The sequence below is a fragment of the Gastrolobium bilobum genome, unplaced genomic scaffold (genome assembly GCF_033153095.1).
Source record: "Gastrolobium bilobum isolate Gb01-03AN ecotype WA unplaced genomic scaffold, APGP_CSIRO_Gbil_v1 utg5634, whole genome shotgun sequence".
NCBI classification, from domain to species: domain Eukaryota; kingdom Viridiplantae; phylum Streptophyta; class Magnoliopsida; order Fabales; family Fabaceae; genus Gastrolobium; species Gastrolobium bilobum.
The window spans coordinates 275,701-347,789 of NW_026898133.1; the positions used below are offsets into that span (position 1 = coordinate 275,701).

General features: G+C 33.3%; 6 protein-coding genes across 11 annotated transcripts; 4 read left to right on the plus strand and 2 right to left on the minus strand.

Moving 5' to 3' along the window:
* Positions 1 to 221: 221 nt before the first annotated feature.
* On the minus strand, positions 222 to 4,349 carry LOC133313075 (AAA-ATPase At2g46620-like). 2 transcript variants are annotated; one of them, XM_061514395.1, is made up of 2 exons: positions 4,332 to 4,349; positions 222 to 2,035 (listed from the first exon to the last, which is right to left on the minus strand). In XM_061514395.1, the coding sequence occupies exons 1-2, from the start codon at positions 4,347 to 4,349 to the stop codon at positions 602 to 604; spliced, it is 1,452 nt and encodes a 483-aa protein (XP_061370379.1). In that variant the 3' UTR covers positions 222 to 601. The 2 variants fall into 2 exon arrangements, with proteins under 2 accessions (XP_061370379.1, XP_061370378.1); XM_061514394.1 differs by lacking the exon at positions 4,332 to 4,349 and having other exon boundaries at positions 222 to 2,317.
* A 6,641-nt stretch (positions 4,350 to 10,990) lies between these two features.
* LOC133313078 (uncharacterized) lies at positions 10,991 to 12,822 on the plus strand. The gene is made up of 4 exons (XM_061514399.1): positions 10,991 to 11,320; positions 11,450 to 11,710; positions 12,130 to 12,289; positions 12,441 to 12,822. The coding sequence occupies exons 1-4, from the start codon at positions 11,090 to 11,092 to the stop codon at positions 12,617 to 12,619; spliced, it is 831 nt and encodes a 276-aa protein (XP_061370383.1). The 5' UTR covers positions 10,991 to 11,089; the 3' UTR covers positions 12,620 to 12,822.
* A 6,574-nt stretch (positions 12,823 to 19,396) lies between these two features.
* On the plus strand, positions 19,397 to 20,227 carry LOC133313087 (uncharacterized). The gene has a single exon (XM_061514408.1). It carries the CDS (start codon positions 19,397 to 19,399, stop codon positions 20,225 to 20,227), a length of 831 nt encoding a protein of 276 aa, XP_061370392.1.
* A 7,570-nt stretch (positions 20,228 to 27,797) lies between these two features.
* On the plus strand, positions 27,798 to 30,203 carry LOC133313090 (protein TILLER ANGLE CONTROL 1-like). Its single transcript, XM_061514411.1, has 5 exons — positions 27,798 to 27,821; positions 27,962 to 28,007; positions 28,184 to 28,827; positions 29,032 to 29,168; positions 30,066 to 30,203. The coding sequence occupies exons 1-4, from the start codon at positions 27,816 to 27,818 to the stop codon at positions 29,134 to 29,136; spliced, it is 801 nt and encodes a 266-aa protein (XP_061370395.1). The 5' UTR covers positions 27,798 to 27,815; the 3' UTR covers positions 29,137 to 29,168; positions 30,066 to 30,203.
* A 1,337-nt stretch (positions 30,204 to 31,540) lies between these two features.
* On the plus strand, positions 31,541 to 36,791 carry LOC133313077 (cytochrome B5-like). Its single transcript, XM_061514398.1, has 4 exons — positions 31,541 to 31,627; positions 31,802 to 31,890; positions 36,010 to 36,076; positions 36,248 to 36,791. Exons 2-4 carry the CDS (start codon positions 31,804 to 31,806, stop codon positions 36,517 to 36,519), a joined length of 426 nt encoding a protein of 141 aa, XP_061370382.1. The 5' UTR covers positions 31,541 to 31,627; positions 31,802 to 31,803; the 3' UTR covers positions 36,520 to 36,791.
* A 6,266-nt stretch (positions 36,792 to 43,057) lies between these two features.
* On the minus strand, positions 43,058 to 45,256 carry LOC133313072 (cytochrome P450 78A3-like). 5 transcript variants are annotated; one of them, XM_061514388.1, is made up of 3 exons: positions 44,989 to 45,256; positions 44,112 to 44,907; positions 43,058 to 43,976 (listed from the first exon to the last, which is right to left on the minus strand). In XM_061514388.1, exons 1-3 carry the CDS (start codon positions 45,150 to 45,152, stop codon positions 43,341 to 43,343), a joined length of 1,596 nt encoding a protein of 531 aa, XP_061370372.1. In that variant the 5' UTR covers positions 45,153 to 45,256; the 3' UTR covers positions 43,058 to 43,340. The 5 variants fall into 5 exon arrangements, with proteins under 5 accessions (XP_061370372.1, XP_061370371.1, XP_061370373.1 ...); XM_061514387.1 differs by having other exon boundaries at positions 44,986 to 45,256; XM_061514389.1 differs by having other exon boundaries at positions 44,112 to 44,892; positions 44,983 to 45,256.
* Positions 45,257 to 72,089: the final 26,833 nt, after the last annotated feature.

Genomic DNA, 72,089 nt, shown 5'->3' on the forward strand with positions numbered 1-72,089 from the left:
GGATAACTATATTTTGACAATGTAAGAAGCAATCTCTTTTATGATTTTGATCATTACAATCCTTTGAATGAATTCAACATTTACTTTTAAAATTGAAAGTTTAATGTTTAACTAAATTGGGCGGCGGCAAAAGAAAACTTATCAATTACCACATAACCGACGAAAAACTCATTTGGGAAAGAATAAAAAAATGATAACTCAAATTGTTCTTCGTTGTCTTATATCTTCCCAATTCAAACAATGATATGGACAACAAAAATATATTGAACAATTTTTGTTTTTTCCAATGTGAATAATAAACCTGGCAATTGGCTCCCCATTCATCAAAATGGGAAAATAAAACTATACATGGTAGTTTTTAATGTCCAAACTATACCTTGTAGTATTCTATTTTTTTTTCTTATATCAATGCCCATTCTAATTCTAACAATTTACAGTTCCACTAAAAAGAACTCAATGCAAATCACTCCTAAGGGACCAATACGAACACTTTTGATTGGGGTATCTAACGATTCTAACCAATAAACGCATTACCTAATCCTCCACCCAAATTAACAAAAAAAAAATAAAAAATTCAAAAGAAAGTATAATTGATCTATCATCATCTATCATGTTCAAAGGAAATGGACGATCGAGATCTTCTTGCGTTCCGCAATCTGAAGAAACCGTACAATTTCCGAAAATCCTTAACCGTAGAGAACCCTTCAGCACCACAAAGCACCCCTGAGTGAGTTTCATCCACGTCATCATCCTCTATCTGCCGTCCGATCATCTCCGCGCACCCCCTCCCATCACCGTCCGTTTGCAGCGCTCCGATAACCGATTTGATGGCCCGACTCGGCGAGTTCCGGTTCGCGATCATCAACTCGCCGATCTCGGCGGGGCTGAGACTCGCTCCGTTCCGGAAAATCTCCTCCACCCGAGGGAACAGCTTGTGCTCCTTCACCCCGAGGTAGCTACTCGCCAGCGTCTTGAACGCCGAAAAATCGCACATAGGAAAATGAATGTGAACGTCGACCCGACCCGGCCGAAGCAGGTTCGGGTCAACGCACTCTTTGCTGTTCATAGTGAACACCATCACCCTCTCTTCGCCGCAACACGAGCTTATAATCCCGTCCATGAAGTTCTGAATCCCCGACGCGGTCACCGCCTTAGATTCCGATTGCTCCGCCAGGAACCGATCCAGATCCTCCACGACGACGATCGATTTCTCTGTCGTTTCGAGGAGGAGGAACTTCAGATCCGAATCGCAGCGAACCTTGGAGAGATCCACGTCGTACACGTCGTAGCTGAGGAAATTTGCCATGGCGGCGACAAAGCTCGATTTTCCGGTGCCGGAGGGTCCGTACAACAGGAAGCTCCGTTTCCACACACGGCCGAGCCGCCGGTAATACTGCTTCCCCCTGAGGAACGATTCCAGGTCCGATTTTATCTTGTTCTTGAGATCCTCTTCCATGGCTATGGTCTCGAACGTCGACGGATGGTTGAACGGAACAGATCTCCACCGCGTTCCGCCGACGGAGTCGGCTGCGGCGGCGGCGTCATTAATGAACAGCCGCAAATCGCGTCCGCCGTGATTCTCTATCTCGTCGGCGACGGCGTTGATGTGGCGGAGATAAGGGCGGAGAATTCGACGTTTATCGGCTTTTCTGATCTTGAGAACCAACGAACCGGTCCGGTTCGGTTCGGTCTTTTGGTTGAACCAGAAGAGCTTAGCACCGAGAAAATGGTCCTGGATGGTTTGGTTTGGGTCAAGGCAGAGAACGATGTCGTTTTGGGTTTTACCGGTGACGAGGTTTGTGAAGTCAGATTCTTCGATTGAAGGAAGAGAATGCAAATAGAGTGAAACTTTGCGGTAAAGCTGATTCCTCTGCATGCTGTCGTTTAATTCGGGGACTTTGAGGAACTGGTACACGTGGAACCAATCTTGTGCCGTTCCGTAGAGTTTCTTCGTCGTGTATATCAATCCCGTTTTGAATAGCATCAACCGAATAATGAAACAAACGACGACAGCGAGGACTACGAGGAATATGGGGTTGCAAGGAATCATGTCAACGATCGAACAACAACAAAACCCAATTTGCACAATTGGGTATTGTTGGTATTATTGTGTGTCTCTTGTTTTGGAATGTTTGGAGTTTTGGGGTAAAATCATGTTTGGATTTTGAGGGAGGAAGAAGAAGAGGAAGAGTTGTTGTGTTGGGTGTGGATTTGAGAACAATGGATGAATGCTTTCTCCTCCTCCTTCGTCTGTGTTTCTTGCAGCTACATGGTCTATTTAATGTGTATGTGTTTATCATTCTCTTTAATCAACAATTATTTCGATTTTTTAGGAGATAGGGAAATCTTACACAGTGTGTCACGTAATCTGCTTCAATAATTTCCTTTTCAACACGGAATTAGGTAAGAGAGCCATGGCAATTCCTTGATTTTCATTTTAAAAAAATATTAATTTATTTTCTTTGGTTAACATGAAAACTTAAAATATTAAATTTTAATTGATTTATAATTAGCCCGTAAATCATGTGCTGGCACGTGATTAATCTAATTTGGTAATTATTGATAGTAGATTTAAATGAATATATCTAATGATTATTATAATTTTTTTTTAAAATATATAAGTGAATCAATCATAATAAATAAAAAATAACTATTTCAACAAACAAATTCTGGGCTAATTCATATGCTTTTACTTCTTAAATAATATGGAAGAAATTACTTATCATATATTAAGACTTTAATAGAAAGATCATTAAAATTATTATAATTTATGCACCAATGGCATTAGTTAATTTCGAAAATTTTAACAATCGAGCGTGGAAATATGCTTTAGAAATTGAAATCCAATTATCCATATATAGAAAAGATCAAGTGATATCAAAACCGTAATATATTGTGTTATGGATTCAGGCTCATTAATTGACAAGCCCACAAGAGACAATTCGAGATATTAATTAGATACAATTATAGAAGATGTCCATCAAAGATATCAATCATAATACGAGAACGAGAGCATGGCATATGGGCTTGGACCATCATCAGACGCACTAAAGGTCCATAATCCATTACCCATAGGTAAACTTTATAAACTAGATGTAAGACCTATAGGTACGTTACGCTCTCTCTTTTACTATTATGTTGCCACTGTGCACACACATATCCTTTGGCAAAGCCGTTTACAATTCTTTAGTACACAATGATCTGCTTGACTCAAAGATATCATATCCATAGATACTTTGGAGAAGACACCTAGATCCAATATTAATATACTAGTCCATTGGGCTAGACATCTATATCTCTAATACAGAACATATTGTTTTCTAAATGTTAAAATATTCTTGAGTGAATCTTGTTTTAGTTCTGCTTTAATTTTTTATTTTTTTTAAAATATTTTTTTGGGTTCATCACTTCGCGCCTAGTCCGATTTAGGACGAGTCCAGGATTAAGGTTTGAAATCTCTTCCTATGCTCTCACCACCATCTGATCAACTCTCATGCGCTAATTGAACTACCACTATTTGGTATTCTGCTTTAGTTTATTCTTCTTTGTTAATTGTTGTTTAGAACTCTTTTTAATCCCAATTTTGTATTCTAAAATGTATTAATATAATTTAGTGAGTTTTGTACTTGATTATCTCATACCCTACTCTTTCTGACTTTGTAGTTTGTATTACTTTTGCACTTGTTGCATTTGCCAAAATAGCAACAATAACAAGAATGAGATACGTTAGGATTTTATTTTTTAATATATTTTCCGTTGCGATTAGGGTGTATGAGTCAATTTACATGCACATTGATTAGTTCACATTTCGATGTAATTAAAGGCTGGTCATTCATATTGGAAAAAGAATTTCACAATGATAATTCATTTGATCTCAATACAAATAATTAGTATAATTAATCAAAATCTAAATGCATAATTATGGGTCTATCTGCGTTCACAATCGTTGACTATTAATTAGAGTAATCCCTTGAATATTAGAATTACTTATTAGAGAGTAATTCTGATTTAAATGTTAGAAACTTTGCCTTTTCTCCGCAAAAATATCAATGAACAGTGTTTTTTTCATATAGAGATATAATCAGGTGATATCCACAACTAAAAAAAGAAAAAAGAAATGTTGGCACAGATTTGATAAATATGTAACATGATGAAAACTTGGGGAAAATATTTCCCAACATTAATTATAAAAGAAAACCTTGTGTTTAACGTCAAAACCAATCATTTTTTTCAAATAATATTATTTATGAGAAATAATTTTCTTAGGCGATTCTCTATTGATTAATTTTGGGGAAAATATTTTCTCGGATCTTGTTTTAATATGATTACATTGAATAAAAATATCTCATTTATTTATTAACAAATTAATGGTTATAATTTAATAATCAATTTTATTAAATGGAAAAATAAATTATTTTAATTACTAACCATTAACATATAAACAAAGGAAAAAATGTGTGTCACTTTAAAGGATGTAAAGTTGTATCATTTTAAGTAAGAAAAAGAGATAGATCATGGAAGAAAGAGAATGAACAAAAAAAAATAAAGGTGAGTCCCACCTCTTTGTGAGAGTAAAATGACATAAGTTGTGTCATTTGAAAGGACAAACACTTCTATCGTAAACAAATTATATATTGAAACTTTTTATATAACATGAATTCGCCGTTCAAATATCTACCTATTTCTTTGTTACCTTTTTGAAAACCTTTCCCTTTTAGTCCACTATTACTAGTTTTCTTTTTCCTTTTCTTTTTTGTTATTCACTATTACTAGTTTTCATATGTGATCATCCAACTACTTAAAAAGTTATATATTCCCGTTGTGCGTGTATTTTAGCTAATTTAGTGTCATGCATGGCAGAAAGGCACGAAGCCCCTTTGTTTGAGTAATGCATGGACTTTCCATTCTAAGTTGTGAATTCCAATTGAAAATTATTTTGGCCTAAGTTTGAACTCCACAATATATAAGCCGGGGACACACTATTGGGACGCTTTGAAATTTTCTTTAAGGCTTCCTCTTGTTTGTGTTCACATCATCAACTTTCCATTTCCTTGGCCCCTTATAATCAACAATATCTTCTATTTGTTTTTTCTAGTGATGACTACAGATTCCATCATATCATTCGGTGACTTAGCTATTTTCTCAATATTCTACTTTGTTTTTTTGTTTTCCATTTAATTAATTATTTTCTCTTCTTTTGACAAGTTTTCAAAATTCTGAAAGGCACTTTCGAAAAGACTCGATAAAAAGGAGAAAATTATGATGAATATTCTATTATTCTTGTCTGTTTTGACTTAAAGTTTTGGCACAAATTCTGAAAGGAAGTCTGATTTAACTCATTAAGTTTTAATGACCCAATATATGCTTGCATCTAATAATTGTACATAAGTATTCCTCTAAACTTAGTGAAACACAGTCTGAATCTTTCTTGTTAAAAATTAGTGTAAAAACGTAAAAAATACGTTTTTATGTTTTTACTAAAGTGATACGTCCTAAAATGCAAGTAAAAATTCTCTTTAATAAAAATTGGTAAAAATACGTGTAAAAACAGTAAAAACACAAGTTTTTACGTTTGTACTTAAATCAAAAAATCAAACCAGATCAACTTTTAACCCATGGTTGGTTTTATTTTTTATATTTTTAATAAAATAAAATAAAAAAATCCTATTTCCTTTTCCCCAAATCAAATGCACAGTATCTTCTTCTAGCTATTTGAAAAAAAAAATTCTCATGCGAGCCCGCTGTATTTTCATTTAAAAGTTGCTAAACTTTATTCTATTGATGTTGTGAAACTTGGTTATAGGAGTTATTAAACTCTTTTTGTGTTTTTGGACTTATTTCTTGTATAGTTATGTGACTTATATCTTTTAAGGAGAAGGATCTGTTTACAAACTTTTTTTTACAAATTACACTAAGTATGACTGGTCATACACTCTTGATTGAAGTATGATCGGTCATACTTAGTGTATTTTGTTAGAATTTGTAAACAAAAAGTTTGTAAATATAACATTCTCCATCTTTTAAATATTAAGTTATTCATTGAATTTTGAGTAGTGACTTATGTGATACTTTTTTTTTACATGCATATATATATAATTTTGTATTTTGACCTTAAGTAGTAAAAACTTTACATTTCGTGTCGTTTCTACAATTTACGTTTCTACCATTCCCTTCCGTTTCTACGTAGAAACTCAATTTTGACAACATTGGTCTGAATAAATATTGGTTTATTAAAAATAATATAGTTTACTTTTCAATACTTTTATACGTAAAGGAGGTTATTGCTAGAACCATGTAATGGATTAAACATTTTAATTTAACTGTTGGAAAAAGTATTGTATTTCTAAACGAAGCAATTATTTACCAATTCAAACAATGAAAGAAGCAATTTTAAGACAGGTTTTCAAACCTAGTAAGGAAGGATTATTAAGCTCATGAACTGATGAAGGGCATTGGTTACGCTAGCCCAAGTCCCTTTTGGCCCTCTAAGTCAATGGTGAAATAGATTTCCCAATTTATCATTAACATAAAGGGTTATGTTTATCTCATTTTACATGAGATAAACATCTCTCCTACACACACAAAAAGGGTTGGGTCCCACCACTTTTTTTTTCTCTCTCCTCTTACATGTGGGTCCCACTTACACTTTTGTTTCTACAACATAAGGTAATTCTTTCCCTACAACATAAGAAAAATATATCCCTAACATAAAACCAACTACACGCTAATTAAGCCCCATATCCTACTATGAAATTAGGAAATGTGTGTTAAAATGAGTTTCACATCTTCCAACCCCTTCTATTAATTCATCTCATCCTATTACAATATTAAATAGTTCCTAACTATACAATATATATATATATATATATACAGGAGCACAGAACTTATGACCAACTTTGAATTAACTATAATATAAACTTTCTGGGAAGATGCATCCTTATTTTTATCTTTTGACATGTCTTTTGGAGTCATTTTCTGTGGTTTACGTTGACTAAATGCATGATCACAAAGACATTGGTATTAAAAGTGGCAAAAAACTAAAATGAAAACTTAATGGTTAAGGATTTGAATCTCTAGTGTGTGTGTGTGTATATATCTAAGAAAATTTTCTAAAATTCTAAAAACTACTATAGAGATATTAGACTCGCTTCTCTCAAACTGATAACGGAATATTAATATCTGCTTGCCAATAACAAAACAGAACTTTTTTTTAAACTTTGGTATTTTTTTTCTGAGCTTTTAGCTTTTAGTTTATATCTGATCTTATCCCAACTTAACGGTGATGCTGTTATCTCTTTATCTCTTTTTATAAGTCGGTGAGACTCGTTCAATTAATTGGTGATCCAAATTTGCATACTTTATAAGGTAATTGATGCTATATATCAAGCATATCCGTTCTCGGTTGCATATGAATTCTTAGGATATGCGTTACGCTATATTCAGGTGAAATTGTAATAACCTATTTTTTATTTTTATTTTTCAAAAGACATATATAGTTTAACTTTTGAAGAGATTTCATTTATATTCTTAATAGTATTTTCCCTTTAATATTTGAAGTAGTTATATTCAGCAACAAAATATGTGCCCATTACTTTTATTTTTCTCTATTTAACTGCAGTAAATCGTGATAATAAAAAAAAAAAATACAGAAAAATATAGTTTAAAATAAGTAAGCTTTTTTTAAAAATAAATAAATAATGATTTCGTGTACCCTATTTCTTTGTTTTCTTTTTTTATTGGCAACATCAACTTCAATTCCTTTCACTCATCTTAACCCTTACAATAACTGATGAGCCGAAGAAATTGTGGACATGACACAATTATATTGAGTGGAGTATAATATTAGTTCCCCTACAACTTGTACATGTGCTGTGGTTGATTTCTTTCTAACTATTATATTTTTGTTACTTGTTCCCACTTGAGAGGCTTCTTATGTAACCCTTTGTCTGTAATAGACTTTCTAGGTCCCATTATTTTAAATTTAATTAGTCAAGCAGAGGAATCTTTCAACTGAGAAATACCAAAATTCCAAATAGAAGAAACTTATTGGTCAAAATCGAAAATGGACATCAACATATATATTCATTATAAAATTAGAAAAAAGAAACAAAAACTGGTCCCAGTTTTTTACGTAAGCATATGGGGCGTTACCACAAGCATCGTAATTGTTTTGATTGTTTGTAAGATTATAACTGCGGTGTACTTGACGGGGACTTTAGCATATTGCCAAGGTATCATGCCATATGCTATTTTGGACTGCTTCTTTCCTTTGCTTTTGTCCTAATTAACTGCTTCACAAATACAATAGCAAACAAAATACAACTTGTATATTTTGTTTGGCATGTTCTATCTTGTACATCAGGTGAATTTAGGTTCTTTGGCATCCTTAAAAATAAAAATAAAATAAAAAATTTGGGTCATATAGCATCTTATTTTGGTTGACAAGTATAATTCTGCAAATCAATCATGAAATCCGCAGTAAACAAATGTATACCATTCTAGTTAAGGTTAATTGGTGGAGCCTCCAAAAGTGCTTACTATGGCAAAATTGCTTGATCATGCACAGCAGTTATTTGTAGCTTCGTTTGCTCAATAAGATTCATTAATTTAATTGTCTTCACTCTTTATAATATCTATTTTGGCAGTACTAAGGGCATGCATGTAACTTGCATTTCTAATTATGCTGTGATGTGTGACTTCAATCGTACGTGTTCTTTTTTTTATATAGTTATTATTATTTTTTGTTGAAATATTCAAGTTATGAAATTTTATATCGGTTGATAATGGATTAAGTGAAGTCCATATAAATAAAAGAATCCGTAAATACATTGTTTTAAGATATTCGGTTAAGATATAATGTCAAACTTATTTGATGTTGTTGGTCTAACTTAACCTATTAATAATTCCCTTACCCTAAACCCTAAATATATTTATTTAAAAGTTTTATTTAAACAACCAAAAACATGGATATATGGGATTGCTTCAGTTTAAATAGTGGTGTTCAATTCGAGTCTCTCGAATTTCATTTAGAGGGCGTTTGGTTGAGGAAATTTTTTCGGAATAGTAGAGAAATGTAATAGATAGAGAAATGATTGAAAAGATAGATAAAGTGAGATAGGTAGACAAATGTAAAAAAAAGTTGTTTGGTGGGGAAAAACTTTACTGGAAAAATTAGGTAACTTTATGAAATCAACAGTGCATTAAAAGTCAGATAACCGGTTTTCCAAAAAATCTCACCTTCAAATTGGGTTTCTAAACAGTGCGGATATATATGTTTCTCATAAATCCAGACAAATTGGATAGATGAGTTTTTGGTGAAAATACGTTCAAACAAACATGGTGTTTCTAAAAGCCATACTTGAGAAACATAGATATCCGTTGAAAAACTCACAACCAAACACCACCTTAATTACAATTGGAGAAGAGATATTCGATTATCATTTTTTTGAATCCTTCGTTCAGTTTTATTTATCTAAATATATCACTCAAGAATCAAGATAGCATAATTCGGTAGTAATCAATAACAAAGTTGACACATGCACAAATAATGAGTCAGAAACTGACACATAAAGATTGATATGTCACGAGTCACGACCATGTCTTAGATTTATACCTTTTTTTGGTTTAGTTGTTTTTTGGTTCAACAGTTCGGAGTTGTTGCACTGCTTTATTGTTCACATTTGGGCTTAGTAGATTTCAAGGTTTGGGCTTATTGTCATTGATATCCATTAATGGTCAAGAAAGCCCACAAGTCCTATCAAACATGAAAAAGCCCAAAAACCATGTGAGTCCACTTCATTTGGAGCATAGACGAACCCATCATATACACAAAAGGATCTAATCACTTTATGAATAAATTTTGAATACTTATCCTGCTTAATAATTTTTTGTAAATATTAAATCATGTGATATTATTGATGACTATACCCTTTGATTGATTTTATATGTATATATATGGAAAAAATATTTATTATTTTAAAAGACATAACTTTATATTATTTTAAGTGAAATGATCATTCTTTGATGCATATTTGTTAATTTTTTTCTTCTCTCTAGTTCATATTGCTTTTTATTTCTCCATGTTTCATCTTGCGAAGGAGAGAGAATATAAAAAGCCAATAAATGTATATCAAAATATGATCGTTTCATTTTAAATGACACAAAATTATATTATTTAAAATGATAATTTTTTTCTCATATATATATATATATGTGATTTGATGTTTGTCATTTTATAGTGTATAGAGTTGTATCATTTTAAGTGAGAGAAAGACACAAGTTTTCATTGTTTGTGTCTTTTTCTTACTTAAAATGACACAACTCTATGTCTTTTAAAAGGATAAATATATATATATATATATATATATATATATATATTGTAAAACAATATTTATTAGTTTTTTTTATATATTTTCCTATAATACGAGGTTTACTTATACTATGAGATTTTGACGTCATTAAATATTATGAGAATATTTAAATAATGGTGTTTGCATTTATCATTTAACATGACGCAACAAAATTTTTTACACACACAATATTTTGTGGGTCCACACTTTTTGAAACCAAAAAAAAAAAAAAAAACTGCGGCACCGAAAACGAATCTCTATAATATTACACAATCATTTTTTCTATAACATAACTCTTATAAAACTCTTAAATAATATGATATAATGACTTGAGAAATGTTTTCCTAAATGTGTGAGTAAAATTGTTCGTCATAGAATTTACCTTTCTTCTTGGCTTCTAATTGTCTTTTTTTTTTTTTTTTTCTGAATAAACCATACATATTTTTCACTGGAGACAATTTTATTTAAGTAAGATTTTAAAGGTCTCCCAATTGTCTCTAGTCCCTTCTTTTTGCATTGAACTTTGATTTTTGTCGTGAGTTATAGGTCACTGACAGAAGGGTGGGACCATATCATAGGCAAAGCAACCTTAATAAAATGGATTGTAATCCGACATCTCAATCTCAAATCCAAGTTCCTTATCTTCTGTACTGTACCACTGATGGACTTTTTCACACCTTGATTCTGCTTCTTCTTTTTTCCTCTCCTCTGTGTGTGTCGCTTTCCCTGAATGAACTAGGATGTTCATGGCCTCCACACTATGTCTTCTCAAACCTTCATTTCTTCCCCAAAAGCCACACCATGCACCCCAAAAGCTTCATCCACTTCCCCCCATCTCTGCAAGATTGAAGAACATCCCAAAAGATCCTCCCAACCCACAAAAATTATTGGATCATCATAATAGCAATATTCTCAAAAGTGCTTCTCTTTCCCTCACAGCAATCACATTTCCATTCTTATTAGAACAAAAGGCAAGGATCTCATTCTCATATACCTCCAATTGTTTCTTATGCATAATGATCCAATCCCTCTTATTATTTTCTTATGTGTGTGTGTGTGTGTTTCTCTTTGTTAAAATAATTGTTGTTGACTTGACACAGGATGCACTTGCTGTTGGTGGAGAGTTTGGGATATTGGAGGGAAGAACATTTGCTCTTATACACCCCATTGTGATGGGTTCTTTGTTCTTGTATACCTTGTGGGCAGGATATTTGGGGTGGCAATGGCGGCGAGTAAGGACTATACAGAATGAGATTAATGAGCTCAAGAAACAAGTGAAACCTACCCAAGTTACCCCACAAGGTAAACCACTGGAAGCACCACCATCACAAATTGAACTCAAAATTCAGCAACTTACTGAGGTAAACCACTGTTATTGTTATCCTGCAAATTTCTTTATGGAATATGCTTGGTAGGAATGAACATGAGAGGAATCAAATTGACAAGGTTTTTCAAAACAACACATGCTTTTATGTAATGATACACATTTTCCAAACTAAGAGCAGAACCCTGGCTTTTATCATTTACCCTTTGCTATGATTTTTTTTGGTTTTTTAATCTTGGTGTTAACATTCAGATGTGTGGGATTGTTTCATTAATAATAGAATTTGGATTGAAATTGTAGCCAATGCAATGCATGTATTTATTCTTAGATTGCTGAATTCTGATGAGTACTTAATTTATTGCTGAATATAATTACTGAATGTTGAATTGAAATTGTAGCCAATATAATTCATTTATTTACTCCTAGATTGCTGAATTCTGATGTTCTCAAATTCAGGAGAGGAAAGAGCTACTCAAAGGGTCTTACAGGGATAGACACTACAATGCAGGATCCATACTTTTAGGATTTGGGGTGCTTGAGGCTGTTGGTGGAGGACTGAACACATGGTTTAGGACAGGAAAGTTATTTCCAAGTCCACATCTGTTTGCAGGAATAGGTAAAGTTTTAAATTTGCATTTGATGATATAAAAAAAAATAAAGTGGATAAGAATTTAAAAAAAAAATTAGATATTTTGATATTTGAACATGTAGCTTTGTGGTTTATGTTTGTATGGAAAATGATTGTTGTGCAATTTTTTTGGCACCAGCTATTGCAGTATCATGGGCACTTGCAGCAGCACTAGTACCATCAATGCAGAAAGGGAGTGAAACAGCAAGAAGCCTTCACATTGCTTTGAATACGTTAAACGTATTGCTCTTTGTGTCTCAGATTCCCACTGGATTTGACATTTTGTTGAGAGTGTTTGAGTTCACAAAATGGCCTTGATTGTTCTCTTTCAATTTGGTTTTGGCTCTCTCTTTTTTGGCAACTCCAAATCCCCCCAATTTCCCTTTTTACCATCACACACCCCCTTTTTTTCTTTTTCGATTAAGATGCAGAAATGTGCTTAATGAAAGTGAACAATCAGATGAACATAAATGTGGTTGTAATAGACATGCCATAACGTAGTGAAATTCAGATTCCTAAAATATTTTGGTACTTACATATCTCTGTATAGCAAATTTTATATGAATTTTTTTAAATTAATTACTTATATAAAGTTTTAGCATTTTTATAATTTTTTTATTTAATTTGTATTTTGTATTTTACTTAAATTTTCGTTTAATCCTGTGACTTATATACATAGAAATCGTTTTCCTTTTTCTGGTTAAGATCACCATGGAGCCAGTGCTTTTCTACAGTAACCTCATCTCCCTTAAACCTTTAATCTTGTAATTATCTTGTTTTTTCTTCTTTCATTAAATGCTAACAATTTAAGAAAATAAGATTATCACTCTTATTAGTAATAAATTTTCTCTTTATTTGTCTTTTTCTGAGTTATTAACATTTAATTGGAAAAACTAGAAGTCAAGAAAATAGGGCAATATTAATCTTAATTCAAACATATTTAAATTCTGTATTAATTTGCGCATTTTCTTCTTCATCGAGGATAGTTCATCTTAGAAATTTTCAAGCTAGCTAAGACACATTGTATGTGGTATATGGAACGTTGCATGCACAGAGGTTTTCTATCGGTGCATGGAAACCTTCGAAAAAGCATATTTATAAAAGTTACTTCAACCCAACACTTTACATCCTTAGCTGACACTTAATTAATTATTTTATATTTTTTTGTATCTCTCACGTGTCTTTTCATGTAAGAGCCTTTTGAACTTAAAGTGTAGATACAACGTAAGCTTATTTTTTAGTCTACCTTGTGCTGCACAAATTCATTTTTTAGTTTAGCTCGTGTTTTTTTAATTCCACTAGGGGGCGAAGATAATCGAACTCATGACCTTTTTGGTCACTTTAGCTCTAATACCATGATAAGCGTCACTTCAATCCAAAACCTTAAGGCATTAGGTGAGATTTGATTAATTATTTTGTATCTCTTTAACACATCATATAAGAAATCAATTAATTAAGGCTACATTAATGGTTTTATATATTTTTAACACATGAACCACTGAATATGAAAAAAATAATGTGAGAGACAAAATAAGAAGGAGAAATAAATATTTGTAAGATGGGATATTGTGAAGGAAAAGGAACAGTGATCAAATTGTCATATTTTTGGCAATTTTTTTGCTAATCTGCAACCATGCGAACAATATTTTTTATCAGATTGTCATGCGTTGAAGTTTGCTACGACTGATAGCGAACTTGGTAACCAATGATTTCATGACACGTGACATACTTTCACAATAAAAGCTAACTGCAACGTGTCCAAGTTTGCTACGACTGATAGCGAACTTGGTAGCCAATGATTTTGTGATACGTGACACACATTCGCAGGATGGACGAAGTTCACTACCATGGATAGCAAACTTGGTGTGCTATAAGGCACAATCTCGTTGCCCGATCAGAATTAATGTACCAATCATAATAAAAATAAAGAAAACGAAGGAAAAAACTATTTAATTAATGTAGCAATTACCAATCACAACTACTGTACCAATAGGATTAACTTTTGAGTGTACCAATCACAATTAATGTACCAATTACTAATCACTTCGGAAGGCAATAACTTTTGATTCAGATATTCAAATTAGATGATTTTTTTATTTTATTTCACATAATTTTTTTGAGATTTACGTAATGACACCTCATTTGACATAGTTTATCTCTTATAAATATTGTTCAAATTTGTAACAATGGTAACACAAACAATTAATGTATCAATCACCAATTACAATTAGTGTACCAATCACCAATCACAATTAATGTACCAATCAAAATTTATTGTGATTGGTACGTTAATTCTGATCGGGTAACGAGATTGTGCCACATAGTGCACCAAGTTCGCTACCCTTGGTAGCGAACTTCGTCCAATCAGTTTTCTCTGCGAAAATGTGCCACGTGTCACGAAATCATTGGCTACCAAGTTCGCTACTAGTTGTAGCGAACTTCAACGCGTGGCAGTCTGGTAAATTTTAATGTTCGCGTAGCAGTTTGGTATATAAATGCTAAAAACGTGGCACATTGATCACTGTTCTAAGGGAAATGTTTATTATGTTACATGAAATAAAATTATCTCATACAATACACACAAAATGTGTGAAATTTTCTTTTTTTTTCCTCTCTATTTTCTTTAGTAGGTTTCACCAATTTTTTTATGTTTTGCACGAGACAAATTATCTCATGTAATATAAAAAAGGAAAAAGTTCACCAATGCTCCTGTGGTTTACTCCAGAATCACTTATGCCCCTGTGTTTTTTTATCACATATGCCCCTGTGGTTTCCAAAAGGGTATGTTTTTTATCACATATGCCCTTGTAGTTTTTTATTTCTTACAAATCACAGAGGCATATGTGATACAAAAAAAATCACAGGAGCATAAGTGATTCTGGAGTAAACCAGAGGGGCATTGGTAAACTTTTCCCTATAAAAAATATATTTTTTGATTGTGAATATGTAAGTACGTTATAGTGTAATCCATCGGTAATGTCATAAGAATTTTTTTTCTTGCATAGACAACTTTTTGTGGGGCCATGCATTGTTTTTTCTCTTTCTTTATATCATTTTCTCTCTCTCAAAATGTTATCTCTGCACGACAAATTTTTTTTTATGTAACAATAGATGCATTCCCCAACGTTTTATGTGTATAAAACAAGGGTTATATTTATCTTATTCAGTATGAGATAACTAAATTTTTTACACACATAAAAGATGGATGGATCCCACTTCTTCTTTTTTTCCTTTCTTTTTACCTATGAGTTTCACTTGCAATCTCATTTCTATAATATAAAATAATTATTTTTCTATAACATACAAAAATTATTTTTCATGAAAAAATAAGTCATGTGCTTGCTGGAGAGTTTTTTTACTCTTGCACTAACATCAAAAGCTGTGCTGAGTTTCTTTTTTATTTTATTTTGTGGGCTCATTTTTTTTTCTTGCGTCTCTTGTTTGATAAGTTTTTGGCTGCAACGGAGAAACTTATCACCCATAAAACAAGCCAAAAGAATCAAAGAGACCAGCAAAAAACATTGTTAATGACATTTTGTGATACTGAGTTTTCGAAAGGAGATGGATCATGAGTTCTTTAACTGATGAATGGAAATGAGCTTTGAGAGCTTAAATCCTTCAATAATTGTTGGGCCACGATTTTTTTACTTATTTTTATACGTCTAAATCTTTAGCTTTTCTGACTCCTTGTGTGTCAGAGTATGGTCCACGTATTTATTGGTTTCAAGCTAATATAAAAAGTCCCACGGTTATATATATATATATATATATATATATATATATATATATATATATATATATATATTTTATAAACTTACAAACTATATTATATTTTATTAGTAAGATTTTATTCAAAAATATCTTATCAATAAAATATAATATATCTTATAAGAATTTAATAAAAATTTTATAAATATAATATTTCTCGTATCAAAATAAAATCTTCAGACTTATGTATTTATGAAGACATTTGTTTCCGGAATTATAAGACAATAAAAATATAAAAAATGTGCAGAAGTATATTATGCAACCATACTTTATCGGACGAATTCCTGGACTGGGTACTTATTCTTCTGTCACCAAAATGAAAAGCTTCAAACTTCAGCACTCAACGGTGACTATTATGAGTTTCATAATTATTATATGGGAAATAATTTTTGTTTGTTATAAAAAAAAAATTCATCTTATGTAATAGAAATAAAATTATAAGTAAAATTCACAGATAAGATAGGAGAAAAAAAAGGGAGGTAGAACTCATCACTCTTTTGTGTGTAGAAAATTTATTTTTCTCTATAAAATAAGATAAATATAACCTTTATTATATATGCCAAGTTTCTGTAAAACAAATGAAAGCCGTAATTTTTTCCATTAAATGTTACAAAATTATTTATATATGTAACTAATTTTCTCTTAAAAAAATTTCTCATAAAAAAAATTGAAAGCAATTAATAGTATGAGCTTTTAAAAAATGCAAGATATTTGGTAATAACTTTAGATAATAATTGAATCATTTAGATAAAAAAAAATATTTTTATTTTATTTTTATTTTTTTGATAAACAAAAAATATTTTATTTTACTACTGTAGTCAACAACAAAAAAGTAAATTAATTAACGCCAATGACCTATAGATCCACCTATCTTTAGTGCGTTTAGATTAATTTATTTGAAATAAAAAATTATTTAAAGGTTTTATTGAGAGTGAAAGGGTTAAGTCCCTTAAATATATAATGATAGATTCGATTTTAGGATTTTTGAGTATGAGAATAATATCATCGAGACGAATTTTTCCACTTAAATTGTATTTTTACCTACCAATTATGTTGCACCGACACTGATATGAGTCATGAGACACGATATGCTGACATGTTAATTTTAAAAAATATCATATTTCGACAAGTTATGACACATTTTGATATTAAATAATATTTTTAATATATATAATATAATTTATATTTAATATATATAACAGCCCATAATAAGTCATAAAACTAATAAAATATTTAAATTTTATTACATAAATATAAACAAAAATAATTTTTCGTACATTATTAATTTTTCATGTCAAATTTCATAATAGAAAAAAATTGATTTATAAATTATTTTTTCATGTTTAATTAATAAAATAAAATGTAGATCTTAAAAAAAATGTGTATAATGCGTGTCGGAACGTTGTCCGAGTGTCGAAAAATATATCAAAACGTGTCGGTGTCCGAGACGCATCTTTCAAAAAAATTTGTGTGTCTGTGCTTTATAGCCTACCAAATATAATTATAAAGAACTATTTTAATCCCTCTTATAAGAATTTTTGGCCTTGAAGTGTAAATAATGTACAGACTCATTTTTATTTATTTATTCTGAGTTAATTTTAAGTTTTTATTTTATTTTTTATTAGAGAACATAGATGTAAGATTCAAATTTATGACCACTCGATCATAAACTCTGATATTATATAATGTAAGGTGAATACTAAATTAATAGTTTTAATTTATATTTTTGTAACCTAAATGAAAATAATATGAAAAAAAAAATTCATCACAGAGCTTTACAAAAAAAAATTATTTTCCTGAAATACGGTTCATTTATTATGTGTTGATACCTTAAATAAAGCATCAGCACCTCTGATTTGGGTTAAAGGAAATCCCTGGCAGCATCTTGAAAAGAACGAATAGGAGGGAAAGAGATTGAAGAAGAATGTCAAGCATAGACAGTACATGAAGTTGATTTGGCCACCCACTTTTGCAGTGAATGAATTTTGTTAATTGACAACTATGATTAAGAATCTTAATAAAGTATGAGAGGTTATGCATACTGCATAGCATTATGGAGCCACCCGAAGCAAACGAAGCATAATCCACCGTATAGCAGATGAATAGTTGAGAACTAACGTAACGAATGCGACATTCCACAATCAACCTGATTCTAGGAGCCGAAATTTTAAGAATGTCCACACTTGAACATGAATCACTGAACTGATGCTTTTGTTCAATTTATGTCAACTTAAAGATAGATGCTAGCTAATGAAATTTTCAATTAGTTACTACAGAACCTTCCACATAGCTCATACGGTTGGTTGTATTCGATTTTTAATAGTTAAAAAAGAGTGAAGCAACCCTCGGATTAGACGTACTGGTAAGATGTTGGACATACAACATTATTAGTTGTTCTGCACAATCGGTAGTAACATAGCTTTTTTAACTTATTTAATGTTTAAAAAGATAAATATTTTTCCTCATTTACTTAAAAGTCAAATAATTTGGTGAAATGTGCCTGAGATTTGCACATTTACAGGATGCGCATCATTCCGTACACGTTTAAGTTGCATATATCTTCGTGTGCATCTTGTAAAGCGCGACATATAAAAGACGCGCATTGAATTTTGTATGAATTGCACATGAATGATGCGCGACTTGAACACGAACATTCCCATAAATATTTTTTCACATTAAATTAGTACATAATTTGTCAAAACGATTAAACAAGTAAAATGTTTCACATAGGTGAAAAACCTTAGTAAGATACTTGCCTCAAACAGGCATTATATTTAGAGGTGGCAAAGCGGGCTGCCTGCCCTGTCCCTGCCCGTCAAAAGCCTGCCAAAAAGCGGGCTGGCCCGCCCCGCCCCGCCATTGAAGGTGGGCTAGATATCTCTGCCCGCCCCGCCCCGTTTGGGCGGGCGGGGCGGGCTTGGCGGGCAGCGGATTTAGAAAACTTAGCCCGCCCCGCCCCGTTTGGCGGGCGGGGCGGGGCGGGCCGGCCCGGCGGGCTCGGCCCATTTTGCCAGCTCTAATTATATTTAATTTGTGAGATTGTCGGTGAGCTCCAAAAGCAAACTTTTTTTATGTGCCAATTGAATCTGATGCTTTCTACATTTTCTCTCTTTCCATGTTTTGCTGCTGGCAATGGTCATGCTCTAATACAAATTCCTTTTAGTTTCTCCCTTTCACAAGTTGTACTTTACCATTTCCTATTGACTCAGCATTCATTCAGGTATCTATCTGTCTATAAATAGATATTGCATAAGTCACATATTTTCCAAGACTTCCTCATTTGAGCTAATTCTCTTTAAATCAAGGCTTAGGCATTTTCCAAAGGCCATGGCTAACCCACCCTTAGTTCGTCCATGGTCCCGCTTGGCCTCCTTGCGTGTTCCTCCTGCTCCTCCTGAGTCACACTCTCAAAACACTTCCTCTCTAGACAACAATGCTAGTGTCACAAAATCTCCACCAAGAACAACACCATCTATTCAGAGTCCAATGCAGTCACAAAAACTCAAACTCACCCCATCACCCTCTCCTCTCACCTTGCCACCATACAAGTTGAATGCTAAACCTGAGGTTGAGCCTAAGATAATGATGGAAGAAGAGCCAAAAACCATGCTGGTTAAGAAGACCATTGAAAAGCCTAATGTCAATGGCAATGGTGCATTGCATAAGGGATCGAATGAGACCCAAAAGCTAGAAGGCTTTGACCATCATGAAAAACAGGTGACAACCGAGGAAAATGAAATGAAGTGGAAAGGTATACACAAAAAGGTTTCGGATTCTGATGACTCTGGCATAAGGGTGTTAACACTTGCAGGGGAAAACAAAGGTGCTTACATGCAAATAATCCATTCCCGAAAGAAACCAAACTATCTTCACAAGATGGGGAATTCAAATATGAAGAAGGCCTATGATTATGAATCAGAGAATTCTGCTAATACTGAAGAAGGGAAAGCAAATAGAAAGGACAAGAGTTTGAAACTAAGAACACTATCTTTACCTCCAAAGACTAGTGTATACATTAACAGCAATGTGCAGTGTGTCAACAACTCATTGGTATTCAACGCTTCTTGCACTTATCATGATCCAGGAGTGCACCTTACTCTCTCGAAGAAGCCACTCGGTGAAGGTCTCCATCTCAAGGAACATTTTGATCAAGTTTGAAGTTAGTTCTTCTGTGTTTTAAGCTTATGGTATGGTATGTCCTATGCAGAGAAAATAAAGACATGAATCGAATAACCATTTTATGTGGTTATTCAATTCAAACTTGAATAAATTAATTACTTTATGTAATCATTTAATTTTCTAAACAATATTTTAACTTGAGACTTTCTATTTGATTTTCCCTGTTTTTTTGAAAGGATGTTCACATAATCAAACATAGTTTCATTTTTTATCTAGAAAAGTGGATTATGTTCAACTTAAGAGTTCACAAATGAAAGAGGAATTACAAAATCTACAGGGCTCTCAATCCAAAATACTAAGATAGATGAACTAAGCCATCTACAAAAAAAATAAAAACTATATAGGATATAACTCCATTAATGGAAATTCCAAACAAAAGGCAAAACTAAAAATTTCCTTTAAAATAGTCATTTTAGGATGTGTTTAAAGTTTCTAATGCCGTAGTTATCTCTTACGGACACATAAAAGTACACGGGGCCTAATTTTTTTTTCTCTTCTCTTTACATAAACTCGATAGATCACATATATTTTTATATGTATGTAAGAGATAATTTTATTCCTTAAAATACGAGAAATTTTAAATCTTTTTTGGATACATTGCACCATTGTTAATACTGTTGTAGTACACAAGCCAGGCTTGAGGCTTGGCCCAACACCGGGATGGGTTTAAGGGCTGGGCCTATCCAAAACTTCATATTTTCTTCTAATGGTCTCGAGGCCCAAATTTGCTTTATATGTCAATATTGTAACGCAGCTTGGAGGGGTTTTAAGATTAAAACAAAAAACAAAAAATATTGATAGACAAATCTTTTTATCTAAATGAGTTAGAATGTGCATTTAGATAAAAATAAAACAAAATATAGGTCGCACAATTTTCAAGGTCATAGAATTTAGGAAATTCACCTCTTGCATTTATCTCTTAATTGTACATCCATTTTGAAACTTCTTTTAAATGGATGAATCTCCTTTACAAACATTAACTTATTCAATAATTATCTTTAAATAAGTTTTAGCTGAATTACATTAATTTTATCTATTTACTATCATTACTTAGAAAAAAAATTAAAAAAAAGAAAGAAAAAGAGTGAGAATTATTACCTAGTGTCATTTTTTTTGTTAGAAATTATTTAGTGTTATTTTATTAAGGTTGTTATAACTTATAAATTACAAACAATTTTTTTATGATAACCGTACATTTAAAAGTTTATTCTAAATATTTTTAATTTAAAATCATGATTGTGTTACATTATTTTTGTTCTAAGTACTATTTGAATCGCTATATAAGATCTTAGTGGTTCGAATCTTAAAATTATTATTTTCAAAAAATTGGTTTCACATTTTTAGGTAAATATCTTTTATCAAAATTAATATCCATTGATTTAAGTGGGAAGAAATTTGCTTCCTTTAATTAAAAGTTTTAAAAATTTAGTCCAAGAAAGGAAAAAAAAAAATATTGGAAGAACCGCTCTCAACATTGATCTTATAATACTGGAATTGAATTTAACTGATACTTAAAAAAATGATCAAAGATTAATAAAAAATCATCATCAAAATAAATTTAATGAAGTATTTTTCAACAAATTCTTAGTAGATTAATTCAGTGTTCCATTTATTTTTCTTGTTGCAAAAAGCATCCATTCTCATAACCTATACTGATCTCACTAATAGGGGAAATATGTTGGAAAAAACATAAAGAAAATCCAAATTAAAAAAGTATTGTTAAAGGCTAAATTGTAGGATATAAGAATGATTGTGATTTTTGTATATTTTGAAATAAAGGTACGTCAAAAAAATAAAAATAGAAGTTACTGGAAATCTAGTGACAAGGGAATTAGGTAATTTATGCAACATTATAAGTGTAAAGAACCAATTCAACTCAAAAGTTTAAGTTGTTAGGTGAGATGATTTTTATATATCTCAACATGCCTCCTCACAAAAGAGCCCATTGAATTTGAAGTGTGGATAATGCATAGACCCACCTATCTGTACGAAGAAAGAAATTCTACTAGAAAGAAAGTGGGGGCGATGAAGATCGAACCTGGTACAGTTAGGTGAGACTATATTAATAGTTTTTATATAGGGAAAAATATTTCTACAGTTACTGCATATAAGTTATCTGTATTTATTTCCAAAACGACGTCGCTTTGGTATTGAAATTTTAAAAAATTATAAATATAAAGACTATTATAACCCTGAAATAAATTAAAATTACAAAAACACCACGATTTCCGCCCAAAACAACGTCGTATTGAACTTACTGCAGATAACTTATCTGCAGTAACTGCAGAAAAAGCGAACCCTTTTATATATCTCAACAAGTTTGAATCTCGTTGCTATTATTGTATTATAAAAAGAAAACAAATTAAATAGCTAAAATGTTGGAAGTAATTTAATAATAAAAGTATAAAATTCAAAACATGTGTAACTATAAATTACTTCGCTGATATATAAAGAAAAATAAAATATTTCCTTTTATTCACGAAGACGTACCTTAGAAAAAAAACTAAATTGCACCCTATGAAGCACCGACATTTCAAAAATCCTGACGTGACGTGTCGTGTCCGACACTTCTTGACACTCACCGACACTCTGACACTTTCGACACTCCAATACTCGTTGCAAAGACTCAAAAAAGGTTCAAACGTTATGTTACGTTGCATTTTGAGTTTCAATTATTAGATTCGCTAGATTACGATTTTATTGAGTTTAATATAAACATTTGAGATATATTTAATTTCTTTGAAAAATTTATGGGTATTATAAGTTTAGCTTTATTTTTTTGTTAAATTATTGAGTACTAAATATAATATATATTATATAAATTAAAATATTATATAATATCAAAACGTGTCCTAACGTGTCAAAATTTAACATTTTTTAGAATTAACGTGTCAGAGTGTCGTGTCGTGTCGTATCCCATGTCACGTGTCGGTGTCGGTGCAACATAGACTGCACCCACAAGAAAACATCAGAAATTGAACAAAACCAATAAAACAAACACAAAGAGCAGAACTAAAAGCCTAAAACCAAAAAAGTATAACACAATTAGTAGATAGCTGAGTTCTTTAAGTATACTGACTTGGATTCAATTCTTGGTTGTGTGTATGGAGAAGGTTTTGTTGGGAGAGATTTACTTACTTAATATGATCTCCTGTCTCGAAAGGATTAGTCTTCCGTTATAGGCCGGAGGATACCTTGGTAACCAAAAAAAAAAAAAAAAAAAAAAGCCTAAAACCTGCGAATTTGCTTGATGGTTTTCTGTACATTTTTGTTGAAACATGATGCGTGCACAATTTGTACTTTTCCTCTGGCCTCCCAACTTTTACTGGTCATAATTCTTATGATCAACTTTTAAATTGCATTTTTTTTTTTAAAAAAAAAGTTATAAGTAAAAGTCTTACATTTATGTAACCATATCTAGAATTAGGTACAATGAATTCTGAGATACAATGCAAGTGAATGTTGTAAGTGAAACTCGTATATAGAGATTACTTTAATGCAACCATATCAAGAATTAGGTGCAACGAATGCTGAGGGGGAATAAAGAACGAAACAAGAGCACAAACCCAAAACTAAGGGGTCAAACCAATTATGTAACTATTAATTATCACCTTTACTCATATTTTTCATTATGTTAAAGAAATATCAAACTCAATTTCATTCATCACCAATTAGTTTTACCATAGTTCCGGACTCGCCCTTTTACACCATATAAAGGGAACAGTCACTATTTTGTTATTGTTGGAAAAAAAAATTACCAAACTATCACGCAAACAGAAAATTTTGCCAAAATGCCACGTTACATATTTTGCTACACTGTGTAGCGAATTTCTCCAATTTTGACACATGGCATTTTTGGTTCTGACGTGGCATATTTCGCTATACTGTGTAACGAATTATTTGCACACATATTTCGCTACACAGTGTAGCGAAATATGCCACGTGACATTTTGACAAAATTTACTGTTTGCATGACAATTTGATAAAAAAATTTGCCAACAGTGGCACTTTGGTAACTGTTACATATAACAGTCTATAAGCTACCTAAATCTGTCACTACTTACTCCTAATGTTTATCCAAATTTTATTAGTACACTGTTTATATGTGTAATACTTTCCTTCTTCATATCTGGCCTCGGGCAATAATTTCCAAACTTTATATGTGGTTATGTGCTGTGCAAAATCTTGCATGTGCTGAACAATATAAAATAAGGCAGAAATGGAACAGGATTAAAAGAGAGGAAAGTGTTTTGCCTTTCTTTCATTATGTGGCCAATGATAAGAACATGACCTGCATTCCAATGGACCATTGAACCTATTCACCACAATAATCCATTGAGAAACACCCGGACAAGGTACCTTGAAACAAAAGAGCCTACCTTTTAAATTTCATAATTTTATGTTGTTTATTCGTGTACATAGTCTTTGTAGTAGATAAAGTAAAACTAAGAAGGTGCATTAAGTTGTAATATAAAGGGTTTTTTTATAGTGGGGTTCCATAGCTGTGTTATAGAACTAGTAATAACATTCTCATTAGTTAGAGGATTTGACATATCTAGCCAGCTTCTTCTTCTTTTTGTGTGACCTGTTTGAATAGGCACTTCAACGGTTAACATGTAAATATGTTACAGAATCAACATGCCCCACATTATAACATGTTGCTGTTAGGTGAATATCCAAACTCCAAACATAACATTCATCTTTAACATGAGCAATGAAGACTCTACATGCCTAAGAAATTAGTTGGAATGATTGAAGGGAAAGGGGAAAAAATGGAAATTAAATTGGGAAAGAAGCTGGTAAGTGGTGCGGTCCATGTAGCCAAACTTGTTGTAAATGGTGTCTCAGAGTGTCATATTCCCATTATCAGTGAGATTACAAAATTAAACATGAAAGGAAACTATATTGTTCTAGACTCTAGTTGTTCATCTTTTTTCTCTCTCTCTAGTATTTTGTTATACGTGCATAACTGCATATTTAAATTTCAAATGGATACTTACTAGCTAAACATGATGCAATAATCCATCTAAACTTGGAGACCAGCAATCTCCTTCTCTACAAAGCTGATTTAGATCATTTCTTCATGGCAACACTACTACTGATCTTAGTTGAGGCCATGATCCTTATTTTGTAACATATGAGTCTTGTTTGATGTATTTTGTTTGCTATTCTCTTTAATTTTTCCATTAGATATTCCCTTTTGTCCACAAGAGCAGTTAACAAAGAAAATTGAATCATCCATGTAAAGTTCATTTAAAAAAAGGTTTAAATCTGCTGGGTTTCTAAGGTAGGAGTTTCAAATGTGTTCCATCATTTAAAAGTTATAACTGTAGAGTCATGTGTCCTTTTTTCCATCCTGAAAATTTGCTTTACCTATCACTCAAATTTGTAAGCTAGTAACCTGGAAGTACTCAGTAATCATATGACCCACTTGACCATATATGCACATATATGTGACATGCCCCTTCAGCAGCTAAAAGATGATACCAGTTGGCTATAATAAGAATCCAAAGCAATTTCTTTGTCTTTAAGGCAACACTCAGACCCATTGAAAGACCATGGATCAAGAGTGTCATCCAATTGGTGCAAGGCATTTGCAACCAGACAATTAGCTATGTGTCAAAACACAGTGCCATCATTTGAATGCCATCCATATTTCCCTTAACTCTGTTTCCTCTTGGCTGAGCCCTCTTGGAAACATTCTCCAGCTAAGCTTTCCCTTTTATGGAACATTCTTTCTTGTCGTTCGATATATAAAACCATTAATGTAGCCTCACCCAATACCTTAAAGTTTTGGGTTGAAGTGGTTCTTTTACATGGTATCAGAGCCTCGGTGTACCGGGTTCGATCCTCACCGCCCCCCCACTTTATTTCTAGTGGAATTTCTTTCTTCGCACAGGTAGGTGGGCCTGTGCATTGTCCACCCTTTAAGCCTAGTGAGCTCTCGTGTGAGGGGGCGTGTCCAAATATATTAAACCATTAATTTAGCCTCACCCAATAGCTTAAGCTTTTGGATTGAATTGGTTCTTTACACTTGTGAATGTCTGAATAAGCTGTTGGGTGAATTAGCTGTTTCACGAGGGCATTTTTAATGGTTTATATTATACTCTAATATTTACCCTTGTAGGAGCTTTGTCTGCTAGAATGCCCCTCTTCTGCTTAGTATTCTGAATAATAGAGAGCTACTTATAATTTCTTATGAACATGAATATATTCAAATTTGTCCTTATAAAAGCTAAAAACTACATGGCTACGGCAGACATGGCAGCATTGAGGAAGACTTGGTTGTACTATAGTTTATTTTTGTTATTGGACAACAAACAAGAGAGAAGAAAAATACCTAATTCATGTGGAAAGTATAGCCCCTTGATTGATAAGTATTTCCATCAAAATGTACATAATTAACATATATTAGGAAAACATTCAATCTTGAAACTTGGAGGTGACAAAAAGAAGAGTAAAGGAACTCTTCTGCAATCAAGGAAAAATATGAATTAACCATATAATTTTAGTTCCTATTTTCTATGTGCTAAGAAAAAAAAGCTTCTATTTCCTGATGATTTGTTTTCCATGTGAATATCAAGCTATTAGCCATACATCAAAAAGGTAAAGCTTTGTACTAACAAATCTTGATATAAAATAGGGGGTGATTTGCTATGTTCATATAAAGAAACCTTTTCCCATTTAATTTTAAACCAAACAGAAAAAGAAAAGAAAAAAAAAGCACTGCACTTGCCCTTCAACCTGAGGGCTGTAGCCAGCAACTATAGTCTATAGTAGCTTCACACGTAAATATAGTGAAGGAAATACCTCAGCTCCACAGCACAACTTTGATAAATCATGGGAAGAAGAAAAAACTTTATTATGTTTAGCATTATATACATGTTATACCTAATTTTAGCATTGACATGTAATACTGAGAACTCATGACAATTTATTAGAATCAGATGAGAAAGAAGTTAATACATGATAATTTATCAAAATTAAACACTGGAAAAATGACATGAGCTACCTCTATTGTGTGAGGAAAATTAAGGATTAAATTTAAAACCACTGATTGTCAATTACGTGTTTATGGATAACAAGTATAAACCATCATCAATAGACATAAAAAAAGCTTTCCTACATTGCGATATAGAATAGAAAATAAGTTAATCAATGTGACTGTACAACAACCATCAATATCCCATGGTCGGATATACTTTGACAACTCGATGTTCAAACTTGATACTTGGTGCTACATTCTGTGTATTATGTAACTGTTATTTTCATTCTCCATAAGTTTTAGAACATCATTTTGGTCATCAAAAGATTATTACATCAATTTGATCCTTAAATAAAAATTATCAAAAATATTATGCTATGAACACAGACACATGGCTGAGCTACATAGGCCAACAATAAGGGTCCAGTGGCCACGTGGCAGAGCCCAATTCAACCATCCATGTTGGTCCCCTTTGTGAGTTTTATTCTTGTCCCTCATTATGATGACCCCCTCACTCCCTCACTCTCTCCATTTCAATAGACTGCATAGCCCCATTCTCTGACAACCTTTCTGAGAAAAACAATGAAGGTGACTGTAACCATGCATACAACCATTTTATTTCTCATGCATATTCAATTTATTTTACTTTTCCTTTAGTCCTTTATGTGGAAATCATATACAGTGTTCTTATATGTATTCCTGTGATCTTCCTGAATTGTTTGTCACAGATTTTCAACTGGGTGCACAAGAGGTTTCACCATAACCCTCCTAAAGGTTTGACCTCTAAAACTTAAACTTCTCTCTTTTCTAACTTAAATGACATCCTTTACATGCTCCAAATTAGTATGAGGCCTATAAACAAATCTTCGTGATAGCTATTAATTATTTTTCTTTTCTTTCAAGAGTTTCATCCTTCTTTTTAATGAATTTCTTTTCTTTTTTTTACTCAGATGGGTTTGCTTCAAACATGAAAAAGAATGAACCTACAATAAACAATGTGGATAGTCAAGCCTTGCCAAAACAAGTTGCCCTTACTGATTTGCTTGGTGGTTGGAATGATGGCATTCTAACCATTGGTACTCTTGGCTATGATCCCTTGAAGTCCATCAACCATAGCAAAGAATACTTTGCTTTGGAAACTGACGATGATCAAGATAATGCTGAACAAGAGGACCTGAATCCATTGATGCACAACACATTTGAGCACAACTTTGAGGATGTTGTTAGTGAAAACCATGATGCCAATGCTAGGACAGAGGAAGTGGTTAGGACCTTCAATGAAATTGTTCAGGCTCCACCTGTGGAAGTGGTTAGGACCTTCAACGAAATTGTTCAAGCTCCACCTGTGATTTCTCATGAAGTCATGGAATCAAACGATGAGGAGATTGATCAAAAGAAGAAGAAAGGGGAAAGGATCACATTATATGACCTCTTCTTGGCTGATTCTGATGTCAAGTTAAAACTGGACCCTGCCAAAGCCATGCTTGAGTCAAGTGAAAAACAAAGCCTTAAAACAAAGCATGGACTTTCTTTTGCCAAGAAGCTAATTCCCCGAGTTAAGGACAATCCTCATCCAATGAAAGAAATCAAGAAAGTAAGTCATGCCTCATGCACTTGCTGAAGGCTATATACAAGATTATAACACCCTTGTGAATTTTAACAAATTCGACCAAGTCAATTTTTTTTGTTGTTGTTGTTTCTAGGAACATATATAGTGTTGAAGAGCTCAAGCTTAATTAAGCCACTTAATTGAGGATTTGCATGAATTGGTTTGATTAACTAATTTGTAATGTTGTAGCTGATGAAGAAGATGTTAAAGAGGAAAATCCATCCTGATCTTGATGTTAAGAATCACAAACCAGAAGGCCAGGAAGTCAGTACAGCAGGAATCATGGATAATTAATGAAGGCCCAAGTTATTTTCTTCCAATTTAAGGTATGGCAAACCACAGATTATGATTTGTTAAAAGTGTTTTCCATATACTAATTAAATTAGTGTATTTAATATGGTTTTTCTTCTTTTTGTTTTCTCAACACCTGACAAACAGATACGTTTTAATTGGTTATCCTGATAAAGTTGTGGATATCCTTAGAGTTTTGATCTTATCAATCCCAACAAATCTTGCCACTCTATTTTTCTCTTTTGGGTTTGGAACATAAAAACACAGGGAACAGACCTAATTCTACAAAGTTTTCACATAGGATTTCTCACAATTTTGACCTATTAGAAAAAAAAGAAAATAGAGTTTAATGCACTCTATTATCTTTACCTTTTAAATGCCCCTTCATATTTTTAACTTAGAGATGCTATCTTTTGCACATTCTTACTCTTTTTCAGAAACCTTGACAGGTAAAAAATGTGGTTTTGCATGAATTCTCTTTATTTATCTCAATGAAATTATTTGCTTGCTAGGAGTTAGGACTTAGGAAACCATATAACATATACTCTTTTTTCCTTAAACCACAAGATCTTTACGATTCAACATGCTATAGCTTAGTAAATTTACATATATCAAACTATAGGGTATGCATGCATTTTCAGACAAAAGAGAAGCAGTGTTGAAAAACCCGTTTTCCAAATGTCATTTTCCATATGATAGTAATAAACTAATTATTTATTAACTATGGGTCCCTCCCACAAAATAACCCTGAAAAGTCCAAGCGAGAAGGTCAAAAATAACATATTCTAATCAATTTAAAAATCAGGATGATGGAGACACTGTTTTAGCATCATATATTGTATACCTCTCCTTTGTTTCTCTCTATCTATTTTATTCATTATAACATTGAAATTATTGAGTTTAATTGGATTGACGTTTTTGGCTTGTTGCAGGTACGAGCTAATGTTGAGCTCTGGAGTGTCACTGTTTATCTTGAAATGTAGATTTCTTTATGATATATGTAACATTAAATACTTAGATTTTCTTCGTATTGAACCATGTGATTTTGTTTTTGTTGGCTTTAATTTGACGTAAGAAGTGGATGTCTCTAATATTGTGGCTATGGTTGAGGTTTATTTTCTTTTGTCACGCCTTTATGCATTGTTTTGGATAATAATTGACTTAATGCATGTTAGCTGAGCATTGTATGGTGCAAATAAAGCGCGGAAAAATGTTTGTACTATTAAATGATGAGTTCGTTTTTCTGCAAATTACGGCAGATAAGTTATCCGCAGTAAGCCTGTTGTTCAGGGACGGAAATCATGGTCTTTTTGTAATTTTAATTTATTTTAGAGTTATTATAGTCTTTATAATTATTTAATTTTTTAATTCCAAAACAATGTCGTTTTGGAAGAAAATACAGATAACTTATCTGCAATAACTACAGAAATATTATTCTGTTAAATAATATAATTTATGTCGTTTCATTCTCACAAAGATGTAATATTTATATCTTTATTTTATTTTTTGTTCACTCTCTTTTTCTCTTATAATTTATTTATTTCTCTCATTTAAAATGACTCAATTTTATATCTTTTTAAATGACACATTTTTTGCATAAAAAAATCCAACAAAAATATGGCAAACAAAAAAAAGCAATGTGAAGTGAATTTCGGATGAAAGTTGCATGGATAGAATTTTTATAATTTAAATCTCGAGATGATTTCAACCGTTCAAATATAAAATCAATAATAATGAATAAAAGGTTTGATATTTATCATATTATAGAAAATAAAATTATTTTTTATACATATAAAAATATATGGGATCAGTAAGATTTTTTGAGGAAAAAAAATAAAATATAAATATAAATCCTATACATTTTTATATTTGTATGAAAAATAATTTTATTTTTTATAAGAGAAAAGACATTAAACACATGAAAAAATGTATTAAGATAAAGAATTGAGAATAGAATAATGGCTGATAATCAGAACAATTGATATTCTTTCAAATGATTTTATGCTATATGATAGGACCAATACCTATTTAGAAATGACATAACAGCTTATCCTAAAATTTGAGGTGACGATAAATAATTTTATATTACATGTGCTTAGTTGAGTTAAATAATAATATATATTTTTCAAGACTGTTTTCTTGAAACTTAATTTTTCAAGATAATAAAAAAAAAGGAACTATTTAATGCGAGATAGTAGTTTCGTAATTAAAAATGGTTTATTATCATAATTAAGTAAGATTCAGTTTAGCTAATTTAATTTTACTGTTGTTTTTAATACATTTTAATTTTACCTGGTTGGAGGAGCAAAAAGAAACGTAAAGTTTAATAATTTTAATTTAATGATGCCAGCGTTAGAAACGATGTTTGACTGAGAGTGACATAATTTTACTTCAAGATTATGTGTACAAATAGTTTGAGGTTGTTGGGCAGAGAGAGAAACAACAACATCACTAAGTGCTGTCTGAAAGCCCATCTCTTTTCTGTCATCACCGTGTAAGAAATTTTCTTCAACTATCCCTTCAAAAGTTGTTTTTTTTTTTTTTTTGTGAGACTCTCTGTAATCTGAAATTTTTGTGGGTTTTCATTGTTGAACATTCTTATTCCCTCTTGTGTGTTGTATTTTATGAATAATCTGGAAGTGGGGTGTGCTTGGATTTCTGTGTGCAGCAATGGGTTCAAATTCCAAACTTTTTGCTTTTGAGGAGGTGGCTAAGCACAATCATAAGAAGGATTGCTGGATTATTGTCAATGGAAAGGTCAATTTTGTTGTCTTGCTTGAGTTTCTGTTGATCTGTTTTTCATAGTTGATCTGTTTCAGTTTCTGGGATGAATATGATGTGTGTTAATTGCTTGTTCAATATGAACCATTTTATTGAATACAAGACTTTTTCTTACTTGATTTGATTGAGAATTATAAATGATCCTGTGTGGCTTCAAAATTTCCCCTTGCGTGATTTGGAAGGGGACTGAGTTGGGGTTCAATATATTCAAGAAACTTTTGCCTTGGCCGTTTAGCACAAGTAGTAAGGGTGGGAAGGGGTTCCAATAGAAGCCATTAAGTCAATCCCTGTATTTACAAATTGTAAAATTTGTAGGGTCACGATCAACTTACACCTGCATTCAATCTTAACTGTTTTTTAACCGTTGATATCCGCACATCAAACGGTTGTAATTTATTGGATTATATCTATCAATTAATTATAAATTTCCGATAAAATTACCATCATTTGATACACCGGTGTGAGTTGATCATGTCACAAATTTGTATATGGCATCTAATTGCATCGTAATATTGGTGCTAAATAGCTTACTTTTTGAATAAATGGTCAACATTGAAATAAGATAAAATTTAACTTGAAGTTTGCTGTAAAACAATATTGTAGATTTTGAACTTAATATGATTCCAAAGTCTAAGATACGAATAATAAATTAGGAAGAAGGCAGAATTACTCAGAATAAAGATATCAGGAAAATGTAGAATCTCTCATTGAAATTGGATAAGAAAGAAGAAAAATGAAAAAGTAGGGGCAAAATATTTGTTATCAAGTGCATTACATGGTTTATAAGAGTGATTGAACTTTAGAAAAATAGAAGTATCAACTGTGTTAGCTGCAATAAATAGGAGGAGAAAAATGGTTCTATATAAATGATTCAGAACTGTGTGCGAGGAAACTTTGTTAAGTATGAATATATAATATATTTTGATGGGTACATTCGGTGGTTGTTTTGATGATGCAAATTGTAACGAACCAATTCAACCCAAAAGCTTAAGTTATTAGGTGATGGGTTTTTTAATGGTTTTATTATCTAACACACTCCCTAATAGCCCTTTGGGATTAAAGCGTGGATATTATACAGGCCCATTTTTTTTTTTGTTTACTTTGTGCTTATTTAATTCAACTAGAAAATGGGGGGCGGTGAGGATCAAATTTTTATATTTCTCAAACACAAATTATTTCCATTTGAAAATCATTGAAAGCTGGATGAATCACAGGGTTTGAGACAAGAATGTGCTGTTTAATGATTTAGAGAGTTGTTTGGGCATAATTAAATTAAAAGGCATATTTATGCTGTTTATTAAAATTGGATTGCCTAATTTCTGATCAACTTGGCATTGAAGCATCTGCACGTGCACAAAATATCTAGAATTATAGTATTCTAAGTTTTTTGTTGAGGTAACAAACAAGAATTGGGAGGGAAAAGTTCTTTCATAGCTATTTCTGTGACAAATCAGTGTCACCTAATCCTAAATAGAGTTATGCCTTTTAGAATTATAGGAAAGAGGGTAGAGTTAAGGAATGTGAGTTAATTTGCTCCTAGTTACCAAGGAGACTATATGTATAGATGCTTGTGGATCTTGTTCTGATGAATCTGATCTATAACTTCTTACTGGTTTCAAAGCCTTTTCATTAAGTGACATTGATATGAGAAATTGTTTATTGAGGAATAGGATTCTCCCGTTTGAATAAATTGAAGTAACATGAGTTTTTTTTTTCTTTTACAATTGCTCCTTGCACTGTCATAACATTGGCTGAGTTGACATGCTTAGTAAACTAGTATGTCCTTTTCTATCCAATTTTTTGTTGAAAACAAACCCAATACCATTTGTCAGAGCAAGTTGTTTGTCTGTACTGTAGTTTCCAAAGTTACCACCCAATGTTTCTTGTTGGCTGTTGCATATTTATTAGCCTGTATACTTTTTTTTAATAAAAGAAGAAACATCATTGAAGAGAAGAAGAGAGAGAGGAAATATAACATTAAAAAGCGAAAACAAAGAGAGAAGAAATTCTTCAAACTACAATTCATCCAAATGAAGCTAAGCCAAAAATTTCCTGCTTCCCCAGGTTTCCTAGACATCTAATCTTCCAGCTTGAAAACTTCATGAGCACAGCTTATTCAGAGCTGTCAATCTTTCTGTCCTCCGTAATTCACGATTGTTGCGAGTCTCTGCAATTCTTTCTTCAACCAGTTTTTCTGTTAATGAGAATTTGGAGATTCCACCAAAATCACCTTCCCACCATTGGGAAAGACCACATTAACTGTTAGTGGCTAAGCCATTTTCCTCTGACTTATGTCCATCAAGAGGATGCCAACTTTTTTTTTTTTTTTTTCCCAGTAAACAAGAGGATGCCAACTTAGTGGTATAATCATCTGCAGCTTGAATTGGTAAGGGATCACCAAGATCCTCATTCTCACATTGACCACCTTGATTTTGAAAAAATATAAGTAAGCACAGTATATGAACATGGGAGAATCACATCTGTATACTCAACATTCTAAGTAACCTGCTCTTGATAGATTAATCATTTCCTATCCAGTGACCTAAGTTAAAATCCACTTTGTCCACATTTTCTTGTATATGAACCTCCCTCACACCCCTAAATGTCGCAAAATCCTCGGTATCCCTGGTTAAAGAATTCTGTTAAAATTCAGTCCATAATTTGTCCAGCAACAAGCCCCATCAACTGAAGTAAAGGAGTCAATTTGAAAAATCTCCATATCCATCACAGACTAACCCACCTACTTCTGTGATAGAAGATAATAAAATATTTGAAAAATATGATTTAGTTGTATTGCGCGATGGTGGAGTGGTTCCATTGTGCGCTGGAGGTCTCGGGTTCGACTCAGCCTCTCTGCAAAGCAGGGGAAAGGCTGCCTAGAAATTCCCTTCCCCAGACCCCACAGTGTGGGTTGCTTCGGCACTGGGTAGGCCCTTTATGATTTAGTTGTAATTTATATGATCTGTTTGTCTACATTATTTATTTATTTATTTTTAATTTTGATGACTGCTGAATATAATAAGTTAATGAGTAATAAATGATCCTTTCCTTTCATCTCAAAACTTTACATGGTATCACATATTCCAACATTATGGGAAGTATTAATGGCTCCATAAACAAACTTCTCATCCATCACTACTCCACCCTCGTCAAGTATCGAGAATCTGAGATCTTCTCAAAATACCTCCAACGCTACTCAATACCCTTCACTTGTTGTTTCCAACATAAAAATTATGTTGGTAAATATCCTGATTTCAAAGATTATCTTTTCTGGAAATCATTGTTATTCCTTGATAGGCACCATAGAATCAAAGTGAATAAAAAGAAAGAACTGAATGTATATTGATAAATAGTTTCTGGGAAATCCTGATTACAGTGTATGGTAACAAACCAAAAAAACCACTCCCCGTTAAACTCGACTAGCGAGTGTGGGGTGGAGGAAATCCTTGTACGCAGCCTTACCCTTGCATAATTGCAAAAAGGTTGTTTCCTGGATTCGAACCCATGACCTTTCAGTCATGAATGAACAGTTTTACCACCGCTCTGATTCGTATGGTAACAAAAGAAAGAAAATATTGCTGACACTTTGACAAGTCAGTGGCTCTCCCATTACACCAGAGGTGTCGCAAATTCACTCACAGAATGCCTACCTGCCTACGTGACCCATTCCCCTTTTTATTCATGACCTCATAACAGAATTCCTTCATACATTCCCCAATTCTGAGCACACATGCCAGCCACTAGTGTGGACTCTAGTGACCATAGACCTATCATTCCTCTCCTAATTATCAGCAGCAAAAGAAAAGGTTTCCTTATTGGCAACATAATAGCATATATATCATATCCTATCATATTCTGCACTGAAGAAAGGGCCAAAAAAAAAAAAAATTATTAGCTAATTCGTAACTTTGTTTCTAGATGTCAAATACATGCTTAAAGTTGTCTATGCCTCTAAATTCTTTCCATATTCTCTTTTTCCCACCTTACAATTGGTATCTAAAAATTTAAGTAGACTTTCCTTTAGATTTGTACTTTATGACTAGTAGTAGTATATATATCTAAATAGTTTACCTAACATACATTCCATTGTATCAGGTATATGATGTCACCCCATTTTTGGATGATCATCCAGGAGGTGATGAAGCTTTGCTGTCTGCTGCAGGTAATTAGTTTCTCTTGTTTGGTTCATCTTATTAATCTGCAAATAGAAAACTATTTCCTCTGATCCACCAGCTGATGAGAAGAAAGAAAAGAAAAGAAAAGAATTATTATAATAGAGAAGTGTAGAAAATAATAGACATATGCTAAGAAGAATCTTCTGGTGTTTACACAGAGAAGGATGCCACCACTGATTTTGAAGATGTTGGCCACAGTGACTCAGCAATAGAGATGATGCAAAAGTACTATGTTGGGAAGGTTGACACCACCACACTTCCAGGAAAAGTTAACAACAGTCCATCACCACCAACACAAGCACCTGCCCACAACAATGAATCTTCTGGAATTGTTTTGAAGATCTTGCAGTACCTGTTGCCATTGCTGATATTGGGCTTTGCATTTGCTCTTCAGTACTATGGCAAAAATACCAAGTCCAACGAATCATGAAAATTGAATATGAGCTAGGGCCATAGTATTGGTACATCTATTATTCATAATATATATATTAATGCAGTATCATAGTGGTAATAAACTGGAGGCAGGTTTTCTTTTTATTTTTATTTTTTGGGAGGGTATGGTTTAATTTTATTTCGCTAGCTTATATCATGCATGGATCTTCTTGTCTTCTAGATGTGCTATGGCCTCTTTCTTCATGTGAATCTTTTGAAATGAATTTTATTAAACAATGACTAGGGTACAAACTATGCTATTATCTGTTGTATGCCATGTTTAATTGTGTAGCCATGGGTAAATAAAAAAAAAAAATTTAAAAAATGTTGAATCGTTAATAGCAGGTAACCAAAGTCATAAACACCTAGAAACATCTATCTTTCTTGTTTGCTTGATAAGCTGAGGGTCTAAGTATTTGTTTTATGGAAATATTGTTTCTCATTTTAAGCAAGACAAATTGTCTCAACAACACAAAAAAAGAAGATAGGATTTATTTATTTATTTTTCTTTCTCTTCTTCTCATTTATTTTTGTTACATGAGATAAATCATTTCACGTAACATGAGAAATAATATTCTCATGTTTTAAATATATTATTGTTCCTGGGATATGGTTTCTGTTAAGTTAGCATATTGAGCTAGTATCGGGTTAAAAAAAGGGAAAAAAAAAATATTTTCATGTTATATGAGATAAGTTTTTTCTCCTACACACCTTTCGATAATTGTGTCACATTTTTTTTTTTTTCAAGTGGTGGAGCTCACAAGTTTTCTCTATGACGTGTAAAACCCTAAAAAAAAGTATTTTACTTTTCCCGCAAAAAAATTAATTTTTCTTTGATATCCACGTTGACTCTCTTCCTAATGCTGAAATACATAAAAAAAAAAAAAAGGTTAATCAAAATGGATTGGAATTAATAAGGAGAATTTTGTTTATGGAAAAAAATATTTGTTCTTTTAAAGATGATTATTTTATTTAAAATTAGTTTTTTTTTTAATTTAAATTTTTAAAAAAAATCTCACATTTTTTCCCTCCATAATTTTTATTGTGTATTTCTTTCTTTCAATAAAAATAAAAATAGCTCTAAAAAAACCATTGAAACAATTTAAAAACGCAAAATAAAATAAAAACACTGAATTTCATATTGTAAAATTATGGGAGAATGGTTTCTCATGTTGCCTGCTATAGACTCATAAAAAATCTCACTAATTTCCCACATTCAAAAATGTATATGTAGGAGACACAAAAGACTATAAGCCCAAAAATTAATGGTGGTCTATTGCTTAGAAATCCGTTTGATATGCGACTAAAGTTGCGGCCCATATGAGATCGCCACCTTATGGTTTGAAAACAGTGTGTAGAGAACTAGAGATAGATATAAATAAAAAAGAGTATAAAGTTAAAAAGATTTGGTCCCCCACTGAATGCAAATCCATGACAAAATGTAAACATCATTGGACCCCTATTCTTTTATGAGTTAAGATGGCATTTGGCAGACGCAAAATCTTGTTTGTTCCACTTTTGTTTGGCCTAAATATGAACCGATCAATTGTTACAACTTAACAACTTTCATTTGTCCCCGCTTCTTATGTTTCAATTGAATTGCAGGTCGCTGTTTTTTCTTTTCTTTTCTTTTCTTTCTACTTTCAAGATTCGACACGACAGAAACCATTCGAGGTCTTTTCATTATAATACAACCTCTTTTATTTTTATTTTTGGTTTTAATCGGTAATTTTCTTTTTACTCACTCTTTTTTTTTTATGGGATGGATATGATGGGGGATTCTTTTGTGAATGAGACAGGAATAGGATAAAGACTCATGCTTTCTACTGCTGTTGGTGTCACTGTCTTTCCTATTTGATTGGATTTTGGAAAGATTTTTCATGTTTTCTCCATGATGGATAAACCTTTACAGAGATAAAAATGTCATGCCAAATTTCATTTATTTTATTTTATTTTATGAATTTTAATAATTAAAACAGTCTTCATAGTATCCTTACTGTAGTGTAATCGTTTCATTAATTCAATTTTTAATTCAATATGTTTAGTAAGTTGTATGACAGACCTTGCATGCTGTGGAAAGTGACATATATTTCTAACTATTAAAAACCAATAAATGTATCTCACCCAAATGTTTGATTATATACATGTGTGTTTATTGAGAATCCAAATGTTTGATTATAGGGATTCAAACTTCTCTTGTTTCATTGTTTAAAAAAAAAGTGGAGCATGGAATTGGAAGGGAGAGCAATTGGAGAAGTGTTCTTCCCTTGATGATATACATTGTTTAAAAGGAAATAAGTTTTTTATATTGTAGAAAAAAAGTTATCTTATGCAATAAAATTAAAATTATAAGTAGGACTTACCCCTCTTTTGTGTGTGTAAAAAATTTGTTTCTCTCATGCAAAATAAGATAAATATAACTTTGTTTAAAAATGGATTAAACGAATACCATATATGTGAAAGGACATATAAACCTAATTCTTTAATGATTTAGATTGAGATGTGGTGTCTGAGCCCACTTATTTCCTAAGATGTCACACTAAGTCTAGTAGAAACCTTAAAACTTTTGTGTAGCTGCATGTGCATGGTTTTAGGCTGGTTATGTGTATAACAATTGAAATAGTTCCGAAAGTTCAATGACAAACCTATTAAATGTGAATAGTAAATACAAATAGTTATGTTGATCTATATAATCCTAAACATTGAGAAAGACAATCTAGTCTCTCTACATGGTAGTGTTGCACTAAGTTTCTTTTGCGTGTAGAAAAACAACTTCAAACTAAAACAAACCTTCTTGGATCTATTAGACCCAAATTATTGTAGAAAATGACATTATTAAGAACTTATTGAGTTGATTTTTTTTCGTTAACTATGTCTCTAATATGTGAGATTTGGGGGATATGCCACATTACTTGGTTGGAGGCCTAATCAGATTAGATACTGTGAATAGGTAAGTTCACCAAACAGACATAAAGGAAAGTAAAAAGATTGTCATAGGACATTTATGTCACAATCAATAAGGGAATATTATTAGTGCAATTCATCTTGATCATGATTAATCTTTTTGATTGGGCTGAGGACATATCATTCTGTTCTTTTTTCTCAAGCACTGTTTCTAACACAATTTCAGTCCCATAAAAATAAACACCACATTAAATGTACAACTACATAGTGCATGAATGATACCCTGTATTATTGTTGAACCCCCAGAATGCCAAGTTTTATCATGCAATCACATCGTTAGTATATATAATTTATTGTTAAATTGCAAAGAAAACATTGTTCCTCTACTTGATACATAGTTCATTTTCTTTGTCATTATATAATACACTTGGAACTATTTGTATGCACTCCGCTAACCACCCAAAAGACTAGGTAGTTAATCCAAATGAAACATATATTGTATTATGTCAATATCACAATCCCATCAATAAATGGTCCTTAACCTCAAAACCCATACAGAAGAACCATTAATTACTCTGATCCTCGTGGCCTCGGCCTGATACAAAGATTTTATTATTTGAGATATCTATATAATTAAGGTTATTATCATTAAATTAAAACAGAACAACTACCACATGTATAGTTATCAAACATATTGAAATGGATTTGAAGTACATGGAATATTGAAAACATCTTAGTTTGAATTCCATTATCCAATTACCATTTTGTTCATTGTGCTTGGATTTGCTTTCTGGTCAGTGTTTATGTCTAGTGAAATATGGGGCAAGCCTTAACTAAGGGAGAGGGTCATGTTGAGGCTTTACTCGAGGCTATTTTTAAATTGATGTATTTAGCTTGAAATTGTTGGGAAGTCTTTGTCAAACTCACTACAAGAAAAGGCCTATTTGTCTCTAAGATCATTGTCATAGGCTCCATTTGTTCCTTTAACCGTCTTAATAAAATGAGCCAAATGGGAAAAACAACTTACAAGCAAGGTACACGTAAGGCCTAACTGTTCAATCTTTGTTTGATCTCAACATTTACTCAATTTTAAAGACTACGAAGCGAACCTAGTTTATCCAACACTACTTATCATTAATAAAGCAATTAGTGATGGATGTCTCATATTCGTCATTAGTTTTGGCATATGATCTCATGCATACATTTAAGCTCAATTCATTTTCCTTTCTTTCTAAAAGTGAATGCATAAGTGAATATGGTTTTTATAAACTTACTTCCTAAAATCTGCTTTTGAATAAAGGAAGATGGCTTTTAACATAAATGAAAAAACCCAGTTCATTGTAGTGAGTGAAAACAGTGTAAATGGTAGACTAGAAAGCAACCACCACTCCTCATTAAACCTCCACTAGCGAGGGTGAGATGAGAATAATTCTTGTACGCAACTTTACTATTATATATTTGCAAAGAGACTGCTCCCTGAATTCGAATTTGTGACCTTTCATTAACAAAAGAGCAGTTTTACTATTGTTCTAGGCTTGCCCTCTTGTAGACTAGTAAGCAAAATATAAAAAAATTGCCACCATGTTGGACCAGAAATAAGAACAAGCTAGACAAAAGGACTTCTCACATAGTACACTACATCATTATTAAACACAATTATTTGTTAAATACCGGTGACAAGTGATGTTCTTTTTTCGGTTGCTTATCTAATAGTAGAAAAACTTAATCTGGGTTTAAATAAAAGTTGATGCGACAATTTATCAATATAAACAAATATTAATATTGGTGTAAAGTGTGTGCTTATTTGACAGTATACGGTACATCAGTGTTGATGAATCAGTATAGTATATGTACAAAGCTAATGCTCGTGATAGGTGTTTTTAACTAACCTTAATCAAGCTTGCTTTAAGCTAATTCTGCTTGAGAGATTTACTTGTCAAACAAGAATCATTACAGTACATCATTATTCAAGAGTCAATACGTTATATGTATAAAGCTAATGATAACGATATGTGTTTTAACTATTCTTAATCAAGTTTGCTTTAAGCTAATTATGCAAAGATATAATTGTCAAACGAGCATCATTGTAGCCCTGATTCATAGTATACTACACTCAGTAAATAAGGTATCTTCTTAATCAACATTAAGATTAATATTAATAATACATTTATCCCAAACTAGTTGGTTGACGCCAAGTGAATGCAAAGGCAAGTAAGAAAAAATTGAAAGGAAATCATATTCTTATTATAAAAAAGGAAATACAAGAGAGAAAACCAAAGTCAAACAGAACAAAAACATTAACATCTTTTCCTATGTCCTTCACAAAATTGGAGTTGTCATTGCAATATTCATGTTGTTTCCTAAAAAGTTGGAACCTGATATTTAATGGGTTTGGATTCTTACCCAAGGAAGGTCATCAAGGCTGGGCCCAGTTAAGATCATAAACGTGTTAGTTTTGATGAACTAGTCATAGTTCTTTTCTTCAGGGCTCACTACTAGTTAACTAAAGTGAATTGTTTAATTTGTTCACAATATTTAATTGAAAAAGTTTCTTATAATGGTTGTAGTGATTTTGAGTCCAATTTCACATTCATGAAGAAGAGGTGGTTTATTTAGCTAAAACAATTTATTATTTTGATTGCAAAGATTCAAAATCAAAACCCATTTTCTGGAAGAGGAATTTAGAGAATAAAGTCTTAGTTGACAAAAATATGATATTTGAAGACCATGGTCAACAAAATGGAATTAAGGTAGCCGTATGGAGACAAAATTGCCGAAAATGTTGGTGGTGGTAATCATTTTTAGACCCTTTACCTATCATACCATCATGATAGGAACCAATTTCATTGAAATGAGGGCAAAACCACTTTGCATGAAATTAATTTCAAATTGACCAAAAGGGGAAAAGATGACTAATAAAAAGCATTGTAATAAATAAAACATTCCCTTCTGTATGTGCTAAATTTGAGCAAGATTGTACCTCTCTGCTATCAATTACCGAGATAGTTGAAGTAGCTACAAAACCTCTCCTTTGAAAATTTTACAAATAAGATCAATTGTGGTCCAATTTTTTGACAAAGAAAGCTTGTAGTATATGAAGACAACTAGAAAATTAATGTTGCCCCCACCCACACAATGTACTTTGTATCTGCATAGTGCCAAATTCCCAAAATCATTCAAAATATAGTTTAATTGACAACACCTTCATGATTGATAACACCACCCCAAGTTGCAAACACAAGCATACATTATCCAGTACTTGACATTCTATTTAGGGAATTCATTGGTCACGTATAATTTAAGTTGTGATTTGATATAATTTTAAGGCTCCTAAAAGTGAAAAAAGAGAAAGTTACTTTTACATTAAGGTAAAAATTTGTGAAATATAATCCAAACACAAATATAAATAGTACAGCAATGAAAATCATTGGCATGTATTATATCTATCTAGTATAGCATTAAATAACGTGTCAATTTTAATTTTATTCATATAATCCTTTTAATATAATTTTCTATAACACAATTACAAACCCAAAACCACTTTTTACAACCACTTTTTTACTTGATCAATGAGAATATTTAAGATGATAATCCCACATAGATAAGTTAAAAACTTGTATTAATTTCAGGAATATTTACAATGGAAATAGATTTTCTTAATCTTTGATAATTAGACAAGTTGACACTTGAGACTTGACTGTCAAATTAAAAACAAATTAAGAAAAGAAAGATAGAAAACCTAATGACCATATAACAGAGACAGAGCTAACCCAGTCTTCTACCGTATTCTACCTTCATTCACTGATTCTCTTAACATTTAGTGGCTCCCAAGTGCCATATATTTGAAACCAACCATCTCTCTTTTTTTGTTTTTTGTTTTTGTTTTTTTTCATTACATTAAATTAAAACAAAGTTTCAACTTAACTTAGATAAGTTTAACCCACGCCTAGTGCGCACTTTAACAGTGAGAGGGTTAGCCATTTCACTAGAGAGCCTCAGCACCTCCGTTAGATCAACCTCATTATCATCAGACGGTAGCCATTCAAACTCGTGTAAAAGCCTAGCAACCCAGAAGGTCACAGTACTCAAACCCAAAGTCTTCCCGGGACAAGTCCTTCTACCCGACCCGAACGGAGCCAGCCTCAGATCCGACCCGAAAACAGAAAACTCGACCCCTTTGCCCAAAAACCTCTCTGGCATAAATTCAAGTGGGTCCCTCCACACCTCTGGGTCCCGAGTTATGGCCCACATATTAACCATGGCAGTGGTCCCCGCAGGCACATGATACCCATCAATGGTTGTATTAGTTATTGCCAAACGGGCCCACGAGAGAAGTGGGCCCGGAGGATGCAGTCTCAGGACCTCCTTAACCACCGCCGGAAGGTACACCATCGCCGTCACATCCTCCTCCCTGATGTCACGTGACCCACCACCAATTACACGGTCAAGCTCCGCTTGCACCTTCTCTTGAACCTCAGGATGAAGCACAATCCTTGCTAGTATCCACTCAATCAAAACCGCCACAGTATCCGTCCCTCTAAATATCATTTCCTGCCTCCAAAAAAAAAATTTAATTAATTTTTTTAGTAACACAAAAACAATATTTTTTTTACATAAAACATTGACCAATGAAATAAAATAAAATAGTGTTACATTATTTTATTTATTTTTGAATAAAGAACTTACCCAGAGGACAGCAATCATGTCGGATTCAGACAACTTATCTGGTCCTTGGAGAGAGAGCAAGACATGAACGAAATCCATGTTGGTTTGGGTTATGTCGGCTCGGTGGTCGGCGATGATTGAACCAACGAACCGGTTCACCTTGGGGACAAGTTCGGAACAAGCGAACCGGATTTTTTGAGCATCAAAGTCTTTAAGCCAGGGTAAGTGATCACCCCAATTAAGGGTACCCAATAAGTCATACCCTTGTTCCACTAATCCACTCAGCTCCTCCATTCCACTGTTTGCCTCGTCTACCTTATACCGTTGTCCAAACACCGACCACATCATGTTATTTAGCGACGCTTCCTTCAGCACCGGTCGAACCGCGAAAGAACCGTGGTTGTTGTTGTGGCGGTTCGTGAAGGCGTGGATAATTTGTGTGGCGATCTCAGAGCGTTGAATCTCCGAGGCCTTGATTTGTTTGGGGCAGAAGAGGTGCGTGGCGGCGATTCTCCTCAGGGTTCGCCAGTAAACGCCGTAAGGGGCGAAACCGATGGCGCGGTTGAACATGAGGCTGTAAGCAGATTCCTTTATAGGACGATCAGCGAAAACAGAGCTATTAAGAATCTCTTTAGCAACGTCGGGGTTGCACGTGACAATAGCACGTGTTTCGCCGAGGCTGAAGGCCATGAGTCTTGTGGCTCTGCATGCTTTCGCCGCCGCTGCTATACGGTGGTGTGCTAGTGAGGTCATGAGGTTCATGCTTCCAATAAAAGGGTACCCTTTTGGACCAGGAATCATTGTGTTGTTCTTTTTAATGTTGTTGGTGTTTGAGACATTAGAAGAGGGAAGGTTAAGGTTGTTGTTGTTGTTGGTGGTGGTTTTTCTCCATGTGGAGTAGTAGTAGTACTTGCCCCAAGCAGGACCACCAGGGTGAGACCAGTGAAAGAAAGTCATGGTTAGCCAGAGTGAAGCCATGACAAAAATTGACCATGCAATGTTTTCTTGTGTGCATTTGGAGGCCAAGGCAAACACACAGAGGTTATCAATGTGGGTATTCATGGTTGGGATTCAAAGTGTTTGCTAAATAGTCAGAGAGAGAGAGAGGGAGAAAGGGAGAGAAGTTTTTTTTTTTTTTTTTTAATTTCTTTAGGGAGAATTGTGGTGAGTGTGAAAAGGAGGAGAGGTGAGTGTGGTGGAGGTTCGTTGAGGAATATATATAGGGAAGGAAGAGAAGAGGGAGAGGTAAAATCATAACCGTTATGGTTTATGTTACATACCAAGACTCACACTTTACTAATAGACCGTATATAACGGGGAAAAATAATATATATACTGAAAATGATAGGTATTATTGTTATTAATCAGTAATTTAATTATTTAGTGGGGTTTTATAGAAGAAATTAATAGGTAAGTTTTAGTTTTAGTTTTATTTTTTGGAGAAGTCTTATGAACTGCGCCGCCACGAGTGCATGACGTAATCTTGGAAAAAGTAAGCTCCTAGATTGGGTCAAGTTTTGGATTCACGCGCCCTTGCTGTGCTTCTTTGGTGTGTATGTGTCGTACCATTTTCTTTTTCTTTTACCTATTTGTTGCCGCTGATGTTCATTTTATTTAGGATAGCATGATTTTTCTTTTGTTATTTATGTAAGCCTTTTTGAGTAAGGACTAAGGACAATGTTTGTTTAAGTTAGTTGCGTGGTATATGATGTATCGTTTTAAAATTTGTATGAAATGGTTATGTAAGTATTAAAATAACGCAAAATAGTCTACAAAATCACATGCATATTAATTTCAAGTAGCTTACTAAATTTTTTATAAAAAAAAAAAATTGTAGAAAAATAGAAACGCATGGTAGCCTATTATGTGTATGTTTTATTTATTAGGAAGAGCTCATGATTAACACCTCCATTAACGCCCCCAACATTTAGGAAACTAAAGCTGCGCTTATGTCGTTATCCCCTCACTTGGTTATCTTATCGAGACACTCATGAATTCAGTGACAGCAGCACTATTATGATGGCCTAACAACTTCAGTTTTTATTATTTCATTTGTGTTTAAGTGTTTTTTACACTCATATATTAAAGTAAACCATTTCAGTTTGATTAATTGGGGCAACTTCAAGCTAATAACAGATCACTCTTCATAATAGATCTGGAACAATATATATATATATATATATATATATATATATATATATATATATATATATTGAAGTACATAATATGTAGTAATTTATTTTCTATTTTTTGTTTTGAGGAGGGCTTTGTGTTTGTTGGCTGGCTGGGTAGGGCGGTGAGGTGTGGGAGAGATGGTGAGCGCGTGGGGGAAAAGACATCCTGGTACGACAAATTAACGTGGGAGCAGTAAAAATTCAGGTTGGGATGTCTGACACGTGGGTATCGTGTGGCGCGACACTGTCTGCGTGATGCGACTTAGAGTGTGAAGGCACATGAGGCCCATGAGGCCCATCCACTTATGGCTCTCATACATTGCTTTTAGGCACTGAGTACTCAGTATCAGTTTCAGTATCTCAGTATGGCCTCTCCCCCTTCGATTCTTTTTTTTTCCCATTTTCAATTTTTTATTATTAAATAAATAAATAATAAAATAATTTTGTTAAGAGCTATATATATTCATATTTTAAAAAAACAATCGAAGACCGCAATGAAAGTTCATTCAAAATTCTTCTTTGAACACAATATATATAATAATAGAGGAAAGTTTACTTTCACGCACATTTTTTAATATATGAATGATGATACGGATTATATGGAACCATTGATGGAAAAAGGAGAAAAGACCTGAAGAAAAAGAAAATAAAAAAATCGTTATTAATATGGAGGATTTGCAAAGAATATTAATTTGTATAATATATTAGGTTAGAGAATAATATAAATCGTTAAAAAATTCTTTACTTAACATCTTTAAGGTTTTGGATTCAAGTGATTTTTTACATGGTTCAACTATGTCTTCCGGTTGCAATTGAGCGGTGTGGGCGGCGACGCGAGCATTGTAGTGATTTCCCGGGGCTAGTAAAAGAGTAGCGCAAAGCCAGCCTGCGTGTGTGTCGAGATTGCGGAGCGTGGTGAAATGTCTGATACTATTTGATAAAAATCTTGGGATACATCACCTCAAAAGCTAGCTTAAAGGATGAGAGTGCACAAGGACTTATAAACCCCATATTTGTTTCCCATACAACCAATGAGATTCCAAACATAATAATTGATCTGAACTAATTTCACACGAGATATAAAGTTCAGTTCATACATGACACAAGCGGCACGAGAATTAAGACTTCAAGGTCAAGGAAATGCGATTATCTTATGTCAATATCATCTCGCAGGTATTTACGGTATCAACGGCTCAAAGCTCTGTTACCATAATAACTTGGCTAAAGCACATGATTCCAGTTACACCTATAAGATGTTGTCCACGAGTAGACGTTTTGCACACGAGATAATAATTAAGAGCCACTTCGGTTGACCAATGAGATTAAATATTGTCGTAAGTAGAAAAATTAACCACCGACTTGAGACTCAAGTATGATTATCTAATCTATTTTATCTTAACAAAAGCTCATAGCTCACGTACTCACATAATGACTTGAACATCAAAGTGTCTTTTAGATATTCCTCATTTGTCCCAGCCAATTAAAACATTTAGCCTCAAATTCATCATCTTGCATAGCATCCTGCACAATCATCATCTTTCAACACTCGTTTCAAAAAAAACCGTCATGTGTGATCAAACCCAATCCTTAAGGGGGCGTTTGGTAGAGGAGAAATTTTGTTTTGTCCGGAAATCTCGATTTTCAAAAATATAATTTTTACATTCAGTTTACGATAATATTCAAAAATTTAAAATTTAGAAAAATTCAGTTTCCTGAGAATCCTGCAATAGCCACGTACCAAACAGCCCCTAATGGTCTAACCAAATAATAAAGTGGAACAAGAAGTAGGATTCAAATGCGATATTAATATTGAAAATTTTATCTTTTAGAAAACCACGTATTCCCTAATATGTCCAAAAATATTTGTGGGAAATAGTTATATCATGTTGTATGAAATTGGTTGTGTCATACTATAAACTAAGGGTGGCAATATGGGTTGAGCTCGGCGGATTAACCCGCCAAAATGGGACGGGTTGGGTACCTCAACCCGCCCCACCTAGAAGTGGGTCAAAACGGGTTCAGCCCGTCGCGGGACGGATTGACCCGCTGCGTTATATATATATATATATATATATATATATATATATGTATATATATATATATATATATATATAATTAGGTAGTATTTCATTACTCCTTAAATTTTTGTGATATCCAATTTTTTTTTTATCTTAGTACTTCCTAGAAAAAATAAAGAATAACAATTTTATTTATGACAAATGTTATCTATATATAAATTTCTAAAGAATGTTTGACAAATATTTGTATACATTTAAGATTGAGACTAAAAAAATATAGAGAAGTGTGAAATAAAATAAAATAATATTAGAAAAATTCATAAAATATAATTTATTTTTGAATTTTAATTAATTTTTTTTAATTGGCGGGTTGGTGAATTGATCCGCTAACCCACCATAAAACGGGGTGGGTTCATTTTTTCAACCCATATTTTTTGGTAGGTCAACCCGCCCAGCCCTGTTTTTTGGCGAGTTGGTGGCGGGGCGGGCGGGTCGGAGCGGGTCAACCCAAATTGCCACCCCTACTATAAACACAATCAATATGAACCCCACCATTTCTTTTCTTTTCTTTTTATTTTAAAAGTGATGGGGTCTACATTGATTATGTCTATAGCATGACAACCTTCTCAGAATCAATTCTTTTTTAATTTCTGTTCCTGAGAACAGAAATGGATAGGAAACTCGTTTGGTAAAATCGGTTTATTTTTTTGTTCCCGGGATGAACCGGTTTAATTTTTGTGCTCGAGAACAGAAAAAAAAATCAAAAAAATTCTGTTTTTTTGTTCCCGGGCACAAAATGAGAAACACTTATTTCTCACAATTACTCTTCACCACTATCATCATCACCACCATCATCATCCCGACATGACCACCACCGCGATCGTCGCCACCGCCGTTGTACCACCAATGTCATCGTCACAACCACCACTACCACCACGACGATGCCGCCGTCACCACCACCACCAACACGATGCCATCGCCACCACCTCCACCATGCCACCGTCATCACCACCATTACCACCGCCGCCACCACTACCATCGCCGCAGCCTCTGCCGTCACCACCCACGCCGCCACCACTGCCACTGCCATCACCACCGCCACCGCCACCGCCACCGCCACCACCATTACCACCATCATTGCCACCACCCCACCACCATCATTGCCGTCGCCGCCACCACCATTATCACCACCATGCCATCACCATTACCATCACCACTGCCACACCGTCACCAACCACCACCACCACCATCGTCGCGCCACTGCTGTCACCACCACCACCACCATGTCATCACCAACACCACCATGCCACCACTACCACGCCACCAACTACCGCCGTCGCCGCCACCACCACCACCACCACCATCGCCACCATTACCACCACTGCCGCCGCCACCACTACCATCGTCGCAGTCGCTTCCATCACCACCACCACCATGCCCATCACCACTACCATCACTACATCATCACCACTGCCACCACGCCACCGTCACCAACCACCACCACCATCGCCTCAGCCACTGCCGTCATCACCACCACCACCGCCACCACTATTACCACCATCATTGCCACAGCCATTTCCGTCACCCCCACCCCCACCACCATCACCACCATGCCATCACCATTACCATCACCATTACCATCACCACGTCATCGCCACTGCCACACCGTCACCAACCACCACCACCACCATCGTCTCAGTCACTGCCGTCACCACCACCACCACCATGTCATCACCAACACCACCACGTCACCAACCGCCGCCACTACCACCACCACCATCGTCACCATTACCACCATCATCGCCGCAGCCACTGCAGTACCACCGCTGCCGTTGACGCCATCATATGAAAAGGAAAGTGATGATAAAAAAAAAATTATGCTTGATAGGAATTATTTTTTATTATATTATTTGTTGTGTTATCAAACACAATTCTCATTCTAAGAATAAAAATATAACATGTTATCAAACACATTTTTTTTCTCAAAAACTGTTCCAAGGTACAGAAATAGAAAAGAATTGTTTCTTTTCAGAAACAGTGCCAGGAAACAAAATGGTTGTCTTGCACACCCTTATTTACTATAGAAGTTTTTATATATATAAAAATTCTTTTTAAATTTGAATAAAATAATAATAATAATAGTAAACTTGATGTATCTATCATTGCTGAATTTGCATAACGTGTAAATGTGTAAGAAGGAGTACATTAGTACAAATGGAGCAATGTTTAACATGTACGAGCTTGCCATGCATTGTCCCTTCCTTGATGCACTCTGCACTCATTTTTCTGACTGACAACTCCTCTTTCCCCTTCATTCTCCGATTTGCCCTCTTCTTACACCTTATTAATTCTTCCCTCCATTGAGGGCACAAAAGACTTTTCATATCCAGACCGCCACACATGGAGCGAAGGATACGCTGAAACGCTCGCAGGGTAGCGTGTAAAGTAGGGTTTTAAGGAACTGGGGTCCACTTTCCTTTGTTTGCATCCTCATCAACGGGTCTTGATTACCCACCTCTCAATTACCAATCCCTGTCCGTTGATTGGATTTCCTTTTTCCATGCATACGGTCAAAATAATTTCATTTCTATTTTTCACTAGGGACGTGACCTCTCACTCTTTTTGTTTTATCTTATCGTATCTGTAATTTTCATGGCACTGTGAATGACTGAGACTAACCACGATTGCATTCAAGACTTTCGTTTCTTCCTCGGAAATTTCCCATCATCCATTCGTCATCTTCCTCTCTCTTTTTTAACTCGTGAATTAATTTGTACATATTGATAATTTTTTTTATAAACTTATAAATTATACTATATCTTATTCATAAAATTTCATTTAAGAATTTTTTAACAGTAAAATATAATATAATTTATAAGAGTTTGTAAAAAAATAAAAAAAAATTATATTTACAAATTTTTTATAAACTCTTACAAGCTCAACTATATTTTGGGAGAACATTTTCCTCCTGAGAATATATAATATAATTTACAAAAATTTATAAAAAAAAATTATAAACGGACACTTCCCTTAATTTATAAATATAATCTTAATTTATAAATATAATCTTTTCCAACCTTTACATACTTTTCTTTCAGACTCGATGATAAAAAAATTGTTGCTTAATTGGACTGGAATTTCTCCTTTAACAATATGCAAAGAATGGGTGTTTTAATGATCCTTTTTTTCCGCATCTCATCACTATGGCTTTTCTGCCTTTTCAATTGAAGAAAGAAACGATATTAGGTATTCACCCAAAAAAAATAAAAAATGCTTACTAGTCAATTAGCATTTAATTAAAATTGTGGTGGTATAATTATAAAGTTTTCCTTTCTTTCTTTTGTGTTTAACGTAGAAAGTCTAAGATTTAATGTTAATAATAAAATAAATATCAGAATAAAGTTAAAACAGCTTTTTTAAGAATTCATTTTTTCTCCGGTCAATATAGATAAATTATCTACATTGAGCCTATTATGGACCCATATAAGGGCCCATTAAGTGATAGCCCAACAAGGGGCAATCCAAGATTTCAATCAGCAATAATCAGGGATAGATATCCATCAAGGATATTAATCCTAATACGACAACATAGCAAGCAGGCATGTGCCCTCATTAGAGGCACCAAAGGCCCATCCACGCTACCCACAGGTAACCTCTATAAATACAAGGTAAACCCTAAAGGTACGGTACGCTCTCTCTCTCTCTCTTACTGTTATGCTGTCACTGTGCACACACATACACCTCATTGGCTAACGCCGTTATAATATTCTGTGCACAGTGATCTGCTTGCCTCAAGGGTATCTCATTCATAGATACCTTGGAGAGGGTACTAGATCCAAGATAAACGCACCAGCCGATTGGGCTGGACATCTCTGTCTCGAGGACAGAACAGAGCCCAAAACGACATCGTTTTGAGGCGGAAATTAAAGTATTTTATAATTTATTTCATGATAAAATTTATATTTACAACTATTTTCGTTTATAAGCTCTTACAATCATATCTTAACTGTTGATTTCCACCGATCAACGATTATTATTTTCGCATATTAAACTCTATTAATTCGTAATAAATTATAGTTGTTGATTGACGGAAATAACGGTTAAAATATGGTTGTAAACGAAAATAAGTTATAAGTATAACCTTCCTCTTATTTCAGAGTTATAATAGTTTTTCTAATTGTAATTTTTCAATTTTTCAACTCAAAATGATGTTATTTTGGAAGTGAATGTAAATATCTTATCTACATCCACGGTAGAAACATTAAAACCTTTTTTTATTTACCTAAAAGTTTAAATTAGATAAAAACTTGTCTAAGTTATAAGAGAAGACCATTAATCTCTAACAATTCTATTATGGACGACCCATATTCTAAAAGATCCAAAAAGGATAAATAATTAAGAGAAAAATTAAGGAAAGATTTTTTAATTATACTAATCATAGTACGACAGCTATGGATCAAGTATTGGATCCCTAAAATTCCACAAAATATCTAAAATTTCACTACCCATAAAAAAAAACTCTATAAATAATATGTAAAATTTACAGGTATGACACACACACACTCTCTCTCCCATTAGCTATCATTATGCACATATCTCACGCGTTGATTATATCGTCTATCATAGTGCACAGTGATCTGCTTACACTCAAAGATATCTCATTCGTAAATATCTGAGAGAGTCATAGATCCAATATAAACTCATTAATCTTTGACTAGATATCTTAACAAATTCAATTGAAAAGGTTTAACTGAAATTTAATTTCAACTAAACAATTTTCTTAAAAGAATTAGTAACTTAATCTTAGAGTCCAGTTAAAAAAAAAACAGAACCTTGGATTTCATCATTTCAAAGTGTCTCATATGAGAAAAATGTTGCCTTTGTTTTTTATATATTTTAATTTCAATAATGATTTAATTAACATAGTCCAGTCAATGAAAAGAAAACGATTAAATTAAGAAGGTAATGGGATAATTTTCACCCATGCATGTTTGGTTTCAAAACTTAGCAATTACGCTTTAAGGATAATCTTACAACTGGCAATAGGTCACCAAGAAAGAACAATTAAATATGCATTTTGTAATGTCAGAGTCCAGGATTAAATTTTAAAACCTTACACGATGATCTAACTCAACTAATAGTATGTATCTGGATTATTTAAATTTTACGAAAAATATTTTTTTAAGTTCTCTAATTAAAGTATAATTCATTTTGGACATAAAATAAATCTAATTCAAATGTATACCAAATTTCGAGAATAAAAACAACATTCCAATACTCACCAAAAAAAGAAGAAGAAAAAATACAAAAAACAACAACAGCATTCCATTGGACTAAATGTTGACTATTCTGTTTAAATTTTTCTTTGTGGAAAAATTATAAAACGTCATTTTCTAAAAGCAATATATAAATACAATGTTAGGATATATACCCAAAAAATAAATAAAAAATAGAAACAATGTGAACATGGTGTTAGCGTGTATATGTATGTCTACATTTTCATTAAATATTCCATTCTCCCCAAACATCCCACAAAATGTGTTGTTGAAAGCACTCGTTTACCAAATTAATATTTTTCAAAATTCAATTAACTAAGGTGATGTTTCCCTTATTATCCATGTAATCAAAACCATTCATAAATAGCATTTTAAAGAACATGACTGCAATTTATTATTGTCTGATTCAACTACAGATAACGACTTGAAGTTCTAAGTTCACACACGATGTAGAGCATTTGCCTCGAAAGAGTTAGGAAAGGTTGGTGCATGTATAGCTTGATCCAGCTAATTAAACTTTCTAAACAAAGAAATGGAAATTTTTTAATTACCCAAAATCAAATCAGCTTTCAGCATGAGTAAGCCATGGCTCTTTTTTAATCCAAAAAGCAATTTTGAATTTGTGTTGTCCACTTCAATGCCATTCAGTATTTTAATTATTTAATTAATGTATGACTATATAATTAAGCAAATCAAATTATACCCCGGCATTGTCGTTACCGCCAACAAAGCTATATATCTAACTTCTAGGAAACCTTCTTTAATGGGATAATCATTAGTGGAAAATATACTTAATTTGATTGGATTAGCCAATTGAATATAATTTTCTCTGAACAGGAACATTACTTGACAATACCGAATCCATAGTTTATTTGTTAGATTACATGCTTAATTAACCTAGTTTAAGGTATTTGTCCCGGATCTTCCTCAGATTCTAGTGGTTGCCGGTAACTAGTTTCTTTGAGAGGAAAAGAGTAAATGTTGTAGAAGTTTCAAAGTTTTATTAGGAAAATACCTGGCTATTCCTTGAGTTTACAAGCGTTTTGGAACTAATTGTTTGTACATTAGTCGAATAATCCCCTTGAATCTTGGGATCGGACCAACATAGAAACCTAGGAAGAAACTGTATTTGATGTATCTTTGTATATCGTTTTAATTAATTCCCATTGGCTCAAGTTTCGATGATTTTCATGTGATTTGCTTTATAGAACTTGACGAAAATGCATGAGATCTTACCGGGAGGTTTTTTTTTTTTTTTTTTTAAATGCACATGAACATAAAGACATAAGATGTCAAACTGTTCTTGCTGAAATTTAGCCGATCAATTGTTTATATATGAAGTAATAGTCAATGACTTTGAAACTTAACCGCACGTACACAATTTAAAGGAATAAAGAATATAGGGAACTACGGATCAAACTATGTATCTGGACATATCAACAATATGTTAGTTTTATTCTGATTAACGGTTTGATATCCCCTAAAAGGAACTTGTAAGTATTTTCTACACTTAAAAAGTGTATTAATATTTTTTTTTGGTATAAGTATTAATTTTTGAATACTTACGAGGAATGGATTTCACCATATGTCTTCAAGTTTATATATACTAGGTTTTTTTTTAGTTTTTATATGATTAGATTAATTAAGTTCTCTTTTTTTAGGTAACTAAATGATGTTAAAGTGTGCAACCACTCTGGGCTGGAAAGTTATCTACGCTAAAGCCCTACCCAAGTGGGTGCCTTTAGGATTCAAATATTTCCCACTTCATTGACAGAGAAATGTTATGGGCCTAGCCAACAACCGCTAGACCAACCTACTTTGGGTTATTAGGTTCTCTAACATCCACAATCATATCTCTGTTTTTACTTTGAAATCATCATTAATAGGATTACACGGTAAATAAAAACCACATGTCACGTTATCAAGCAGTAGTGAAGCCAGGGAGGTGTGATCACCCCCTCAAATTCATCAGACATTTACCTTAGACTACATGCAGACTTAAAAAAAAAGCTATGTAACATAAGTTTACCCTCTTCATTTTAAATTACAAATGAAGAAAAACGAACGATCTAACTCTCGAAGAAGGAATATATACTGCAATTGAAATTATAATTGTAACCTACAGGGCAATAAAGTAACGTTAATTTCTTGTTATGCAAATTATCGAATAATTCCTCTCATACTTCCTTTTCGGCTAAACTAATATAACCCTTATCTCACAATCCAAAAAAAATATAACCCTTATCTTTTTTTTAGATATAATAGTAGCATTGAGGTTCGAACCTATGACCTTGTACAGACTATCAAAACCTCTTAATTACCATTAGACAATCCTAATGGCTTGATATAATTCTTACCTTACTTATATAAATAGATAAAGGGGCGGTTAACTATGAGAAGAATAAAAAATTCCGATAATATTTAACAGTAATCCAACCAATGTACTCAATGGAGACAAAATTAGAAAGCTTATAGTATTTTAATTAACAAAATTATTGATAAATGGTATCAATTGATAGTATTTCCATTGATTTAAAACTGTACATCAATGTATCTTAAATAGAATAGGCTGTTACCAAACAGTCTGTTACCAAATAGTAAAACAACTTCCTAAAGATAAATAACTACACCTAATTACAATAGGACTCAGTTATACATATCCTAACAAACTACAGGTTACAACATATCACAGCAAATCATAACAACATATAGAATCTTCTATTCCAACACTCCCCCTCAAGTTGGAGCATGAAGACATGAAATGCCTAACTTGGAAAGAACGGCAAGAAATGGAACACGACCAAGTGCTTTGGTGAAAATGTCTGCGAGTTGCAAATGAGAACGAACAAAAGTAGTTCGAATCGTCTTAGAAACCAACATTTCCCAGACAAAATGGCAATCAATTTCAATGTGTTTAGTTCGCTCATGGAACACAGGATTTTCCGCGATATGTATAGCGGCTTGATTATCACAACATAATTACATAGGATCATCATGGATAACATCAAGTGAAGCAAGAAAAGACTTCAACCATATCAATTCTGCTGTCGCGGCAGCCATGGAGCGGTACTCAGCCTCTGCTGAGGAGCGTGAGACAGTGAGTTGCTTCTTTGTTTTCCAAGAAACAGGTGAGGTTCCAAGCATAATGAAGAACCCAGAAACTGACCGGCGAGTTAAGGGGCAGCTGGCCCAATCTGAATCACAGAAAGCATGAATTTTGAGATCACTTTTGGAAGAAAGGAGGATACCTTGGCCAGGATTCATTTTGATGTATCTTAGTACCCGAATGGCAGCCTCATAATGTGCTTCCTTTGGAGCTTGCATGAACTGTGAAAGAGTGTGCACTACATAACTCAAATCAGGACGAGTGATCGTAAGGTACACTAGCTTGCCGACAATTCTTCTATAGCGACCTGGATCATCATAGTCAGGTCCATCTGCCAGAGCTAAGCGATGATTCTGTTCAATTGGAAACTGAACCGGTTTACAATCCAACAAACCTGTTTCTTTGAGGATATCTAATGCATATTTTCGTAGGCACAAGAAGATACCCTCATTGCTACGGGCAACCTCGATGCCCAAAAAATATTTCAAGTGACCCAAATCTTTAATTTTAAAACACTTGTTAAGATAAATCTTAACCTCTTGACATGCTTGGGAATCATTGCCTGCCAACACCAAATCATCAACATAGACTAGTATGGTCAAGAAGGTAGAACCACGCTTCAAAGTGAACAAAGTGTGATCTGCTTCGGATTGAACAAAATCGTATTTAATAAGTGAGGAACTCAACTTTGCAAACCAATTCCTGGGAGATTGTCGTAAGCCATATAACGACCTTTGCAAACGACACACTTTTCTTCCTTGTCCTTGATTAAAGCCTGCCGGTATGCGCATATACACTTCTTCGTCCAGTTCTCCATTAAGAAACGCATTATGAACATCCATTTGGTGCAAGTACCAACCTTTTGCAGCTGCAACCGAGAGTAGAGTTCTAACACTCACCATTTTCGCTACAGGAGCGTAAGTTTCATGTAAATCTTCTCCTGGAACTTGATGATTACCTGCAATTACCAACCTTGCTTTGTAGCGCTCGATGCTACCATTGGAATGATATTTAATTTTATATACCCATTTACATGGAAGGGCATGTTTGCCTGCAGGTAAATCAGTGATAGTCCACGTATTATTTTCTTCTAGTGCATGTATCTCCTGAGCCATAGCTTTACGCCAAACATCATTGGTCATTGCTTCTTTAAATGACCGAGGTTCACTACCTGCATCAATAGCAGCAACAAAAACTCGATGTTTTGAAGAAAAATTGTTAGTATTCACATAGTTGGCAATTGGATACCGTATACCTGAGGTGGAGCTAGAAGAGGTGAGACTGGGAGTGTATGTATGTGCCTCAATCAGATTACATTTGTAGTTACTCAAATAGGACGGAGGCCTTCGTGTGCGTGCTGGACGAAGAGAATCGTTTTGAGCTGATTCTGCACTTCTTTGCACAAGTTCGTGAGCTGAATCTTCATTCCTTTGTACGAGAGCAGGAGCTGGATCCTCACTCCTTTGCACTTGATCAGCATTTGATGTAGAATCTTCATTCGGCTCCCTTTCAGACTGATGGACACTCCCCCTATCTTCCAACTGCACTTCTGCCTCACAATCATTTGAAGTTGATTGAGATACTGGATTGGCAGAATCATTAGAATCTATTGGTATAAATGTAGGTAATGATGGGCTAGGTGTAGGCACACTTATAGCAACAAAAGGAAACTCATCTTCGTGGAAACTGACATCTCGTGACACAAAGAATTCCTTAGTATTAAGATCATACACTCTCCAACCTTTCTGCCCATGAGGATAACCAACAAACATACACCGCCTAGACCGTGGACTAAATTTGTTTGTAGGTTTTGGTTGTGTCACCGCATAACATAGGCAGCCAAATATCCTTAAGTGACTGTAATCAGCAACAGATCCATGCAAAAGCTCATAAGGAGTTTTGCCATTGAGAAGCTTTGTGGGAGTTCTATTAATAATATGAGCTGCTGTCATCACACTCTCTCCCCAGAATTTGATTGGCAAGTTTGCTTGAAACAAAAGAGCACGAGACACATTTAGAATATGCCTATGCTTCCGTTCTACCCGACCGTTCTGTTGCGGCGTATGAACACAGGATTTCTGATGAAATATACCATTGGCAGTGAATAATTCAATCATCTTGTTGGAAGTAAATTCAGTTCCATTATCTGATCTAATACTCTTAACTGTTGTATTAAACTGATTTTGCACCATTAAAAGAAATTTTCGTAACACACCAAAAGTTTCACTTTTGTCACCTATCAAACAAACCCAAACAGCACGACTGAAGTCATCGACTATCGTTAAAAAATAATAAGCACCAGAGAAAGAGGAAGTGCGGTAAGGACCCCATGTATCACAATGAAGAAGATCAAAAATTTTATTACTCTTTCGATCACTAATGGGAAACGAGGATCGATTTTGTTTGGCACGATAACAAATATCGCATGCCTTATTGTTTACATTGCCAAATCGAATGCTACTAGAAAAAGGAATCAGAGAAAGTGCTTCGGATGATGCATGGCCCAACCGCTTGTGCCAAAGTTCTTGCGTATCACTGGAGCGAACTGTTAAAGCTGCTGCTTGGCTTAGTCGAAACACATACACACCATCCCTGTGATCACCCAATCCAATCTCCGTTCTCAGCTTGCGGTCCTGCAAAACACAACTATTATTAGTGAATACCACATCAACATTATGTTGTCGTACCAACTGAGATACAGATATCAAGTTACACTTTAAATTTGGCACAAATAAGACATTGGATAATGAAAAAGAAGGAGTAAACGAAACAGATCCTTGTTGCACAGCATAAGTAATAGCTCCATTGGGTAAACCGATTGCCAAAGGTTCAACATCTGTAACATTCTCCAGCAATTCCAATACCCTTGTCATGTGGCGTGATGCACCACTATCTATAAGCCAGTGACAATGGGAATCTTTACGATTTAATTTGTCCTTTGAGCGTTGCGGGTTGTCAACCAATGGTAACAATTGTGTCACCACGTTAGGTGTCAGAACGGCGAATGCATTTGCTTGCTCTAGTGGTTCCTCCGTTTGAGCTGCGTGTGCACCAAATGGCTTTGCATGGAATCCTCCTTGTGGGTTACTGCTCCAATTCTCGTAGTTGGCTTCTCCTCTCAGCATAACGGTTGTTAAAAGAATCCCTGGGCTATCTGATCCAGTCAGATAGAATGGTGATCCAGGGTCTGATGGCTTCAACCTGCTGCTGTTTTCATTGGCCATCTTCAACAGAAGCTATCTCCTGCTCACTGTTTTCAGAGTCTACTCGTTGCGGAAGTTTTTTTTTTTTTTTTTTTTTTTAATAAGGGATCGCTCTGATACCATGATAAATGGTATCAATTGATAGTATTTCCATTGATTTAAAACTGTACATCAATGTATCTTAAATAGAATAGGCTGTTACCAAACAGTCTGTTACCAAATAGTAAAACAACTTCCTAAAGATAAATAACTACACCTAATTACAATAGGACTCAGTTATACATATCCTAACAAACTACAGGTTACAACATATATATATCACAGCAAATCATAACAACATATAGAATCTTCATTTCCAACAATTATTCTCAAGAAAATTTCATCACGATACAGGAGTGTGGTTAAATGTGCAAGTTGATAATTTGCTATTTCTTTATATTTCCTTATTTTATATGACACATATAATTATAAAAGAAAGTCAGTATCTACTTGCTCATTTTTAATAATTTCCCCTTTTTTTTTCTCTTTTCATTTTGTTCCCATACCAAAGGCTAAGGATTGACGGGAAATGGAATAAATAAAATGAAAGGATAAAGAATAATGATCTGATTACGTATCTCACAGCATAATATATGTTTTCATGTATTGATTACTTTCATTCATTTATCTTTTTTATTTTCAATTCGTATTCTCACCAAACATACTGGATCATAAATGGAAACGACATACACAATTTGTTCAAACCTAGATTTAGCCATATTGAGCAAAAAAAGTTCTCATTTGGAAGTATATAGAATTGGGTTGTGATGAATCTACGTATGCTTGAGTTTTTCCATTAAGTGGTTGATATTTACCAGTAATTCTCAATTACTGCGAATAGTTGTGGCTGATAATTAAGGCGAGGAAGAATGAGAGACTTATCTTGTTATTGAGAATCAAAACAAGCTTGTGTCTTATGCGAATTAATTGTGGCATCAAGGAGCAAAACTTTGTGCCTAATGATGTCAGTGTCCATTAATAAAATGCAACATAACCAATCCCTATAGTGACAAGGAAAGAGTGAAGAGGAAACTTGATATGGATTTGATTACCTTTATTTTCAAAGTTAATGATGAACATATTTTAGTGGGCTTGCCTCGGAAAGGACCTAATCCAATTGGATTTAAACAACTCACATCTCATACGATAATTGGATTCGCGATGTTGGGGAGAACAACTTAACAAACTTGTCTTCTATCTTTTTTCTCCATAAGCATCACTTTTTTAATTAAAAACAAAAAAATCAGAAAAATGGATCTTTGAATGAGGAATATGTACGTTCAACATTAATTGAGATCCGTGGTCCTTAATTTGATGATGGGCTTTGCTTTTTTAAGGGTTTCTTAGGCTTTCCTGATTAATGAGTCGATGATAGAGGCATAGAGCACACCTTCTATGCATGCCACTTTCTTTTTTTACATACGTATAAAAATTAGTCATCATGATATGTAAAGCACAAGTCACAATGACGCTATATTTCAGAGATGTGAAATTGGGTCCTACACTTGTATATTTTCATGTTCTTATTCTTTTGAAATATGTATCACTACTTCAAAAAGATTTCAATCATTTTCATTACTTTTGTAAAATCTAAGAAGTCTTTCTGTTGCTCCAGATATATTCTAGCTATTACCTTCTCTCTCTTTTTGGTTTTGTTGCGGGGGTGTAAACACTAAAATATTAACCTTTCGTAAGCGTTCAGATTAAATCATATATATAACGTCATTCCAAGTAAATAGTAATCAATAAACCATGGGCAGGGAAAATTTGAAATGCATGGTAGAGGCTCCGTGCAAGCCGCTTCCCCCACTAAACAAAACCCAACAAAGAAACAAAATGGGGATCTTACTTTAGAGGATAACTACTTTTGAAGTAGAATACTTTAATTTAGGCATGGAGAGCATAACCAAAGTGCAATCAACTACATAAAAATAGAAGCATTATCTAGAGCTCATAATATTCTTGTTTATTTTCCAAAGATTTGATTCGAGATGCAAAATGAAATATTTTAACCTTTAAACTACACGTTGCCCGCTTAATATTCACCACCGTTCACTCATAATCATATCATATAACTAATGTTACTTTTTAATATTTATTCTTTCAGTTATTTAATGCCTAACAACTCAATCCCGGTTATTATATCTTCCATAGGCTTCCTCTACAAATTTGTACTTTGTATGGTGTTCTCTTGTATGAATCTTTTAATGTATAAATTTTAAATAATCAGATTATGGGAAAGAACATAGTTAATTATTTATTTATAGAATATTAAATGATTAACAATTGAAGTAATACTTTTTATTTGCTCGTCTTATCAACTTAATTTAATTTAAAATTAAAATTGTGACAGCTAATTTATGAATAATTAATTATTATTTTTTTGCATAACATAATCATGTTAAAATAAGATCCCATAATTTATTCACATGTTATCTAATCAATAATGTCATTAGTTTTTTTTTTTTTTACACATATATATTGGGATAATGCAAGAAGAGTTTAATCATACCAGTTAATATTATTTTATTGTAAAAGCACAATTTAGCGGAGTTGATGATTGGATGTTATAGGAATCATATCATCACAATGGAAGATTGTGTTAGCACTTTAATGTGCTGGTGAATTTTTTTGTACTAGATGACAAGGAGAAGGTCCTCTCTCTCTCTCTCTAGCTCCCACACTGTACTTTTCTGAACAGATTCAAAACTTTGTTTCTTAATCAAAAATTGACAATTTAACCCAAAAGAAAAAAAAACTCTCTTTTAAATGATCATTTAGCTATTAATTTTATTTAATAAAATGTTAGTTTTTAAATAAAAATACATGAAAGGAAACTAAAAAATGAAATAGATGATTTGATTCCTTTGGTGGCTGCTCTCTCCCCTTATCTATCTATTATTTTGTGATGTTTGATTTTCATCAGCCGTGCGCATGCAAAGGATATTTGACATTATATATATGAGAAATAATAGATACTAAGAAAATTTCATTTCACATATTTTACACAACTCTATCGCAACCACATACTTTTTTATTTTATTTTTGGAGTTTCCTGCAAATTTCCTGTTACCTGCATGGTGGTGTACATTTCCCTAGAGCTTTATTAATCAAACAAAAAACATGAAGCACTTGTCATTATTTTAATGATCAATTATTATTTGATTTTGTCATGACAAGGATCTCTGTAAAACTTAAATAAAATAGAAATTTAAAAGGAAATAGTCAATGGTAAGTTCGGGGTATCTAGAGTTTATTCCACGACTACAAGGACTAAAATTCCAAACCCAAAATTTAAAATAAAGTATTGAGAATAAGCATAGAAAGTGAAAGTTTGGGGGGACTTGCATGGAAAGAAAAGACCATTGCAGTTGAAATGGGAAGGGAAGAGGCCAAGTCGCTGTAAGAGTCTTGAATCTCATTTGAAGTTCCAAGATAGAGTTTGATATGCAGATTTGGTCTTGATTTGGTCTTTAATGATGCAACCAGCCAAATATGTCACCTCACCTTTAATGTATTGCTCATTTTCCTGTCAAGAGACATACACATTCATACACACACTCACACACACACACACATATATATATATATATATATATATATATATATATATATATATAAATAAAAATAAATAAAAGTGTGTCTTCCACACTATCAATTAGTAAGAAAAACAGAGATTTCATTCTTATTTTTTCATTTATGGTGTTGAAGTGTTGCAAGAGAGGAAGATGTTAGAGAAAATTGTTGAAAATCAGTAGATAAGGCAATATCCTATTTAGTTTCAAATGTAATTAAGATAATAGAAGATAAGGGTGATCCTTATCATAAGTTTAAATTTAAAATGTTGCTTGACTTATTATATTTTACTCTATATAAGTTGATTGGAACCCTCCCTAAGAAAACAAGAAGCAAGGGAAGTATTTTAGTGTGAGGAAGTAAGTCAAAATGACTGAACCTCATTAATTTACTGTGTCATCTCTCTATTTACTTTTCTATCCCATGTTTTTAACATGGCATCATGAGCAAGGTTATACTCATTGACCTTTTTATTCCTAATTTCGCTTCCTTATTCACCTTTACTTTCACCGCTTCGAAGACATACTGCAACAACAAACTTGTTTCAAGATTCTGAAAATTTCCCATGGCATCTTCAAGCACGACAGAGAAAATTAGGACCACCGAACCTACAAATTGTCTCACTGCCACCCTTCTCAATGTTTGAAATTACATGTCTTAGGCTAGGGCTATCACTGTCACTCTTCACGGTCGTTCAAAGACAAAATACATTACTGACTCTCCTCCGACGACCATTAATCCAAAGTATGCATCGTGGAAGTCAAATGTTAATCAAGTTATAACATGGATCTTTAATTCTATGGAACCTGAGGTCTACGAAATCTTCGCATATTTTGATTCATCCAAAGAACTTTGGGATTCCATTAAAGAATACTACGAGAATGAAGACAATATGTCTATGGTCTTCGAATTGTAGCAAGAAATTTGTCAAGTGAGACAACAATCCTCCCAATTGTTCAATGAACACCTAGGCCAGATGAAGAAGAAGTGGGACAAACTGAAACAGTATTGCCCCACAGCATCCACAGTTGAGGAATATGATAAGCGTGAAGAACATGACAAGGTATTTACGCTTCTTGGAAGTGTGCGACCTAAATACGAAGGCGTTAAACGACAAATCTTGATGACGAATCCATTTCCCTGCCTCGATGAGTAACACCATTCAACGGGAAGAAACTCGTCAATGAGTCATGAACTTTCATTAAGTTCTTGGAGGAGATCTTTCGGAAACCTTTGTGCATCATATATCTAGTTTTAGAAATTCATCTAGTATTCCTCAAAATTCTAGTCTCACAAATCCTTCTCCCATTGCATATATCGCTAATTGCATGATCGAGAGAGGCATGGGCAGGGGGCATTGACCAAGACCTCACTACGACCATTGCAAAAAGGATGGGCACGTGCAAGAACAATGTTGGATCCTTTATCCTCATTTGAAGCCTCAACGAGAAAAGAAAATTGGAGCACTGACCACATCCAACTTAAATGGGGAGTCATCTGAGTTAGAAAGCACCCTTGGAAAAATAGCACAAGAATTTCAAGAATTTCTTCATCAAAATTCCAAGCTCAATGACTCCAGTTATTTGACTCATTTGGGTAAGGCTCTTACCTCAACTAGTAATTTAACAAAATCCTTCATTACTGACTTTGGAGCAACAAAGCACATTGGTTATGACACTAAATTTATTTCAAACATATCTGAGAATTCTCATGGTGCATCAATTACAGTAGTCGATGGTAAACAAGCATCTGTTAAGGGACTAGGAACGATCAATTTATTTGATAAACCTTCAAGCATTTTATTTGTTCCATCATATTCTGCAAATCTTTTATCAGTGGCTAAGCTTACCCGTGAATTAAATTGTAATATTGTTTTTTTCCAACAAAGGTAATATTTCAAGACATACCATCCTGGACGAAGATAAGTGAAGACTCCCTTTAAAATGGTATGTACGTATGAATAAAGAGCATCATAGTTTAAGTGAAATAAAATCAAAATCTGAATACTCAACCATATGGCATTAGCGAATGGTACATATTTTTGATAGCATTTTATATAGCATTGACTCTTCTTTTTTAATTGATACTACCTCTTGTGAAACTTGTCATTACTCTAACCAACATATATTTTTATGTAATAAAAGTTCATATATTTCTCATAAAGTGTTTGATCTCATACATTTTGATGTTTAGGGACCTGCTCCCGTTGAGTCACTAGATGGATTTAAATGGTTTGTCTTATTTGTAGATGATAAGTCTATAAATGTTTGGCTATACTTAATGAAGTCTAAATCTGAAGTCTATCAAATATTCCAATATTTCTATCATATGGTCAATACTCTATACAACTATGGGATTAAGGTTCTACGGACAGATAATGAGACCGAATATGTAAGTGCTCCTCTTCACAACTTCCTTAAATCTGTAGGTATAATTCATCAGCTGTCTTGCTTGATGCACATAGCAAAATGGCATAGCTAGGGGTGGCAATACAGGTATTGACCCGCGGGTTGACCCGTGACCCGACCCGCCAAATCACGTGTCGTGTCAACCCGCGGGTCAGGGCGGGTCGTGTCAGGGTTGTGTAAATGTGACCCGTTTTTTTCGTGTCGGGTCACGTGTCAACCCGCACAGTGTCATTTTTTTATTTTTTTATTAAATATTTTATTATATTATTATTTTTATTCATTTATATATTGATATATATATAGTCATTGTTTAGTATAGAAAAGAATAGAAAGAACTAAAAATCTCAAAAAACAGAAGCTAATCTTTTTTTTTTTATTATTGTTTTTAATTTATTTATTTTTCAAAAAATCCCACTTTTTTTTTAAAATTTTAAATTTTACGGGTCGTGTCGTGTCGACCCGTGACCCGCAACGGGTCGTGTCAGGGTTTGTGTTTTACGACCCGTTTACAAAACGGGTCGTGTCAGGGTCGTGTCAAATATTGTACGGGTCAAAAACGTGTCGTGTCGTGTCGTGTCGGGTTGACCCGTATTTCCACCCCTAGGCATAGCTGAGAAAAAAAATAAGCATCTCTTAGAGATGACCTGAGCCTTACTAATTCATGGCAATTTGCCATCCACTTATTGTTCATTTGCTATCCTTACTAGTTACTATTTAATTAACTGTACACGAAGTAAATTCTTAGTTTATTGCTCTCATTTATCTATTCTTCTTGATAGACCTGTTAACTTAACTTATTTAAGAGTTTTTGGGTGCATTTGCTATGTTCTTCATCATCTAGGAAACAAGCTAGAATCAAGATCCAAGAAATGTGTCTTCTTGGGATACTCCTCAATAAAAAAAGGCTATACTGCTATGATCCAGTTACTAAAAAAGTTATCATCTCAAGAGATGTGTTTTTGTGAAACTTCTAATTTTTTTCTCTCAAAAAGATCAAAATTAGGGGGAGAACATATTACTTAATTTTTATCCTCCTATGCCAACAACTCAAATTGAATTTGACAGTGCCAATATAGAAGGAACAAATGCAACAAATATGCACATACAAATTGATCATAACAAAGGTACTGCCCCTTCATCAATTCAGTAGTAGCAAGTAAAACCCGACAAAGCAACTCAACAATAGTTGCACAGGTCTAACAGAATCTTAAGGCCTCCAAACAGATTTAATAAAGAATTTGTTTCGAATGTTTCTTATCCCATCTAGAGTCATGTTTGCTACAATAGTATTTCATCAAAACAAAGATAATTTATTGCAACCATTGATACTCATTTAGGACCAAGAACCTATGAAAAAGCTTGAAAAACTCCAAAATGGAGAAACACAGTGGATGGAGAATTAGCTGCTCTTGAAAGAAATCAGACTTGGGATATTGTACCTTTATCCAAAAGAAAACATTGTGTTGGCTGCAATTGGATCTATAGAATAAAATTCAAAAGTGATAGTACAATTGAAAGATACAAAGTTCGATTAGTGGCCAAAGGATACACTCAAACACATGGTGTGGACTATAATGAAACATTTGCTTGGGTAGCAAAGATGAACACAACTAGAGTTTTAATGTTAGTGGCCGTAAATCTCGATTGACCCTTATTCAAAATGAACGTAAAATATGCATTTCTGCATGGTGAGCTTGAAGAAGTATACATGGATCTACCTCTTAGTCAATCAATGACAGATCATGTTGGATAGACTTGGAAACTAAAAAAAGGAAATCTATAGTCTAAATCAATCACCTCGTGCCTGGTATGGGAAGTAAAGCTCAGCCTTAATGTCCTTCGGCTTCAACTAGAGCAAATCAAATTATACTTTATTTGTCAAGTACTGCTCCTGATTAACCACTGTGGTGTTAATCTATGTTGAAGATATTGTTATCTCAGGTAGTGATTTTGAAGAAATAAATAGACTTAAACAGTTCCTTAATAAAAGATTCGACATCAATGATCTAGGACCACTCAAATACTTCTTAGGCATCGAGGTGGCTACTTCCAAAAAAGGCTTGTTCATATCACAAAAAAAAAAAATATGTTTTGGATCTGTTAAAGGAAATAAGAAAGCTAGCAGTTAAACCTTCTATACTCCAATGGAATATAACAACAAATCTGAAGGTGAATACACTTCATTGTCGAATCCTCAGCAATTTCAAAGGCTGATATGAAAACTAATATATCTAACCACTACTAGGCTAAATATTTCTTCCATAGTGAGTTATATAAGTCAATATTTTCAAGCTCTCACCAATGGTCACATGAATTTAGTTGATAGACTTCTCTATTATCTAAAGGAAAGCCCAAGGAAGGGCATATGGATGAAAAAGAACTACAATAATAATATAGTAGGATATGCAGATGCAAATTGGGCAGGAAATTCCATAGACAGAAAATCAACATTTGATTTTTGAACCTTTGTGGGGGTAATTTAGTTACGTGGAAAAGCAAAAAACAAAGTGTTGTTGCAAGGTCCAACATTGAAGTAGAGTAAAGAGCAATGAACTCAACAACTAGTGAGATTGTCTGGTTACGAGCTCTAATACATGACTTGATAAATGAAGGCATAAAAAGACCTATAATACTACGCTGTAGTAACCAAGCAGCAATTACATCGCTACAAATCCTGTCTTTCACGAAAGGACTAAGCATATAGAAGTGGACTGTCATTTTGTACGTGAAAAGGTTCAAGAGGGAATAATTGCTACTCCCTACAATGAAGATTACCTTGCCGATATATTCACCAAAGCTCTATTGAAATACACATTTCATAATATAGTTGCCAAGTTAAATCTAATATATATATTTGCTCAAACTTGGAGGGGATCGTGTTACAAGAGAGGAAGATGTTAGAGAAGATTGTGGGAAATCAATAGATAAGGCCATATTCTATTTAGTTTCAAATGTAACTAAGATAGTGGAAGATAAGGGTTATCTTTATCATAAGTTTAAATTTAAAATGTTGCTCAACTCATTGTATTTTATTCTATATAAGTTGAATGGAACTCCCTTAAGAAAATAAAAAGTAGGAGGAGGATTTTAGTGTGAGGAAGTAAGTTAGAATGACTCAACCTTATTTTTGTTGGGTACATAATAGGGCAAAACAGAAACGAAAAAAGACAGAAACAACAAAAAGAGATAAAAAACAGAAACTAAAGACTCAAAGGAGGAACCGGAAGAGGAAAAAAAACTAAAGACTCATATCTTTTCTTTTCTTTTTGATAGACAAAAGACTCATATCTTTATTTACTTTTCTATTTCTCTTTTTCAACATAAAACAATTTTAATGTTCAACTTTAGATACTATTTTTTTTTTTTTGGGTAAACATTTTTAGATACTATTCTACTTAACAGGAAACTTATATTAGCTCCATAATGTAAATGGAATTAATGTATGTCAACCATGTGACTATTTTTGTGCCCTATAAGTATTGTGTCAAATACCATTCAAATTGGAAATGAAAATAAAAATTGGGAGAGCCACTCTTATAATGAGTACGAGTGGATTCGAATAGAATCAATTGGATAATCAATAAATCAGTGAATATATTTAAATCATTAAATGTATCTTTTATTCACTATTTAAGCGAGATAAATATATGCATGAGAAGAAGCAACTAACTAGCCTTCTTTCCCATCAAATAAAAAATTAAAAACTATCCTTCCATTCTTAAATTGGTAAGTGGGTTTTTGTAATTCTGATTGTTACTTCTATCAAATAATTTATTAATTGCGACTTATATCCAAAAGTGAGAAACTTCGACTCTGACTTTCATTTTGAGCAATGAAAAGTAAAAGGGATGTAATAACCTATCATCTTCATGTTAATTCCACTGCAATTTCTTCATGGTTATATAATTTGGCTGCAACTATGATCATGAATAAATTAAACAATGTCATAAGGCTTGGAATATACCAGACAGGTGTCTCCTGGGCATGAAGCAAATCTCAAGTCCTAAGATTGGTTGATTTTGTTCCGTTGAAATTGAAGTTGGAATTGTTCAACACAAGGAACCATGGGTTGGTAAGCATCAAACTACGTGCTAATTGTATTGTGACGTGGGTTTAGACCTAATGAAGTGACATCGAGGGACTTAAAATGAATTAAATATAAATCTGTCCTATCTAGTGTTTGAACAAAATTTAATCACCCAACTAATTTGTTTCCCTTGGTACAACCTAGTTTCATTTTGGGTAGACAACATTCAATGTTTTGCCGAATATGTCTATAGTCAACTATGAATTATGAATAAGTAACCAAAAAAAAAAAAAAAAAATCTTAAACTTAATTTAACTCCATAGAGCCTTGTATTTCATAAAAGTTTATATTGCTTATGTTCTCATTATTAATAATTTTTTATAAAATCTTAAATGTAGTTCACATCACAATTTTCTCTATTTCTTTTTTTTAATATTAATATCTTTTTGTTTAACTATTATGCATAATCTTGAACTTTTCCTTTCTTATATTCTCTTTTTATGATATCGGCTATGTTCATAGGCCCATTATGGAGTGGGTGGCTACATAAAGCCTAGGCGATATTTCAGGTAAAAATTTCCCCGTGTTCATGATAGGCCTAATCAATCATAAACCCATTGTCTTAACCCAATCCCATGAAATGCTAACTGGGCCATTACTACGAACAATCATTCAGTTAGTGGAAAAATCTAATTAACTTTTTTGTTCAGACCAAGTAAAAGTTAGTTTGACAAGGAAAAAAGTATTTATTATTATAATTATTCAATAAAGTAGAGATAGATACTTTCTTTTACATTAGAGATCAAATTTAGTTGCGTAAGGAATATTTTGATGATCATATTATGTTATAAATTAATACTATTATTAAACCTCTTCAAAGTTGAAATGTTTTCCATAAACTGATCACGGCAGAAAAAAGTATTTCTGTATGACTGTGTGGCTCTCAACAGTCTGAATTTTGAATGGTTTAGATGCTAATTAATTTTGTCCATTAATACACTTAGCATAAATCTCGAGTAAAAATAATTAATCTCTTGCCAGCAACAATATTCACTAGGGGTGTAAATAACTTAGCCAACATAACAGGAGCTGTTCGACCTACATTAAGCTTGATTTGGCCTATTATACATAATCAAATAGAATGGGCTCAAACCTAAAGAAAGTTTATTCAAAAAATAGGCTATAAGCTTTTTTTTGCATGTCGGGCCTATAAGCCTACAGGCCGGCTTATATCATATTATTTATTTTAAATAAAATAAATAAGTTATTATTTTAATAATTTTAAATAATAAAGTAATATTATTTTAATTATTGAATACCTAATAGACTTAAACAAGTTAACAGACTTAAGACAAGATTTTTATTTTTTAAATATAGATTAAATCATATTTATAATCTGGTGTGTCTATACAAGTCTAACAACGTGATTTTGTTTACAATGAAACCGTGTCACTTCAAATTAACGTGATATTGATTTTATTTATTGCATGACATACTTTTCAAATATGAATTTTGTAAGACCGCATACAAATGAAAACAACAGAACATTTCTTTCAATCTCAAATTTGTTGTAAAACTAGGTGACGATCCTCAAGTCCTTGTATAGAGTCTAGACGTCAGAAAGAAGTGCCCAACAGCCCTTTTGCAAAAAAAATATAAACACTATAACAGGCCCAATTTGGCCCACTCAAGCTAGTCTGTTGATTTAGATGGGCCATAGTGGGCCTTGTGATTAAACAGGTCTAGGACGTAGGATTATTATCTTTGAGAAGTCCATGCAAGAAGATGCTACACATTATTGCAAATGATGTGCTGAGTTTATTTCTCTCATGGGCAGGGAATTCACATTACATTACTGTTCTGATCCTACTCCAATTTATTGGACTTTGAATCTCACATCGAAAACATAAAGTTCTGGTGTGAGGTTTATATAAATTTTGGACTCTCTTATCTTATGGGCTAGTTTTTGAGATAAAGTTCTCCCAAAATTCGTATCAATTACATAATTTCAGTGTACTATCATTTGCAAATCTTTAGTTACATGAACAACTAAGTACTAGAAATAAGCAAAGCATTCTTTCTTTATGTGGATCAGCGTACCTGCAAAATGCTATTTAGCAACTTGGGTAGCAAAATTACCAATAGATGTATTCTTTAAGGATTTATATGCTT

Coding starts and splice junctions, on each gene's coding strand:
- LOC133313087 (XM_061514408.1), top strand. CDS start 19,397: ATGGCTAACCCACCCTTAGTTCGTCCATGGTCCCGCTTGGCCTCCTTG.
- LOC133313090 (XM_061514411.1), top strand. Junction 28,008..28,183: donor TCACCATAACCCTCCTAAAG/GTTTGACCTCTA, acceptor TTTTTTACTCAG/ATGGGTTTGCTTCAAACATG. Junction 28,828..29,031: donor CAATGAAAGAAATCAAGAAA/GTAAGTCATGCC, acceptor GTAATGTTGTAG/CTGATGAAGAAGATGTTAAA.
- LOC133313077 (XM_061514398.1), top strand. CDS start 31,804: ATGGGTTCAAATTCCAAACTTTTTGCTTTTGAGGAGGTGGCTAAGCAC. Junction 31,891..36,009: donor GGATTATTGTCAATGGAAAG/GTCAATTTTGTT, acceptor CCATTGTATCAG/GTATATGATGTCACCCCATT. Junction 36,077..36,247: donor AGCTTTGCTGTCTGCTGCAG/GTAATTAGTTTC, acceptor GTGTTTACACAG/AGAAGGATGCCACCACTGAT.
- LOC133313072 (XM_061514385.1), bottom strand. CDS start 45,152: ATGAATACCCACATTGATAACCTCTGTGTGTTTGCCTTGGCCTCCAAA. Junction 43,977..44,111: donor ACATGATTGCTGTCCTCTGG/GTAAGTTCTTTA, acceptor TTTTGGAGGCAG/GAAATGATATTTAGAGGGAC.
- LOC133313078 (XM_061514399.1), top strand. CDS start 11,090: ATGTTCATGGCCTCCACACTATGTCTTCTCAAACCTTCATTTCTTCCC. Junction 11,711..12,129: donor AAATTCAGCAACTTACTGAG/GTAAACCACTGT, acceptor TCTCAAATTCAG/GAGAGGAAAGAGCTACTCAA. Junction 12,290..12,440: donor ACATCTGTTTGCAGGAATAG/GTAAAGTTTTAA, acceptor TTTTGGCACCAG/CTATTGCAGTATCATGGGCA.